Below are 60,948 nucleotides of genomic sequence, written 5' to 3' on the forward strand. Positions count from 1 at the left end.
AATTATTTTAATTTCAATTGATATTTGTATTGAAATTGGTTTAAAAGTTCTTTTTTATAGAGTTTTCTAGGCAATATAAATGAATGGAAAGAAATCAAAAATAGCAAATTTAGAAATCCCTAATTTTTACCTATTTGGATGAGGTCAATGCTTAAAAACAACCAACAATATTGTAATATATACACATTTATACCGGCAGAGGGACATCTTCATGCTATTAACAGTAAACTAACGTTAAAGTTACTTACATCGACTTAAACCAAGCACATCACAAAACTGACGAATAAATATTTGAAATCAGCTTCCATGTAATTCTTGACGAATTGTATTGAACTAGAGTAGCGAAGATGTCGCAGATCTTCGTGCGGAATATCGCTAGATTCAAACAATGATGTTAATTACGGAAGCAGCTCATATGTAACCTCATTTTACAGATGCCGCCTTGTTAGATTTAAAATGGAAGCGGAAGTGACGAAAAAGGACGTAGATTAACAGACAACTTTATTAATTTTTTTCTGTTCTTGTTGTTGATGAATCTCTGTTTAGGGTTTAATGGTAGTATTATTAATGAATCTAGAACACACTGTCATCTTGGACTCCTTTTCCAAAATGATGCCAAATGGTCATCTCATATAAATAATTTATATGAAAAAGCTTGTTCTCGGCTAAATCTTTTAAGAATGTTGAAACATTTGCTAGATAGGAGTGCATTGATAAAAGTCTATTTTGCTTTTATTCGACCCATTTTAGAATATGGTAGCAATGTCTGGGATAATTGCTCACAGGAACTTTCAAATCTTTTAGAAAATATTCAAGTAGAAGCAGCCCGAATAATAACAGGACTTAGGAAAAATTCATCCAGAAATGCTCTGTATTTAGAATTAGGTTGGGAACCATTAAATAATAGAAGGGAAAGACAAAAACTCTTGTTATTTTATAAAATTGTGTATGGTATAGCCCCTCTCTATTTGCAAGAAATGGTCCTACCTTTTATGCCACCAAATCATGGTTACAATCTTAGGAATATTGGTAATTTTAATTTTGTTATACCTCAAGCAAGGACAGTGTCATATTTCAACAGTTTTCTGCCTTCTACTATACAATTATGGAACAATTTACCATTAGAAACAAAATGTATTGAATCTTATTCAAGTTTCAAGAATATCTTAAAGAAACCTACTATAGACAAAATAAAGAATGTCAAGATCTTTAATCATGGTAATCGCAAGGAAAACATTATACATTGTCAACTACGTAATGAATCTAGTAATCTAAATGCTCACCTGTATAATCAGTATTTAAGTGAAATGGCATCTTGTACTAAGTGCAGATATCCCAATGAGGATAACTATCATTTTTTCTTAGAATGCCCTGCCTATAATAATCAGAGAATGACACTTTTTGACAGTCTTCAGAGTATAATAGATTTAGAAACCCTCTCTCCTGATCAAATTTTGAATACTTTGCTATTTGGTGATAGGCAATTACCTGATAAAACTAACTGTTCAATTTTTGAAGCAGTCCAACTATACATCAAGTTTTCAAAGCGATTTTGATATTATTTCATATTTAAGTTTTAATATTAATTTCCTAATATTTTTGATATTTATACTTATTTCAAATCTCAGCATTTCCATGTATATATATTGTATTTTTCTCTTGGATATTTGTCTTTTGCATTTTCATTTTTTTTTTATTATTATTATCCAGTGTTTTTGCTTGTTCCAGATTTATTTATTTGTTATTATTAATATTATTTTCTTTGCTTTTTTTTCCTTGCATATTTGTCTTTTGCACTTCATTTGTTTACTTATTCTATTTTGTTGTTTGTTTGCACTCTTTTATTTTTTTTCATTATATTGTATACTGAGTATACATGCTAAGTAATAACTTTTGTGAATCTATTAATCTATCTCTCCTTTTTTTCCCATTTCTAGTTAACAAAAGAATTTAATGTAACTTATTATGAATTATTTCATCATGATTGTAAATCATTGTCAATTCTTAACATTTGTAACCTTGACCTTCTTGGAGAGGACTTATATAGGCCATGCCTGATGTCCAATCCAATTATGTAAACTGACTTTACATAATAAAATACTGATTAAATTAAAATTAATCTCTGTTTAGTACAGTTCGTATTTTATTATACGTATTTTGAGAAAGATTCTTTTGAGGTTTTATTTGTGTCTTTCTTGAATAATTCTGTATCGGAATAAAAAAAAATTTCTCCGACAAGTCGGCAATTGTATTCGAGCAATACCAATTGAATACTTGACGAAGAGAAAGATAGTGGACAAATAGTACAAATGTAATGTAAATATGTGTATATTTAATAAATATAAGATATTTCATGAATTCATTTAATATAACTAATACAAATAGACGTGTGTTATCAAATCGAAATATATCAACATGAACAATGAAAAGATGTATCCATCAATTTATCCAAATTTTTAAAACTGTATCTAAATCCAAACATAACCACATTTTTCACTTTTTCACACGTTCAGCTTGAAAAGTCTTTCATTTCGAAACATTCGAAGAATTAAAAAGTTAAAGGAATTCGCCGGGTAACTTGCACAATTTATGGAACCCACATTTAAAAAAGCAAACATCTATCAAAGATAAGAATTTTCATCCCTTTATTATCTCCATGCAAAATTAAAAATAAAAACAGCTACAAGTATCGCTTTAGGTTATCGATTTCAAAAATCTGAAAGTTTGATGTACAGAATAATTAAATAGCCTGCTGATTTAAATCTAGAATAAAAAAGACAAATTAATCGACTCCATCTTTGTCTTCTCTGTGAAATACATTCAAATCACTTGATTTACATCCATGTAAAACTCGATTATTTTAAGGTTGTATTTTTTAATTCTTGGAAGCCTAATAGCAAATGACAGTTGATTTGGGGAAAGTTATTCTTGCTCATTTTGGGAATGACTGATTAGTTGGTAGAAAGAGTAATCGTTATTTCCGGCACAATATTAGCCTGATTTCCCGCCTGAATCGTACATATCAAAATTACTTCAATCGCCAGAAAAAAGAAAAAAAAGAACGAGTCACTTGTTGGGGCATGCATATACCAGTCCATCTCTTTAAAAGGTCAAAATTTCCCCAGTGATTTTGCAAACATGATGTCGGAATGACCGGGAGAAATCTTCGTTTATCACTTTTCAACACTTCCAGCAGTCTTAAGTGATCTCCTGACGATATTTAAACTTTAATTTACTAAAACCTCCCTCCTTAATGGCTCATAAGATGTCTTTATAATGGGACTAAAATCAAGTCAAACAGCTAACTGAATTGGAACCTTCGTGACAAAAAAGTAATTGAACAGAAAACGAGTTCGCCAACTTTAGTACATAAAAGCTTAAAGTCCAATGTTTTGCAAAAAAATTAACGGTGAATGCCAAAAGCTTTATATTTAATCTACCGTCATGAAATTCCTGTAAGCAACGAAAGGTCATCACTACTTGCAGAATAATTAAATATGATTAAAAATTGTGTTTATAAAAATAAAATTCAATGGAATTCAGTGAGAAAAACCAATTAGGATACACATTTTAGCTAAACATATATAGTAACCCTCTGTTAGAATAGAAATTTAAAACCAAGTTCCTTATCATCTTGACAATAGTTTTACAACTGCAGCCATCCTATCAAATAATTTAATTAAACTGATTAAATTAATTAATTAAATAAATCAAATTTAGGATCTTGTCAACCATATAAATAAATTACATTTCATGTTTATATGGAAAAAATCAATAATGTTAAAACGAGCACATGTCAATCTTAATTACTTTCTTGTAAGCTATTTTAAAAAGACTTTGTAAGAATCAATTTTTTAGACAAATTGTAAAATATTCTTTAAAAATTCTTGGGTCAGTATATTAAGTAGACATGTCGTAATTATAATTTAAAGTGTATGAGAAAAAATGGGAAAGTATAATTTCTTGATCTTCACTTCGTATCGCATATATTATTAAAAAAAAATGATAACAATCTACGACAGATTTCTTCATCTTGTGTGCAAATAAAGATCTCAGGGCCTTAAAATACTGTATATCACTTAATTTTCGCGAAATCTTATATTCGCGAGATTGTTACTTTGCACTATATAAATAAGATTGCCGTTTTAAACTTACAATTTACATGCGTCAGATGAAACTCAACAGAGATATATTTAAGTGTTGGGTGTTCTACAAAAATATACTGCGTGCTCTGCAGGTATTCATTATAAATTTTAAGTGTGTAAATCCTGAACAATTTCGTAGACTTCATAGACGCAAATTCTTAACACATGTAATTATTCTGAAGTCTGGAATATGATAATGTAAGAATGTGTTATACGCAGATTGCCGCCTGGTTGTTCTCATTCATCGTTACAGACTATTACAGAATAATTGCTCCGAATTGCTTTAAAATGTTTGTTTTTGTAAAAGCTTGTTTGTTGTATGTAATATTAGTAAAAAGGAGAGAAATTAAATATTTTATTCTAAAAAGTATTTACTCTATGTATCCAATCAAACTGAAATTAAAGAAGGACTCCTCCCTAAAAATGATATGATGCTCTGTCTTCAGAAGAAGAGTGTACATTACCTCCCTTTACAAGGTGACTGGAATCAAAATTCAATTTAATGAATCGCGTATAGCTCGCATCAGCAGTCAACAATATTGAAGGATTCATATAACTTGTTAATTGTGTACTTGTTTAATTATGTTACTGAAACTTAAATGAATTAATAGATAAATTTAAGTTATTTTAAGCAGAAAATATTGCGTGAAACTGTTACTCAATTGACTGGAAAAAATAAATAATCAAGTAACACAAACTGCTCTCTTAATTTTTGATGATGTATAGATAAACAAATGTACATGTAATCAAAAACCGTAAGAATTCATTTACTAAAACTCCTGAATTCAATTAAGGAAAGTTTTGAAGTTTTGTGTGAGTTATTGGTGTGTAAATCACACAGACTTGTCACATAGGCATATTTCATGAAGCGCGCTAGCGCTTCATGAAAAATATGCCTACGTACAAGTCTGTGTGATTTACACACCAATAATTCACACTAAACTTAAAAACATTCCTTATATTTACATTTTACAAGTTTTAAAGCACCAATAATATACTCAATATTTGAATTTCTTGCTGCCCTATATCGTTACATTTTTATTTACGTCTCTGTAGCCTCATTGTGACGTCACTTAAGCGCGAGTTTCACCGTGAATATTTCTACGCGTGAGTATACACAAAAATGACTTTCAAGTCAATTTCACAGTTGGCTTAGTAGAAAAACACAGCAAATGTAAATATTTGAATTTATCTTGTATTTTTTATGTACTAAAAAAGAGATCATTGCAAAGAAATATGCAAACATTCTGATAAATATAAATCGGAGAGATTTATTTTTGAACAATCTCCACAATCAAATTACAAATTATTGCCTCAATCAGATATTTCAAATTGAAAACAAGAATATAGACACAACATAGACGAATAAACAATATTTGACATCAGCTTCTGTGTAATTCTTGATGAACACTTGAATTAGAGTAGCGTAGATATCGCAGATCTTCGTGCAAGATAAGCAATCCTAAGCCTTAGATCCAGACATGATATAACTCTAGAAGCGGCTCACGTGACCCTATCTTACACATACCTCTTTATTGTAAGTGTTGACAGAGATTTAAAAACAAAGAGGGAGTGACGGATAGAAAATAGTTTATCAGAAACTTTATTAATTGGTTTTTTTATCTCTCTTTAGTACAATTTGTGTTTTATTTTAAGTGTTTTCTATAAGATTTCTCTTACGTGATATACGTGGTTTTGTGGATGGGTCTGTGATTGTTTAGAATGATAAATATACCACAATATTTCACCCCGACAAGTAGGTTTCTGTTTTTGAACAAAAAAGATATGCTCACAAATAGATGTGTGTTATAAAATATAAATAAACCAACAACAATGAAATATTTGTCAATTTTTTTCATTCTTTGCGATTTTAAAAGCGTCGATTCATTCTAAAGGATTTATTTTTTCAATCTTTGTCACTTTATCTCTTATCAATTTCCTAAATCGTAAATAAAAGGAGAATGCACACAAAACTGTAATGTTTCATAAATCCACAATTTCTGTTCCGTTGATTTCAAATTGATTTAATCTGATAATTAAAACTCGCTAAGATTTCATTTTTAAAAGTAAATATCTAGAAAAGATATCAATCGTCACTTTTCTCTCCTTGTGACAAGTATTTATCATTAATCATCGATTTCATCTGAGTCCGAGTTCATTTAGAAGATGGTTCAAGCAATATAAAGACTTTAAGAAATTCTGAAATAATGTACTGTAGATCACTTAATTTTTGCTGTACCTTATTTTCGCGATTTTTCGCGATGGTATTTAGAAGCGAGACATACGCATGCGATATTTTTTTTTACGAAATTCTGTCATTGCTCCATATAATTTTCAATAATACCAATATACAATGTACGCTAGAATGAAATTTTCGCGAGCAGACAGTCTCGAATAATTACGCGAAAATAAAGTTCTCGCAATAAAAAAGTTATTTACATTTATACATATAGTATGTACATGGATACCCATTTCAATTCTAGTATTCTATGTGGATTGTCAATTTTAATTCGGCTGAAATCGTTTATTTTAAAAAAGAGGGGGAAATATTATTTGTGTGAAAATTTGCCATTACAAGTACATACCAGTACATAGTAGTGAAATTGTTGGTGTTTATTGAACTAGTTTTGGTTTTGGTTAAGGTTGTTTTGATGAATGAAAATTGTTATAAATAAAAAGAAAATAACAACCTTGAGATTAGAATTAGGAACTATATTTAAAATTCTGTTCAAAAAGTCAAATTAAGATCTGAAAAATACTGTGTACAATGAATACAACTGGCAAGTTAAGATTTAGGTCAATTCGAATCAAATATTATTGGTGAGGCAGATAAATGTCTGAAAATTGTTTACTTTATAAAAGTGATTTCTCAAATCAAGGATGAAAATAATTAAATTTAGATACAAACTTTATCTTTATAAATTTAAAATCGACTTGAATCATCTCCCACCTTCCTATTTTCATCAATTTTCATATTCAAACACTGATGGTCACACATGACTCACACCATGTCCACGTATTTCTTAATTATTTAAAATTGTATTTTACAATTCTAAAAACCTTATAACAAATGACCACTGCTTTAGGAAGAAAAAAGTATTCTTGTTCATTTTGCAAATGACTAATTTTTAACTACGCGAGATTCAGTAGGAAAAGTAATCGTTATTTCCGGTACATTATTAGCCTGATTTCCCGCGCGATTTGAACATGTCTAAATGAGTTCAAAAGCCAAAAAAGACAATAACGAGTCGGTAACCAGTATACGGCGCGTGACAGTCCGTATCTTTAAAGGACAATATTTCCCAAGTGATTCTGAAAACTTGTTGTCAAAATGACCGGGAGAATCAATCGTTTACCATCTTTCAACAGCCGCCTTAGGAGATCTAAAGGTCATACTTAAACCCGAGTTTACTAATAACACTCTCCTTAATTGCTCGTTCAGTGTCTTTTTATAATGCTTCCGGAAAACTTGGAGACTAAAACCAAGTCAAACAACTGTCTAAATTGGAACCTCCGTGACAAAAAAAAATAATCCAACAGAAAACGAATTTGTCAGCTTTAATACATAAAAGCTGAAACTCCTAAGTTCGATAAGAAATTAAATTGTAAAAACTGCACGCAAGTTTCAAATAGCTATATATTTACTGCCACAATTTCTGATTAGCAATTAATGGCTCGATCGCGAGCCACTAGCAAGATGATTTATAATATAAAATAATTGCGATTTTAGGAGTAAACTTCAACAGCAAAATATAATAACATATGTATCTATTTAAAACAAAATGATCCCATTTTAATAAATGAAAGAAAATGTTAGTCCATTAGATAAAAAGTGCTAAACTTTCATCTAAAACAGGATTTAAGGGATAGTCGTTCTATGAGTTTTAAATATGTAGATGACCAACTCTCTCTCTCTCTCTCTCTCTCTCTCTCTCTCTCTCTCTCTAAATTAAAGACATATTATGATGAGAAATCTTTCATAAATTTCAGGAAACCAAGGAACCTTGCTATCTAGTTAATGATTCGTATAACAACTGCAGGCCCATTGTGGAACAAACTCACTCACCAACAGTTGGCGAGGAAATATTTACATACATGACGCCATTCATATTCGTCATTGGGATTTTCGGAAACATCCTATCCTTGAGAGTCTTCATGACCAAAAATATGCGGAAACTCTCGGCAAGTTTATATCTTGCTTCTCTATCTACTGCAGATCTTATGTCGCTTATATTTTACGTCTTAATTGAGTGGGTGAAACGAGCAATTTCGTACACTCCTGGAGTCCTTACGGCCCCATTCTTAGAACAAAATGGCATATGTCAAATTTTGATTTACCTCCAATATATATCCCGATTTTTGTCGTCCTGGATCATTGTATGTTTTACTTTTGAGCGATACATTGGAGTGTGCCATACGCTGAAAAGGAAAACATTTTGTGACATGCATTCAACCAGAAAAATCGTGTCGTCAGTGATCACCCTCGCTTTGGTGCTTTGTCTATATAAACCATGCTTGACAGCTTCCATCGAGGTAGGCCCTAACAAGGTCAAAGTCTGCACGACTGAGCCAACTTACAAGGACGTTAGTTTCGTTCTAGATTGCATCTTTGTTATGTCCATCATATTTCTCCCTTTCGTTATCATAACTGTCTTGAATACCATGATAATCCGTACGTTGTATATTCGGAATAAGCATCACAGAGAGTGCAAGGTAATCACTGAGGAAAGCATCATACGACTAGAGTTCACCATCATCCTGATAGCAATTTCCATCTGTTTCATTGCATTTAATACCCCTTACACCGCCATCTGGAGTAAACAACACTTGCTTGCCAAACTTCTGAAGACAACAAACACGGACGACTTACTTAAAGACGATCACGATGGATCAGAACTGACTTGGAACATAAATGTCATGTTCATCACCAGAACAATTTTCTACATGAACTACTGCGTGAACTTTTTTCTTTACTGTCTCACGGGAGCCTACTTCAGAAAGGAGCTGAGAATGTTGTTCATGTACAAAAGCAAGAGCTATCAGAATCAATATCACCGCTGTTCCGTACATAACACGTCCTCTAGCCCTACACCTCAGTCATGTCTCTAAAGGAAAATAGGGTGGGTATTCCAAATCCACAAAGAGAAAGTAGTTCTCATCAACCCTAGCTTAAGCAAAGAGTTCGCTTCCCTCATTCACATTGGAACAGAGGGTTTTATTCCCAACCCACATTGAAATAGAGACTATTCTTCCGACATCTACATTGGAACTGAAGATTCATATTCTCCAAACCACAATGATACGGAGGATACAAAATTCCTACCAACTGGGTACCTGATACAGAGGGTCCAAATCCCATCACCAACACTGATACAGAGGGTACAAAATCCCAACCAACATGGATACATAGGGTCCAGAAAACCCCACCAACAGTTTCAGAGGATACAACCTCCCTCCCCCATCACCATCACTGATACAGAGTGTACAAATCCCTAATAAACACTGGACAAAAATTCCATATGTGCCACGCACATCAGGTCGATATGCGCCATCTTCACAGAAAGAGGTCAAACATCACGCACAAACAGTGGGCTAACGTCACACCTGTGTCGAGGTTCCCAACATTTGTGTCCCAAACTATCTAGAACTATCCTTTGTCTACTATTACAATTACACTTCTTCAACTCTCCAACTCCTATCGTTATAGGATCAGAATGATGTCATTCACACCTTACGTCACGAGGATACACGACCCATACGTCAATGCTTCCTGCTATCGAATTTTGACATCAAATAAACGATATACTGTTTTCTTGTAATTGTGTGAAAAATAAATGTATAGAAGAGTACAGGGAAACATTACATTATGTACACAGATGTATGAAGAACAAGCGACTAACCTTTAGCCTAATTATTGCTGTCTGTCAGTCATTTCATTCCCAGAAATCTTCACATATTATCCCCAGTATGGTGCAGTTTGTTGTTTTGAATATTGCTTGACAATACATTGTAACTGGAGCAGTCTGTGGATATTTTTTTTATTGTGCTTCTATTTCTTTTAATTGAGGAAAGTAAAATGATATGTTAAAAGCTTGATAAAAGAATAAAGCAATGATATTGTTTGCTGGGTTTTTTTTCTGCAGATAAAAATTATTATATCATCACTTGAACATGTTAAATTGGTATCACTGTTCCCGTGGAATGTTCTATACATTCAGCGAATGTCAAATTATTTAAAACTGGTAGCACAACAGTAACTTTGTTATTTACACATTGTATTTATCATCATTTCTAAAAGGAATAGAACAATTTGCAGATTAACCAAACATAAAATGGCGGACAAGTCAAAAAATCATGCAGTTTGTTCGTCCTCATCAACTGAAGTACTCTCTCTCTCTCTCTCTCTCTCTCGCGCGCGCGTGCAACCACATTGTAAATTGTAAAACTTCATTATATGTGATTAATGTTCAAAACATTTTAATAAAACGAACCAGGAAGAATCTTAGCAATTAAAAAGTAAGGAGTTCAGTTTAGTTTGTGTCATCTGACGCTATGCTGCACTTGTACCTCCAGACAACTGGACTTTTCCGATGTATATTTCATAAATACATGTATTTTTTGTATCAGAACCTAATGATGCACCATTCATGTGGCTTATAAACTGATCTTTACGTTGAAAAATATAAGGGGAATTGAGTGAATATTATTTCCTCTTCCATTCAGTTTTTAACAGTGTTCTTGAGTACCTCGCATATCTCACGCCTATATATTCACAGTGTTAGGAAATCTGAAATATTTCCAGGATAATTGCACTTTGTTGTTATCTACAGAGACCATGTAATCCTTAGTCAGATTATCTTGATAATTAAGGTAGAGGACAAATAATGCCAGAGGGTTGGGGAAAATAAAAAAAAATAAACGTCTCACTTTTGAGTTTCTTTTCAATCCAGTATGTTACTTACATTTCAATGTGTTAATTTGCAAAAGTTTCGCCTCTCTTACAAAAAGTGAGAGCTGAATAGGTTTTATTAGAGCCAGGTTCTTGATCCTTAGGGAAAGCAATCTGAAGCTACGCACACCGAATGATCTGCGACTGGAGAGCTTAATAATAAATGGGACCTCCGGGCATCGAGTGATACCAGTAAAATTGTTCATCTCACGACCCTCCAAATCTATTGAGTATGAAAAAATTCACAAAAATTTTAAAGGGGAGAGAAAGGGAAAAATAGGAATGGTGAAACACTTAATAATATCAACGATGATCGCGTGTATCCCATTCATTTGGAGTATTAGGTTTGTTCTATTGAAGAAAATTATATATAAATAAAAACCGTTGTATCATGACAATCTCTCTGCATTCCATCATTGTAAACACGACAAAACACAATCCCTGGATCTGCCCCCAATCAGCAACGCCGCTGCCGAGTTTGTATAATGAAATTATCCAGAAATTATTGGAATGGTTAGGTTCTTGAAGTTTGCACTCTGCCGCGATCTTTCTGTGGGTCTGGCTAATTAGAGACACAGCATCCCCGAGCAAACAGAACGTCAGTACGCTCAAGGATTGTGAAGATAGAGATTTAGATAGACCGAGGCTTAAGGAGCGGAGTAGCAAACCTTCCAAAGGGGAATAACCACTCCAATTGTTTGGAATATGCTTGAATTATGCATTTGTTTCTATGCTGGCATATTGTGTGTAATTAACTATCTCTGACACTTGGATTTTAGTGTGCTGTTGAATATTACACCAAAAGACACATAATTCTTTGACAATATAATCTTAGGGGGCGGATCAGCTGGAAGACCACCTTTCCCTATCTAAAAAGTTAAATATCCGAAACCTACACTCCAGTGTACTGAAGTCCATTTTGGACCTATCAAAAATATTTTCGAATTCGATATAACGAATTATCGAATTTGTTGTAACGAATTTAATTCGTTATAACAATTTCTTTGATTTCGTTATAACGAATTTGATCTGTTATGACAAATTTATTTAATTTGTTAAAACGAATTCCAAAATTTGTTATAACAAATTATATTCGTTTAAACAAATTTTAAAATTTGTTATAACGAATAAAATTTGTTTTATCAAATTCGACAATCGGGGCCTATAGAAAAATATATATAAATTCAATATAACGATTTGTCGAATTCGTCTTAATGAATTTAGTTCGTTATAACAAATTTGAGAATTTGTTTTAACGAATTTAATTGATTTTAACAAAATTTTAGAATTCGTTAAAAGAAATTTAATTCGTTATACCAAATTTTTGAATTCGTTATAACGAATTCAACAAAGTTATTATAACAACTTAAATACGTTACAACGAACTCAAAGAAATTCTTATTACAAATAAATTTGTTATAACGAATTCGACAACTCATTTAATCCAATTCAAAAATATTTTTTGATAGGTCCTTAATGGACTTCCGTACCAGTGAGGTTTTGTACAAAGCTATATCTTTGACATTCGACTCTAAAGTATTTGCCATACATTTGAGTATTTAATTTGTATTATGTGAAGTTGTGTAAAGATGGGGTTTTTGGAGAATCAAATGAATAGAGAGAGAGAGAGAATAATACATAAACTTTCCATATCACATCCTGTATTCAGTCCGAGACACCAATATCCGCCAGAGGACCGAAGGCCCGAGGGCTGGTACAGGATGTGATATGGAAAAGAATATGTTTTATCGTGTTTATCACATATGCTTAATAATAACATAGCAAAACATCTTCTTGAGCAAATATAAATAAATAATACTAGCTTATTATATAAAAGAGTAGTAAAATCAAGGGAATGTGGTTAAAGAATACTTGTATTATCACAAGTACTGTTTTAAAGGGTATAATCTACAAGGGGTGTGATATAAATCCGTATCCGCCCTGCAGATCCATATCAGCCCTGGAAGCTGAAACAGCTATTGTGACGTCAGGCATATCACATATGCAAAAAATGTATTTATGTAATAAATAGATGATAAGTTATAGAATTAAAAATAAGTTATTATATTTGTATGGTATTGGTGCATCAGGTAGGAATGTCCCCGTGTTATAGACAAGCGGACTCCAAAAAGTGCAATGATGGTGAAATGATCCCTATAAACGAGCTGGGACTGAAAAAAATAAAAAGGATTTAAAAGAATATTATTTTCGAGCAGAACGTCAAGTAACGATGAGTAAATGTGTTAAATATACTCTAGAGAAACATTATGCAGTGAAGAAATAAGTTAGATCTAATTATATAGACTGGGAAGGGCTGTCATAATTCGTATTGATGGCTGTAGGTCAACAATTTCAGCTTGTAACCTCCAGGAATGAGGAGAAGAAACAATTGTATATAGTAATTTTCTTTATGAAATCCATTACAAATCTACGACGTTTAAATCTCTATAACAAACACGAAACCTTGTCATTGAGCGGTAGAATACACAGTAGGAACTATATGCATTTTCAATATCTGGGAACACCGAAATATATATTGTTTTGACTCAATTTGTTAAAAAAACAACTACTCTGTTAAATTAACGTAAAATACAACAACTGTGCGTTTAAAATTAATTGGTGATTTTTTTTTCTCTCACAATGTTATTTAACTTTCCAACGTCACAAACAGCTCTTACGTCTATTAAGCACACCTGTTCTCAAAGGCGCTAAATTCATAATAAAGATTAACAATGAAGAGAGAAAATAAGAGAATATAAATATAAGCATTGAAATCTTATTTTAGGATGTAGTATCCGTCCTATAACACACATGGCCGTGCCGACAAAATCATACCGCGCTAACGCGCGGTATTCAATTTGTCGGCACGGTCAGGTGTGTTAAAGGAACGACGACATCCAAAAATAAGAATTCACTGCTTGATGAAATAGAAAGTATATGATATACCTATTACATAGGTACAAATACTCTCTCTAATATATAGGGATCTTGTAACGTTTATCACAGGGAAGTCCTTTATCAATTGAATTATTAATTGAATTAACTTCCGTATTTTCATTTTTCATCATATTTCAAAATAATCAAAAACATTTAAAAAGGAAGGATATTTCACTTAAAACTAAAATGACATATCGATGTTTGAACCGGAGCATTGTTCTAAAGTTCAAGCCAGGCGCCATTATTGTACATTTCTTCTCTAATAGGGGAGTTGACATTGGATATATTATATGGATACTTTTAAACATGTTACAGTTTATGTCACCTTTGTGGCTGTTTTCATGGTTCGCTTCAGAGCTGCTTCTAAAACTATCGGAGTTTGCAAATCAAAGTAAGATCTCAATTAGCTCTTTCAACTTTGTTATGATATAGTACATTGCAAGTTTTTAGTCCCATAAGTGATACCAGAGGGGACGGTAGGTTTCCTCCTCGTCTGTCTGTCTGTCTGTCAGTCCGTCCCACTTAGTTTTCTTTTTTCTAAAGGCTTGCAGATATTGAACCAAATTTTTGGCATGTGAGTGTACCTTGATGAGCTATAGATCAAGTTTGCATTTCGTTCCACTTCAATGATTTTTGACAGAAATACAGCCTTTTCTAAATTTTTGAGGGGAACCAGATTTCCCACTTGTTCTCCCACACTTTTTCCTAAACGCTTGCAGATATTGAACTGATGTTTAGGTATGTGAGTTCACCTCCATGAGATATAGATCAAGTTTGCATTTTGTTCCGCTTCAATGAATTTTCATGGAATTATGGATTTTTTAATTCTTGAAGGGGAACCAGATTACACTTGCCGGTAGGGGACTAGTATTGCTTATGCAATACTCTCAGAAAGCTTGTTTTTAACAAAAAAGAACAATAAAATTATTATACATAAATGCAGGTTTACCAAATGTACCATCTATTATTAAGTCATGCCTGTAATTTTTATATCGTATTGTCTTTAAGTACAACGGAAAGAGAGTGCTGTTCAGATTATGTACTGGTGGACGGCACGTGTAAACGTAAGTATTCATCTGACAAGGAAAGGCACGTGTAAACGTAAATATTCATTTGACAAGGAAAGCCACGTGTAAAACGTAAGTATTCTAATAAGAAAAGCACGTTAAACGTAATCATCTGATGACGGAGGGCTTGTGTAAAACATATAAGTATTCATCTGACAAGGGATGACATGTGAAAAACGTATGTATTCTAATACGACAATCACATGTTAAACGTAATCATCTGACGACGGAGGGCTTGTGTAAAACGTAAGTATTCATATGACAAGGGAAGGCACGTGTAAAATTTATGTATTCTAATAAGACAAACACCGGTGGCAAGATAGCTTAGTTGGTAGAGCACCTGTTACAGTTTTAGTGTCGTGCCGTTGACCACCCTTGGAGTTGAAAGTCCTGCAAGGGGCAATAAGAACTTGGGTTGTTTCTTGGAGGGCGAAGACAATTTAGGTAGGGAGGAATGTTATGGTTTGGGTCGTGGATATCGGCCTGGGTAGCTCAGTCGGTAGAGCACCTGGCTAGTGATGCAGGGGTCCCGGATTTGATTCCCAGTCCAGCCACACATTAGCTCCTTTCATTTTACACGTGTAAAACGTAAGTATTCACCTGACAAGGGTAAGTACGTATAAATCTATCTGTTTGTTTAACGTCCCTTTCGAGAATTTTTCACTCATATTGAGACGCCATCACTTCCCGGTGGAGGGCTGCAAATTTAGATTTGTACTTGGCACTCAGGGCCATTGAGCAGTGAAGGATCTTTTTCGTGCCAGCACCTACTGCGACACGGGACCTTGGTTTATACGGTCTCATGCGAAGGATCGGTCTCCATGTCCCGCAGTGGGATTCGAACTCGTAATGCAAGGATCAACTCGTTACTTCGCGACTCTAGAGCAAACGCTCTAACCACTGCGCCACGCGGTCGACCGCATAAATCTTAGAATTTAAAAAAAAAACGAGGGAAGGCACACATAAAACGTAGGTATTCATCTGATTTAGAAAGGCATGTGTAAAACGTAGGTATTCATCTGAATAAGTAAGACACATGTAAACGTAGGTATTAATCTGATAAAGGAAGGTACGTGTAAAACGTAGGTATTCATCTGTATAAGTAAGACACATGTAAACGTAGGTATTAATCTGATTAAGAAAGGTACGTGTAAAACGTAAGTATTCATCTGATTAAGTAAGGCACGTGTAAACATAGGTATACATCTGATTAAGAAAGGTACGTATAAAACGTAAGTATTCATCTGACAAGGCAAGGCACGTTTAAAACGTAACTATTCATCTGACAAGGGAAAGCACGTGTAAAACGTAAGTATTCATCTGATAAAGTAAGGCACGTGTAAACGTAAGTATTCATCTGATTAAGAAAGGTACATGTAGACGTATGTATTCATCTGATTAAGAAAGGTACGGGTAAACGTACGTATTCATCTGATTAAGTAATGCACGTATAAAACAAAAGTATTTATCTGAAAAGGGAAGGCACTATAAACCTAAATATTCTGACAAGACAAGGCAAGGCACGTTTAAAACGTAAGTATTCATCTGACAAGGGAAGGCACGTGTAAAACGTAAGTATTAATCTGATTAAGTAAGGCATGTGTAAACGTAGGTATTCATCTAATTAGGAAAGGCACGTGTAAATCGTTTGTATTCATCTGACAAGGGAAGACACTATAAACCTAAATATTCTGACAAAGCAAGGCAAGGCACGATTAAATCGTAAGTATTTATCCTAATAGAGAAATACCGACATCTTACGAACGAACGTAACTCGCCCTAACTTCCCGTATCTCGGTAGTTTTCCCGGGACCAGTTATTGAACCTATATATAGTTAAAAATCGGAACAATTAAGCATATGTGTATAATAGAACGGATAGTGTTTTAACTACTTTGTAAATGATAATTTCTCCTGTCTAATTTTCTGTAATCACTTACAATGGAATTAAAAGCGGACAATAGAAGAAAATATTCCATAATACCTTAGACGGATTAGGAAACACGTTTGTCATGTGTCAGTGATTATACGTATACACTAGTGTGCGATGTGTTCACTTGGGGGAAAAGTTACGTTTTATAGCATGAAAAAATCTAACCTCATACTTGTATAAATCCTTGCAAAGACAACAAGTTACTAGGTGATGCGCATATATATAGTGCCTTGTATTAAAAGTGTACATTTATGTGTTTGTAAGAGAGGTAGAGAGAGAGAGAGAGAGAACAATTGACAATAAATAAGCAATGTTTTCCAACGTTACAGAAATCAACTATTAAAAATCAGAAAATGGGTGTCACTACTTCGGAAAATGTATTATTTTTAAAGTAGATGTTTGAGTTGGAGAGGTAGAGGGGGTCTAAGCTCAATTCATCGAATAAAATGTCCGTTTTCATTTCATTTGACTAAATACATGAAATACAAATTTCCATATACTACAATCCTTAAAAACACCCCCCCCCCCCCATATTGTATCTAGTGAAAGAAAAAGTAACTAATTCATAAAGTAGGAAGGGTATGTCCTTATATATATAAAATATCACTACAAAGAAATAAATGAGCATTCATATGGTAGACAGTATCTTTTCGGATGATGTATTAAATGCATGGCGATCTTCACTTAATTTATCTTGCGACTGCTTTTTATTGTATATGTAATATCTATATAGATAATATGTGAATTATAAAAAAAGCTGCAATTTATGCATTTAGGTAGGGTGGGTTTTTTTTTTTAATTAAATTTTCTTTGTACTCAAGTTATGTTCCATTATGTCATTGTTTGTTAAGTACGAAAGCTATTAGGTTCAAACTACGGTAAAAAAAATTTACAAGGCGTTATAACGCGAAAAAAGGCGTAATTACGCCTTTTTAAAAGGCGTTGTTACGCCTTTCCAAAAGGCGTTAATACGCCTTTCCAAAAGGCGTTATTACGCCTTTTTAAAAGGCGTTATTACGCCTTTGCAAAAGGCGTTATTACGCCTTTCTAAAAGGCGTTATTACGCCTTTTCAATAGGCGTTATTACCCCTCTTATTTTTCAATACATGACTTACTTAGCCCACCCTCGGGGCTGATTATAATTAGCTTTCCAGGAAAAAAGATTTTTAAATGTGTAAAATATTTTTAGTGTTAAACCAACTTAGTCCTTCTCTGATGCCAGACACCTCTTCCAAGGTGCATGGATTTCTGAAATTTGGTTGAAGGCTTATTGCTCTTTATACCTATGCAAATAGTTTGCCTGTTTTTTTCCAAGAGGAGAGAAAAATATTTCAAATTTGACATGAAATTTTAATACATGGCTAGCATAGCCCAAAGCTGGCTCTGCCTATATCCTGGATTTTCAAAAGTAGAGTATTGACTTCTCTTAATACGCATGCAAACAGCTGTCTGCGAGATGTGCAGGAATATATAAAATACTATAATTTATAATATAATTTATAATATTAAAACTATAATCTAAATATTGCATAAATAAAGATGGCTTTGATTCAATCTTTCAAATATTTATTATTTTAAAATAACGCCTTTCCATTTTTGGATATAACTCCTTTTCAAACAGTCCGGTAGTACGAATGCGAGTGGGGGGGGGGGGGACTCCCCCTCCCCACTTTTTGGGAGAATAGTCTTGCTATACTTTAAATATAAAAAATCATTTATTGATTGCTTGGTCCCTTAACATTTTGTTGCAGTATGGTTAAACTCGGGCAAATCATTGCATTTAAAAAAAGTTTTACCGAAAAGTTAGAAAAAGATTCCCCTCAAGTTTAGGAAGTTTATTTGGGGGGGGGGGGTGTCTTTTTTTTTTTTTTTGTTTGCTTGTCAATTTTATGGGAGGCTGCCCCCCCCCCCATTTTCAAAAGTACGGGCCTGTCAAAGACATAATAATGGCTCTTCAAAAGGCATAATAATGCCTTTTGGTAAGGCATAATAACGCCTTTTGAAAAGGCGTAATAAAGCCTTTTGGAAAGGCGTAATAACGCCTTTCGGAAAGGCGTAATAACGCCTTTGGAAAGACGTAATAACGCCTTTGGAAAGGCGTAATAACGTCTTTTGGAAAGGCGTAATAACGCCTTTTGGAAAGGCGTAATTACGCCTTTTTTCGCGTTATAACGCCTTTTATTCGTTATTCGTCAGAATATAAAATTACAAGATACACTGTATATGTGAAGGGTAGCCTTGACCGCACACAGAGTAATTTCGACCGAAGCTCCAATATACCAAAAAAAAAAAAACAACAACAACAACAACAAAAACAAACAACAAAAAACAAAAAAAACAAAAAAAAAAAAAAAAACAAAAAAAAAAAAACTATATTCGAAATTATATTTTGCGTCATCTGTAAGGGAAAAAAAAAATCATAATTACCTGTTGTAAAACAAGAAAAGAGTGATTCAAGTATACTGACAAAATGATACGGCAGTTTTCACAATGTGAATAATTTGAAGACATCGAGTGCACGACTACTACGCTGATTCACTGAGTTGTCAAGGCCTGCTTCAAATGCATGTGCCTGCACACACAGGCATATGAACCGAACAGACGAGTTTTCATTGATATATTAGTTTCTACTGATACTTTTTCATTTTTTTAATACAGTCATAAATTCTCTCTGGTAAAAATCGTAAATGCTGCAGATTTATTGAGTCATTTTTCATTAGTCAAACCAGAAACATATATTAATTTCGTTTTTAAAAGTAGGACGGGGGGGTGGGGGGGGAGGCAGAAAAGAAAAATTCAACTTACCTGAAAAATCTGACAAGGAAAAACGGGGGAGGAATTGTTTAAACTCTAAAATCCTCTTTCATGTGTATGTGTGTGTGTGTGTGGGGGGGGGGGGGGGGGTTCCAACATTTTTTCAGAACAATATTATATTCATACATTATCATATTACATTGTACATGTAACAAAACGTGTCTGAAATTTACTCACCGACGGAGCATTCATGTGCACAGGGGTAACTTAGGTCAATTTCTATTCAGCTGACTTGCATTGCATTTAGATTCGTAAAAAATAAATATTTTGAATTAAATGTGCACGAGTTTTAGTTGCAAAAACATTCTCTTATATGTCACGTAAGGGATGGCTATTGATTAATTTTCTATTCGATATTGTCAGAGGTGATAATTCCTCGTAATGGCTTAGAAATACTTGTTCGAAATACTATATTCTGCGAAAAATTAAACCTGGCTTCAAATATACATGCATCATAGCCATATCATGAATCCGGCCGGGGTGGGGGGGGGGGGGGCGTTCATAATTTTTAGGTTGATAGAGCTTCTTCTTAGATATCTTCATATGCCAATGAGCAACTTACGCTCATAGAACTAAAATTATTGTCAATTTTTTCTGCAGAAAATAGATGTACGTACATACACAATAAAAGTTATTAAACAAAACTTTATCTGGTACTCGCGATAGATCGAAATTGCCCAGTTGGTTGAAGTTACATCACTCTTCCCTTAATAATCAGTTAAAAAAGTCAGATAAAGAAAACAACTTTACTGTAAATTTTATAATTACATGTTCAAAGTTTAGCCAGTAGCATGAACAAAAAAGTCATTGTTTTATGTTTATTTTTTTTACCTCTCCGTAGCCCTCTTTTCCGTAAGAAAGAATCTTTGACCATGCTTCACAATAAGTAATAGTTATTGTATATTTATTATGGTGTATCCTGATTTATTTGGAAGAAGGGCGGTGACGAGTGCGAATTCAATAACTTTCTTGTATCATGGCCAATCAAAACGTCAAAAATTGTTATGATTTTTAATTACACCAATAAAAAATATAGTTTTTGTCAGGTGACCGCATGGATATTCTCTCCTTCCCGCCAGTATTTTTTAATTCGCACATTTTTTGTGTGTGACGTCGGATTGCAGCTCTCCAACTTAATATAAAAACGGATTATTAATGAAATTCATAAGAAAACCTTTGGATATCAAGGATGAAAAATTCGAAGTTGAAGAAGGGAAATTCAGGTGTTAATCGAAAATCAAGAAAAAAAGATACCCTTTGAACATTTGACATATTCGAGAGCTGTGACATGAGCAAAAACGCTTCATCTATGGATGCAGTGCAGCTGAACTTTATTCTAGTTGAGCAAAGAATACAGCAAAAATGGTATATCCTGCTAAAAGGCTCTATTACAATAGGTGATATTTTAAGATATTTATTTGTGAAATTCATGTAAAGAACTTGATTTCTCGATGCGGTGAATCGAATATTTGCAGAGTTTCGTAAACATGGTAAAAACATTTTCGTATTTTGGGATACATGTGCACTGTAATTTATGTGAAAGACCTTTATTTCATTGGCAGAAATTTTGTCTTTGTATACAACAAAGCACATTTAATTTATTTACACGGCACAGTTTTAGCTGGCTCCGCCCATCGGTGTATCTCCAGTTATTGTACACTTGACTTCTAAGGAGAAACACCACAGCCATGATACAAGATATTTTTTAATTTCCCTTCATTTCCCTTTTCGGAACCCCTTTGCTCGTTTAAATGTCCATTGAATTGTATCGTAGCGTCTCGGTAGCGACTACGACAAGAAGTAGTTTTGAGGTATCTTGCGGGGATTTTATCTTTTGAAAGCTCATTAACATTGAAGAATTCAATTATGCAACTGTGAATACAATAAACGATCCCCTTTTTTGGTTACGTTCGTTCGTAAGATGTCGGTATTTCTCTAATAAGAAAGGCCCGTATAAAACGTAAGTATTAATCTGATTAAGTAGTGCACATATAAAACGTAAGTATTCATCTGATTAAGTAAGGCACGTGTGAAACGTAAGTATTCATTTAAATAAGTAAGGCACGTGTAAAACGTAAGTATTCATATAATTAAGAAAGGCACGTGTAAAACGTAAGTATACATCTGATTAAGTAAGGCTTGTGTAAAACGTAAGTATTCATGTGATTGAGTAAGGTACGTATAAAACGTAAGTATTCATCTGATTAAGTAATGCACGTGTGAAACGTAAGTATTGGTATAATTAAGAAAGGCATGTATAAAAGTAAGCACTCTGACAAGGTGATGTTTTTGCTTGTGTGTTCTGGCAAAGTACGTAAAAATGCAAAAATGCATGTATTCAGGCAAGGTAATTGTAAACACAAGTATTTAGTTAAGGCAAATGCAAACTGCAGTATTCAAGCAGGAATTGCGTCCTGTAAACATAATTTCTGGCAAGATGACTACGTATAAACTCAATTTTCTGACAAAGCGGGTGTAAACGATAAAGTGATGGCAATTTACAGGGTATGTGTCAACAGAAGTATCAGAAATGTTAGTATTCTGTTAATACACATGCAGACGTAAGTATTCTGTTAATGCACGTGTAGATGTAAGTATTCTGTTAATGCACGTGTAGCCGTAAGTATTCTGTTAATACACTTGTAGACGTAAGTATTCTGTTAATAAACATGCAGACGTAAGTATTCTGTTAATGCACGTGTAGACGTAAGTATTCAGTTAATACACATGTAGACGTAATTATTCTGTTAATGCACATGTAGACGTAAGTATTCTGTTAATGCACGTGTAGACGTAAGTATTCTGTTAATGCACGTGTAGACGTAAGTATTCTGTTAATGCACATGTAGACGTAAGTATTCTGTTAATGCACACGTAGACGTAAGTATTCTGTTAATGCACATGTAGACGTAAGTATTCTTAAAAAGAACATCTATTTAAAATGTCATTTAAATGTAAAATCTGCTACAATATATGTATAAACATATGTAGTCTGGCAAAAAAGTACCATACAAAGGTAAGGGTTCTAGCTTCAGGTATAAAAACAGGCATCTATAATCTGATAAAGCATTGAGAAAGGTAAGTACTTTGGTAATTAAGTGTCAGAATGTAGTAACTTTGTTATTTTGATGTAGTAAGTGTCATGAAATGAAAAGTGCCACCACCACTTTTGGGCCTCGGCTTTAAAGAAAAAGAAAGTACATCTTCCTAAAGTAAAAATTTAGTGAACGTTAATGTTCTCTTTATACAGGTAAAAGTGGCTTGCATGAACTTCATATGAAATTCGCACGAATATCATGCGAATTTTTTGCATGAGGAGATGAAAAGGGCCACGCATGATATTTGCACGAAAATATCATGCAATTTTCACAGGAAATATCATGCGAAAAGAAATTCACACGAATATCATGCAAAAAGAAATTTGCACAAAATTCATGCGAAAAGAAATTTGCACAAAATTCATGTGAAAAAAGAAACCCAGGTTTCATATGAAAATCATATTGCGAAGACAAGCATATTTTTTGTACTCCAGAAATTAATATCAAGCTATTATCTATAAGTGCCCCAAAGATCAATCCATTAATTCTATCCTTCCTTGGAAACAGAATTTTTGCTTCTTGCAAATGATTTTTTGCTTCTTGCAAATGAATTTTTCTTGAACATTTACCATGGATTTTTAATATCTTTTCTTACTTAGTCAGTTAATCCAGATACAAGTAATGCATGATTATGCAAAAATAACTTTGAATTTGAAAGAATCGAAACTTGTTTTCTGGACCCCCTGTCTAAATAAAGACATTGTGACATTAATTTCTACATTGAAAACTAAAACCATTGATCTTTTTTCTATCTTCTTTATTGAGGTTCTCATTTATCTTGAGGATTCTGTTGAGAGGGTGTTGTTGGAATACATGAAAATATAAAAGTGAACAATCTCAGGTTATTGAAATTCATAATGGACGATATTTTTTTTTTAAATTAACTATGACTACCCTAGGCCCTTAAGTAGGATTAATACCTCTTGGTCATAATCACCTGGGGGTCGTAACATAAAGCATGCTAAGTTTTTGACTTAAGTAGGGTCTTAAGTAAGTGTTAAGCACATTTTTAGGACCTGCCTAAGTACTACTTAAGTATGTCTTATACCGTAACATAAAGCGAACTAAGCAAGGTCTTAGCTAAGTCATTCTTATGTATTGAATTAAAAAATTACACAGTATGAAAGTACATCAAGTAGCGTTGGTTATTACATGTGAGTGTGATATGTACTCACAGACTGAATATTTTTATGTCTTGAATCACGCCTAGCTATTGTCACAATTGTCCCAAGGGACTTTAAAAATCTGTCACGGTCTTTTTCACTGGGATTTGCTTCTCGTTTACGGAAGATAATGGCTCGAAAACCAAATTTTTCCAGTCTGGAAATCGAGACTTTGATAGAAGAATTTCAGAATCATAAAGAAGTGCTTAATTCTTCGTTTAACAACACTTCTACAAACGCATCAAAACAAAGAGCATGGGCCAGTGTGGCATCAAAGGTAAATCTCTCTCTCTCTCTCTATCATAATATGGTGTTTTGAATGCCGTATAGTTTTCCACACATTTAGTAGCAAAATACATGTGAAATATATATATATATATATATATATATATATATATATATATATATATATATATATATATATATATATATATATATATATATATTTATATCTTTTTTTTTTAATTTAAGAATTATATTTTATGTTTATATACATATTCTTACATCATAATTTAGGAAGTTATTTTTTTTTTATTTCTTTAAAATGAAGGTAAGCTCGGTAAGTGGAGTGATGCGAACGGCCGAAGATGTTAAGAAAAAATGGAGGAATGTTTCCAGCGACTCAAAGAAAAGGTTATCGTATGCGAGGAAGGAGGCTACCAAAACAGGAGGAGGGCCATCTTCAGCAGTGGAACTGAGTGCGACAGACGTAAGAGTATTGGAGACAATGGGACAGACAGCAACAGAAGGAATTCCTGGGGGAATAGATACAGCTGGCCCATCTTCCTCCAATACAAGTCTTCAGGAAACTTTCGTTGCTGATAGGTGATAATCAATGTGTTTTTAAATTTATAAGATAAATGAATTTTCACCATGACACAATATACTTTTATTCCCAAACAAATATCATAAGTGTCTTTAATTTACATTGTTTCCATTCAGCGACCAACAAGAGAGTGTGATAGAATCCACGTCAAAGAACACTTCCAGGAAACGGAAAAGATCTTCGGGAAATGATGAGGCACACGACCTAGTGGAAATAGAAAGGGAGAGATTAGAGGTACATTTGATGAAAATATCAGTACTGTATAATTCTTTTTTTCTGAATGAATATTATTTTCCACGAGTACAATTATAAAAGCAAGTACAATATACAAGTTATTATTGTCATATGTTTTTTTACTTATACTTTAATAGGTAGAGAAAAAAAGGCTGGAATTAGAAGAAAGAAGACTAGATCTGGAACAGAGAAGATTTGATCTGGAGGTAGAGAGGCATTCCAGGGGGTTTATGGTGTGTGACTCTCAAAAAGTGCTTAAGTACTACATTGTACCTGCAGGCTTTACGGATTTTATGTCATAAAATTAAATAAATCTTATGGCGACGCTTTCCCTTGTTCTTCTTCCGTCATTCATTGTACCATTATAGCATAGGTCATCATTATCCTGTGGATGAAGTACTTCGGACTCAGGCAACTCTATTCTGTGATTGATGCACATGTTGTGCAAAACCGCTGTCGCTACTATCACCTAAAATTTGAAGATTTTGTCAAATCATAAAATTGGATTTTAAAAGTATACATTTCATATTTCCATAAAACTATTGGTTTATACCTTGCATGCTTTCGAAGGATGAAATAACAGAGGACCTCCAGTTTTATCCAGACAGCGAAAACGACCCTTCCACACGCCGAAACATCTTTCAACAGAGTTTCTTGCTTTCATGTGATAAGCATTATAGCGATGCTCCGAGGGAGTAGAAGGCTGTAAATATGGGGTCATCATCCATGGTCTAAGTGGATATGCTGAATCACCCAGGAGCCATCTCTCGCTAATTTCACCTATATAAAATATTCATACCGCAATTAACATTATAAAATATATATCATGTTGTGAGTAAACTGTTAAATAACGTATAAAAAGTAGGCACGTAGTATTGGGGGGGGGGGGGGGCACGAGGACCCCCCCCCCCCACACACACACACATACACTTTCTTTTCAAACAGAACATTTTACTTTTTTATTGTATCATATATTAGTCATGGTAATTTCTTAATGTTTTAGAAAAATATTGGGTTGGAACCCAACACCACCATCCTCCTTGAAAAAGAGATTTTGCGCCCACATTTTAAAAATGATAAACGATACTATGGGATAATATATATATTTAAGAAATATGTCCCTGCATAAATTATCCCACGTTTCCAACTATCGTTGATGTCCCTGGCATACTCTACTAACTAGACAGTGATTCCTTATATTTCCATTTCATTGTGAAATAAAATTGTAAATTTAGATTTTAAAAATGTAGACTATATATAATAGATTTAAATTACACGAGGCCTCACATGTCAATTTCAATAGTCCCCGCCCACTGACGTCAAACACAAAGACAGCTGCACGAGAATTACATGCATATTAGGCCTAGGCCTTCTTAGCTCCTGACCTTTCGCTTGGCGAAATTTGCATTCCGATAGAGTGATCAAGAAATCAACTCTCCTAACTTTCAAAGAGTTATCACAGAGAAAACAAATAGAAATGGAAATATATATATATATATATCGATCTGAGATTTACTTATAAGCAACTCTTTTTATGAGAATTAACCGAGTTCTGCTGTATTTTCAATTGAAAATGTATAAAAATGTTAACATGACGTTAGTGCTCCTAAATAAATAATCTTTATCTTTAGCTCAATCAAAAAGTTTAATTAGCTACATTACATCACTGCATGTTTTATTATTGCAAACAGAGTGTCAAACTTCAAATTCAATGAATCTTTTTTTTTTCATATATATTCATCCCCAAGCTACCTTTCTATTAGTTATGAGCTTCAGATTACATGTACTTTCTCGGTTACAAAGTCATGTTCAAATAATAATTTAATTCTCTTGTTCCTCTAAATTGGAAAATGGTTAGTCCGTATATTTGAGTAAACTTGAATTTCCTTAACCTGAGACATAAAAAAAACATGAGTTGTGCTAACTGGCTAAGTTTGCAATGGTTGAAATTAACATATAGGTGTGATTCTATTGATGTAAAACGAAATGCAAAAGTTTACAACAGACAGACAGACGGGAAAGGTTTGACTGAAAAAGCTTACTTAAGCTTCTGGCGTTGGTGGGAATAATTAAATTAAATATACTCAGCTTAGTATTGTAAAATTTAAAGTGTCAAAAAAATTATTCATATATTTACTTATATGTACAATTGGCAAATCTGCTTGCATGTATCTTCTGAGGATATAGGTACTCTGGTATTTGAAGTTTGAACTCTGTGATGACATACTATCTGTGTCTACGGTGAAACTTAAAAATGTCAGATTCTGTCAATTCAAAAGCATTTGGTTAATTATCTCCTTAGTACCACTGCATTTTTATACATTTATTCTATAAATTAGCAGAACATATTAAAGAAATATAAGATAAGCCGAAAAAACATAGCTGAATGTGCTTTTTGGTTCTGCTAGTCTGATTCGCATAATTAATAATAACATTATTTATATATATATCGATCTCTACCTTTACAATTAATATTACATGTATTTTTTTTCTAGATTTTTTTAACTGTTTGCATGTATCATTCATATATTATAATCGTTGAGAAGCTATCAGTATGGTATAATGGAGGACCATATGCTCATTACTAGCAAATACCTCTAAGTATAATATACAACATTTTAAAAGTATTTTTAAAACATGTCATTAGTACACACAGAATAGAACATAGAGTACAACTAATTTATAGGGAATTTAAAAATTACTAGGACTTCCAATCTTGCTTCTTTTTTTTTGCCAATTTTGCTTACTATAAGTTTCTATATATCTGCATGTATTTTGGAATGCATAAAAGTTTAATTCCTAAAACAACTGAGATTTACTTATAAGCAACTCTTTTTATGAGAACTGAGTTCTACTGTATTTTCAATTAAAAATGTATAAAAATGTTTACATGACGTAAATGCTCCTAAATATATAAGTTTTGTCTCTAGCTCAATCAAAAAAAATTAATTAGTTACATTACACCACTGCTTTTATTATTGCAAACAGAGTGTCGAACTTCAAACTCAATGGATCTTTTTTCCAAATGTATATCCCCACGCTACCTTTCTATTAGTTATGAGCTTCAGATTACTTTCTCGGTTACAAAGTCATGTTCAAATAAGAATTTAAATTAAATTTTGCAAACATAGTGTCAAATTTCAAATTCAATTAATCTTTTTTCATATATATATATATATATATATATATATATATATATATATATATATATATATATATATATATATATATATATATATATATATATATATTTATATATATATATATATATATATCCTCATTTATAACCTCCAAATGTGGCCCAATCCTAGCCTCCACTCTCCTCGAGAGGTACTGGGGTCACAATTTGAAATTGAATATACACCATGCATTATGCAAAAGTATTGAATTTCCATACAGTTGTACAATATGAATATCAAATCTTGGACAGGAGTAAATTAACGTAGGTCTCTAAATTGAAAATGATTAATCCACATTTTTCAAAAGCTATATTCCTTGTCTGGCCCTTTGCTTCCATCTTTGGAGAAAACCCATAAAATTTGTTACTTTTTGGTTGTATTACTGTTATTTGACATCAGAATATATTTTTTGTATCATTAATTTTGATTTCCTCAAAATCAAGTTGCCAATACATTCAAAATAATTTTTAAAACACCGTGAATTTATCTCAGAACACCACAATGCCTTCCATGGTGGACATAAGTTCAAAGAAAATATTATTCATTTCACTATTTATGTCTTGACCTTTTGGTTAAAAGTACAGGATGCACAATTATTTAGTGGATTGTACTAAATGGGAAGAAAAAAATCCCACAAAGGGACACAACTCATTTACTATTTGCAAACTATTGAACTATCTAAACAGATGTGCAACCAACTGTGCATGTCAAGTGTACATTATAATATATAAATATTATATTCTAGAGAGAGATGTACCTCTTTGTAAATACATGTACATTTACAAAATAAGTGTTTTGATTGGTGATGACGGGCTGAATGTGAGGGGTAAGAGTTTGGAGAGTAAAAAATAGGAAAGGTTGGACTCGGACAGAGGAAGAAAAAGGAAATTCAAAATAGTATAGATGACGGAATTGGAGCTAGGAGAAGGATAGAAGTCAAGACCCACCCCACTTTTTTCCAGGCCCACCCTTCCATTATGTATCTATTTTAGAACAAAATGATTGACTTACAGACTGATTAAAAAATCTATATCAGGTTTATCCTAATCTACATGATTGTGTAACTCTGTAGTGCTGTAGATTGCTTGCTGTGGTTTATACCAGACCAAGGTGCAAAATCATTTGTTTCAAACAGTACCCTAGTTCATTATTCAATAACACTGTCTGAAAAAAGAGCGTCTGTGCCAGGTCCATCTTATAGGTATACCTATTGAAAGCTTTGATCGCCCATTGTGGCCCCTTGTGACCCCCAGGGGTCATGATTTGAACAAACTTGAATCTACACTAGCTGAGGATGCTTCCATATAAATATGACAATCATGGCCTTGTTGTTCTGGAGAAGAAGAGTTCCTGTATCTTCCTATGTAAAACTTTGTTCGCTCATTGTGGCCCTACCCTAGCCCCGGGGGTTATGATTTGAATTAAGTTTAATCAACACTCTGTCAGGAAGCTTTCACACAAGTTTCATCTTTTCTGGCCCAGGGGTTCTGGAGAAAAAGATTTTTAAATGACCCCAGCCAATTCATAATTTTTATTAATTATCTCCCCTTGGAAGAGGGTGTGGCCCTTCATTTGAACAAACTTTAATCCCCTTTACCAAGATACTCTGTGCCAAGTTTTGTTGAAATTGTCCCAATGGTTCTGGAGAAGAAGATGAAATTGTAAAAAGTTTACAACAACAGCAACAACAAAGACAGACAACGGTAAATTTTGATCAGAATATCTCAATTGAGCCTTCGGCTCAGGTGAGCTAAAAAGTACGTTTTAGAGGTACAGATAATGAAGCCACTGTCTTGGACTTCATAATTAAATAAAATCATTGATATTTAAATATCCACAACAAGTTTTAATGAAAATGTTTTGAACAAAGTTTTTTTGTGTTCTCACAAGTTATTCCTATTGAAAAAGTATTTCTCAACTCTTCAGACAACTTCCTCATATTTTAAAACAGTTTTGAAAAACATGATGTAAATAATTATTAATCAAGTATCCATTCCAATTATAAGGGTTTTTTCGCATTGAATTTAATAATATTGACCAGAGTTTTTCGTTCGCATTGCATAGATCGATGTGGTTATTATATTGGCGTGTCTAAGTTTTGACACAGTTTTTATAATTTGTATCATGTTAAATCAATTCTTTTAAATTCAAACATTAAAATTACCATAACAAGGTTAAAGAAAAGTTGCTGTATATTTCAATCTTGTTGACTTGGTCTTATGGTTTTATAAATTGATGAGTAACTATTTACAGCATGTTTAATTTAGATCGATATGGTTTTATATATTGATATTTAACTTTTACAGCATGTATAGATTAATACCGTTTTATATATTGATATGTAAATTTTTACAGCATGTATAGGTCGATATGGTAAAGACTGCCAGCAGCGATGTGAGTGTGGTCACTACGGCTTCGGATGTCGATATAGGTGCAACTGCACCGAAACTCAGCGGTGTGATGTCAAGATCGGCTGTGTTGGTAAGTAGAATACAACATTGATCACAGAAAAACACTAGCCTTAAAAGTATTAAAATATTGACGAATTGCATTGATTTATATCCTACAAAGACCTGTTCTCTGAGACGACTGATTGTAAGTGCACAGAATCCTACCAAGGAGAGATCATAGGGGCGATAGGGGTGTCATTTGGAATTATATGCTTAACCGTGGCAGGTGCTCTTACCAGGAGATCAAAATTGTTTTACGGTAACTATGATTGAAATATTGATCAGATGTATTCAAATGTTTTTGTTTTAAAATAGTTTGAATATATTTTCACCGCACCTTGCAGAGAAGAAATTCAAAACACAGAGTAGCGTTGATGATAGACTTATAGGAAAGGACGCTAGACCTCTGCAGGAACAATATCTTACTCCCACCTCTGCCCAAGATAAATCAGTGACGTCATTACGTCATCTTCCTGGGGAAAAGAGGGGGACAAAATCGGACCGATACCAAATGACAGAAGTTGCTGATGAAAGTCATGAATATAACCCACTACATCAGGCACGAGAGAACGCCGCCTCTAGACCAGAAGGAAATGTTCAGGAAGTCAGACATTCATACGAAGAGCCGAAAAGCAGATACGAAGAAATTCCGGATTACCAACATCTGAAAGAACATCGAGAGAGAAAACAACATCAATACACCCCTATAGCAGGGAGTTCTAGATTCCCTGTATAATATCAGCCTTTCAGAATAGACTTATAATTGTAAAAAATTAACCATTCACACTCAGTAGCATTAATATTTATTAAAGACATTTCCAATTTTGAATCAGTCTTTTTAATTATTGGTGCACGAACAGATCAAATAAAAAATAAAGATCTCTTTATATATCCATTTTAAAAATTAATCAATTCAGATTTTAATCACTTATATCCTATAAAGATATTTATAGCCACATTATCCACGCATTTCCTTCATCGTCACTGACAACTAATTGATTCCGGCTGGAAATAGACAGACCCCGAGGTCCTGGGGGATGGACTTCTAGGATCCCTAAGAGATCCCCTCGAGGAGACAGCTTGACAATACTGCCACCGGTGCGGTCCGACACATAAACATTATCATCGGAATCCGTAGCCACGCCCTCTGGCTTCCAGTGAGGAAGTCCTTTATATAGAACGCTCATTTTTTGTCCCTCGTGAAATCTAGTGACAGAATTTGATCGTTTTTCAGTCCAAATAAAATCTTGCATTTTGTTCTGAGCAATGTAATTTATATCCACCTTTCTACCAATGGGAATGTACCGAATTCTTTTCCCTTTCGTACTATAGCATCTGAGGTCAGTAAAATCCCTATTTCCTATAACCACATCCTTTCTGCTTGTTTTCACTATGGGGTATGGATGAGTGCGGGTAGGTGTATAGCAATATATCTTTGTAAATGATTCGTATCTGGTCTCTAAGTGAACGCCAGATGAGTAGTCAGATGCAATCACGCCGTCAATGCATGCGATCCTCTCGATTGACCCTTCCTGTAAATCTTTGAACCAGAGACATAATCCTTTATCATCAAATACCTTAATCCTGTGGTTTGCTTGGTCCCCAACAGCAAAAGCCGAATCTGTCAGCCAACAAATATCGTGAACGACGGTTGGGGCTTTATCGGATCCAATACTTAAAGGTACGTAAGAGTAATCCTTGACCTTTATGGTTCGAATTATGTCGTCACCAGACGGCTCCGCTTTTTTCTCAGCCTTTACTGGTTCTGTTGGTAATAAAACATTAATTTTCGACTCATCCTTATCATCATCGTCATCTGTAATCTCTTCATCAGAATCTGAATCATATAACATGAAATCAAATCCAGATGCACCTTCTTCTACAGGAGTCTTTTTCTCAATTTTTTCCTCAGTTTGTTTTTCTGCATTTTCATCTGCATTAGGTATTGGACTTTCAATATTTTCTCTCGTTTTTGATATACTTCTATCAGGAAAACCGCCAATTGGAATTAGTATATCCTTTTCACCAACAAGTCGAGCGGTTTTTTGATTTCCAATTTCATCCGTTTGCTGGCTATTGTCCTTTTTATTTTCTTCTTGAACAGCAAATATTTTTGGAATGAGAAAATCAGATATGTCAAGTTTCAAAACAGGAATTGATGGAAACTCCATTTTTTCTCTTCTACAACCAGCGCTTTTGACCCTTTGAAGTAATTCTCTAAAATGAACGGATTCTTCCGCTAAGCCCTGGTGTAGAAGGATTTCGCAGAATAGTCGTGATCTCTGTGTACTTTCTGAGCGCTTGTGTACGGATTTTAATACCTCTGATAATGACAATTTTACAACCTCAAACGGGTGAGACAATGCCAACTCGGCTGCAGTGGCCTGTTGCTGTATTTCTTGAATGAGTCGATCTCGGGTTTCCTCAACGAGCTGCAGCAAACTCCTTTCTTTATTTTTCACCTCTTGGAGTCGTTTGGCAATTTGCTTCTCAAATTCTTCATCAACTTCCACTATACTCTCGAACATCTGTAAAAGATTCGAGAGATTTTCTTGCACCTTTGAAGCAGAATCTTTGAGCGGCACTGATTCGTGTTGCTTGTGCGTTGTCTGAAAGCACTCAAAACAAACTGGAGTTCTGCACTGTAAACAGAATTCTATAATTTTTTCGTCATGTTGGGCACATTTAGTTTCATGAAGCTTACGTAGTTCAGACGAATATTTGGGGTCTTCTCTGACATCATTGATGCTAACTACTTTATGATTTCTTGTTATCCGGGTCCCGCAATGACGTTCTGAACACGTGAGACACAACCAATCACCGCAAGTCAAACAGAGAGAACTCGCTTCTTCAGACTTCCCATGCTCCTCACAGAATGAACAGCAGAAGTGACGGTTAGAATGAAGAATTTCGTCCACTTTTCCGATGTTTATGATGAATGTATTCGGAGTCAGGGAATCAATCGACTGGTTTAATAGACTTGTATGATTCCCACAAAGCTCGCAAACGACAACGTCTTTGCTGGATGTCTGTTCTTGTTTGATAACGAGGCATTCTGTACAAAATGAGTGAAGACAGTCTAACAGGCGTGGTTCTGTCAATCTACGGTCACATATCCCACAATTCAGCAGCCGTTCCCGCTCTGTTCGGTTTAATGTAGTAGCCATTATGTATTTCCATTGTAGGAAGTGAAGTGTGTCATGGTCAAGATGATGATTTCAATCTAGAAATTAAAATGTAAAGATTAAGGGAATTTGCAATACATTTCTCTTTAATATTTTTTAGCTCTACTGTTCAGAGACCAGAGAAGTTTATGCGATAGTAAGGTCTCCGTCGTCCGTCCGTCTGTCTCTCCGTAAAAAAAAATCAAAACGCTACTCTTCCTACAGTTTGAGCCAATTTCAATAATACTTGGTAGAATACACTTTACTGGGAAAATAATTTTGTGTGTCGGTTACTCGGTTTTTGATTTCGACAAACCATTGTTGCCATTGTTATTGTTTACTAGAAATAGAAATACAATATGTATCTTTGAAATTCTTTCAAACACTTATTCTCCTACAGATTTGGTCTCATTTCAATATAACTGAGAACACAAGTAGATTACTAAAGTGTCAATTGTCGGTCTGTTCTGTCTGTCTGTTTAGCCGTTAGTCTGTTCGTCTGAAAAAATTTTTTTTTAAAATGCTACTCCTCCTACAGTTTTGAACTGATTTCAATATAATGTGGCACACAAGTAGTCTGTCTACACTAAGATACATATTTTTTTTGGGGGGGGGGGGTGGGTGGGGGGGGGGTTGATTTTGATGAACGATGTTGCCTATGATCTGATTTCAATATAACGTGGCACACAAGTAGTCTGTCTACACTAAGACGCATATTTTTTTTTTTTTTTGGGGGGGGGGGGTTGATTTTGATGAACGATGTTGCCTTGGTTACTAAAAATAGTAATTTCTGTGAAATTCTTTCAAACCGCTTCTCCTCCTACAGCATTGGTCTGATTTCAATAAAAATTGGTTACAAGTAAACGTTACTAAAGTACATAATCATCTTAATTGGTTTTTGATCTTTACCAAGAGGTGTTGCTATGAATCATGGTTACTAAAACTGGAAATTTCTGTTAAATTCTTTCAAAAAGCTTTTCTTACAACAGTTTTTGACCACTTGCAATCACAAAAAAAGACACTTAACCAAGGATTCTTATTTTATTTGTTGCTACCTTTGTTTACATTTGTTAAGTAAAAACCAGTAGAGTTATCTCTCAAAAGGGACTTCTGGTTTTATTGCACAATGACTTTTTTCAAAATTTTATAAACTCTCTCTCTCTCTCTCTCTCTCTCTGTTGCATCAATTGAAAAAAAATGATGATCCTAGCATTGTCAGAGATGTAATGGAGAACGAACAAGAAACCGCCTACTATTATCAGAGGCCCTTTATGCAGAATTAAATGAAAGGAGAGCATCTCAAATTCTTTTTAAGCAATTATGTAGAATATTAATTAAGTTCATTTTATATATTTTTGCTACTAATGGATATTACACTAGGCAAAGGGCTGAAGGCTTGTTGCTTTGCTGAAAAAAACGTCTAAAATAATTATATATATATCGTTATTCATACTTATTGCATTGAAGTATTTTGCATTAATTAAAAGTTAATTTTATTTTTAAAGCATATTAATTTACAGTAACTCTTAAAATAACATAACTGCCCTAAGTGAAGGAATATTAATACAGAAAGCACAAAGAAATTCACTTTATAAGGATATCACTTCTGCCTCAACCTGGAGTTGAACTCTCGATCTACGGCTAAACCGCTCAGCTATCTTGGCAAGTCAAAAAACTTTAAGAATACAATGAGTATAGAGCAAAAGTTGTTTCCCATACAATGATTTGTTTTTTTCACAGTGAATAAAATACTAGTTCAGTCAATTTACCATCAAACTAATTGCAATGCAATTTCTTTTGTTATATATCAACTCTAGAATGCACAAAATAATTGTAATAAAAATTCTAACAAAATTGGATAAGGGGAAATACTTATTTGGCTAACTCACCCAGTTATTAATTTTCTATGAAAATTACTATAGGAAATTAAGGGGGATAATTCTTCAAAATCTTATTTTGGTTAAAGTGTTAGTGCATTTTTCTATCTTGGTGAAAAGAGGAGTGAGTTAAACTGTGTATTATGACATTTACAGGTTCCAGTAAAACTTTCAAACCTAAGAATTATTTTTTACAAATGTTTAGGCTCACTTCAGAGTGTATATTGCATTTCCTTGCCTCATAATGATAAAATTTAGGGTAGAGGCTATCAAAACATAGGTCAGATTTTGTCTCTAAATCTCTAAGGATATGTTTTCAAAATTATATTTAGTATTTATGTACTAAATGAAATGATCTATGCATACTAAATCTTAATCTAAGGGGAATTTATTTATTTTTATTCTTTTTTTTTTAAAGTCTGTATTCACTGTCTATTAAAAATGTTAATATTTGCAAATTAACAAAAAGTATGAAATTAAATTCAAAATATCCATTTCAAAATTATATCATCTATTTGAAATAATGAACTGTGTCAATTAAAAAAAGTTAAAATAAGGTTATGCTTCAGGGTTGTCCCTAAGACCCGGGGCTGGGGAAATCCAGCTTGTAATGACATTTCATTAATCCCCCTGTTACTCTGGTATTCCACCTCATACCCTTGTTAAGGGAGGAACCCCATACCCCCTTCTATTTTTAATGTCCTCAGCTATTTTAATTCTGAGGGACAACTCTGTGCTTTCAAAAACAAAAACAAACAAAAAAAAAAAAACAACAACAACAACAAAAACCCGGAATTTTCTTTCGATTACTTCAGCAAATCATTGGTTGATTTATGCCCCTTTTCTATATTAATTCCCATAGCTCATCAGATTGTCTTGGATTTCTTACCACAAATATTTTGTATATGTTAGATTTAATTTATAACAAAATAATTTGTGTTGCAATTAGTTTGACGTTGGACCCACATATTTGCTAAATAAGTAAATTGACTGGACCATGAGAAATAGAACTGTTGTTTATGACAACTTTTACAAGCAAGTCAATGCTGTACTTTATTACTTAAATCATTTATCTCCCTTCAGTTGATAAGCCTGTTATTTACATGTACTGTTTTATTGTTTTGTTGTTCTTAGTTGGATGAATGGAGGAAGTTTGTACAACATGTTTTGACCGTCACGGTCGGTCACGAGTATCGACTGTACTTTTTTTTAAAATTGACTATTTAATATTATTAACATTACTCAGTTACCTTTTCTCCCATCATCATCTACACAGATTACTTACATGTTTAGGCCTATCTAACAGATGTCATCTATCAATCTATCATATTGTTTTACTTCATGTAAATGACCTTTTTCTCTCTGCTCTGTTCGATGAAAAAGCTAACGTTTTACTTTCGTTTTAGTTATCAACAAAGAAATAATGAAACCCACGAGGGACTCATTTAAATAAAACTAAGATTTTGCCATCATTTTCCCTACAGAAAATATTTCTCCGACGGGAAGAGAATGACATATTCGTTTAAGTATGATTGTATGTCTTTCCGTTCGCTCGTCAAAAACCATAACTATCTAGATATAAATATATATGTACATATATATTAAAACAGTAACTTGATCCAAAGAGGCATATATATCACGTCGATTGATCAAACGAGAGGCGAAGCGTCGAGCATGATCTGATGCCTGTCAGCGAGATCCATATAGCTAAGCCTTATACTTGAATACTTCAATTCTGAAGTGCTGAAGAATACTTCAATCTATTTTAAATTGTGTCTTCATTTATTGTATTTCGAAGGACAGATCACTCTAACTGCATAAATTAAACTACCATGGATTTAGTGAGCAGTGTTAATAGCTTCCTGAAGGATTTAGACGCAGTCTTAAAGGACTTATCGCATGATCTTTCAAAAATCGTAATTTTATGAAAAATATTATCTACAACCTTGTTTATTAAAATACTGAATAGAATAAACGTTGTTGAAAGCATATTTTAAGAGATATTAGGAGTTGAAATTCAAATATGGCAATATGCATATTTCAGTCGGATTTCGGCGAAATACTGCTCTGACGTCATAGGCGACAATTCAGTGATAGAGAGATGAGAATATGCACACTAATTACGGAGTTATCAACAACAAATGCAGCTCAATTACGAAAAATGCTGAAAAAATTAATGCCTAACGTGCTTCTCAATTACTATAGAAACATTAACTAGTTCTATGGTATAAGGCTTCTGAGAAATTTTCGTTTTTTTATTCCAAACATTTAGAAACTGTAGCTTTGAATACGGCAATGTTTCGTGATCGGGAAATTATTTTTCAAGATCGCCATCCTTTAAAAAAACATATGAAGACTTGCATAAATTAATATTATGTTAAAAATAAAGAACAACAAAGTTATATAGTGTTAAATTTGTGAATCAAATAAGTAAATACGTGTGATAAGATGACAAATCAAATCGTATTCTGATGGCGAGTTTCTTCGTCTTCGCCGCGTCTCCCTCGCTATCGTCGATGCTATTTAAATACAATGTAAACAGATTTTTCTTGCTGCAATTCTAACATATAAGGTTGGATATTCAATTTCATATCGATAAAATAAGCGATTTGGTCATCCACAACGCAGAAAATTCAGGTTGTATCGCGTATATTTTCGTAAGATTAACGTGGAGCTGATCAGCCATTGTCGCCTTTGACGTCACAGGGTCACGTGATCGCTATCTAATTAACTTGGATTTTTAAATCAGGGGTTTTCATTTGAGTTAATAATTGATTAACTACCGCGATTTATCTGCAGTAAAAACACAAAATTTTAAACTGTGGTCATAAGGAACGTTTTATGCTTTTAATTTCAAATAATTTAGAAACATGCAATAAGTCCTTTAAGATCTGCCTGTGTACTGCCTAAGTATGCCCTATTACAAAACGAACTTAGCGCGGTGTCTTCGCTAAGTCAATCTTATGTTGACAAAACTTTCTACAAATCTCTACAGTGTTTCAATATAGTTATATATAATGATTAAAAAAATAATAGCAATAATAAGTGACAGTCAGTTAATAATGTTAATGTCCATCCTTACCTCTACATTTTTTTCCCTCATGTTGCTGTCAAAATTCCTAAATTACAAAAATTCTGTAAAGAGGTTATATTCTACTTACTTCTGGAATTAAAAGGAATTTCATCAAAACAATAGTCAACAGAAAATGTGTACAAAGAAAGACATTACAAATTATTGACACTGAGTACAAGTTTTTGAAGCATGTTTACATCAGACACAGCATCATAAGCATCATACATTTCGTTCAAAATATCTTTTGCCAAGTCACACTGCTCGTATAAGATTTTTTGCCTGGGAAACATTCTTTGAAAAAAATGGGAGTGTAACAAACTCCAATAAAATTTACACAGTTTTTTTTAGGAGTAAAACCATAGAATCAAAGACTTTACAGTTGTGTGCAACTAAAACTGGATTACTGAATGTTTTTAACCAAGACAAAAATGTTTTGAGACCAGTCTGAGAATCTACAGTTACAACTTCAGTGCCCTTACGACAGAGAGTGCCATCCTTGACAGCTAGTCCTGTTACACTGGTAGCAGACGTACTGATCTTCCCTCTTAGCAGTATGTAATCTGAAAGTTACAATGAAATTACAATTCAAATGAAGTTAATTTCCCGTGCAGGATCGTTATATTTTCACGCCGTTTTCCAGGTAAGACAGAAGAAAGATGGCTAGAGGCTTCCTGCTGACACTTATGTATAATAGGGAACCAAGTCCGTACCGTTTTTCATCCTCGCAGTACCGTAAAGAAACACTTCTCTTTAAATGGGGAACTGGCCTATAGGGACGGGATTGGTTTTAGTCTTTAAAAAAAGTTTGTCGATTTCCGTTGCGGTCAATGGCTTTAGGCTACATGCATGTACTAATTCGTTTCTCATATATCATTTTATTTCATTATATAGAGATACATTTAGGAGGAACCTTTTCATAAATATTAATTATGAAGCATGTTTTGTCAAGGCATTTTGAGTTTGTTATCTCGAAATATTATTTTATATTTTTCTTTACTTTTCATGGTACATAATGGTAATGTCTATAGTCTGAATTCTTTTCTTAATTTCCGTTTCTTTTACAACACATTTTTGTGGATATCATAAAAACATGCCATTAATGTATACAATTTTGTATAAATGAAACCCAAGGGAGTGCAGTTACTGATATTTATTCCTAATAGAATTTCAAAACTTGAGATTTGAATTTAGAACATTGAATATTCAAAAGTAAATGTATTAAATTTAAATTGTAAATATATTAAGCTCAAATAATATAAACATTACGTATACTTTCCAGCGCAATAACCCCGACAAGTACTAGTAATACAGACAGATTAAAAGCACTAATTAATGCACTGAATTGATTAAATTCTTAGACTAATATATTCAATAGAATTCCATCGCAGCTCATTGCAAACGAGAATACCTGTATCGAGTAACAAAGAGTGAATATGAATACTTCTTGTCCTCGAAGATTGGTTGATTGATTGTTTGTATGTTGTTCGAGAATTTTTCACTCATATAGAGACGTCACCATATACCGGTGAAGGGCTTCAAATTTAGACCTTTACTCTGCACTCAGGGCCATTGAGCAGTGAGGGTTCTTTATAGTGCCAACGCCTACCGTGAAACGGGGCCTCGGTTTTTAAGGCTTCATTCGAATGACCCGCAAATTTCACTTCAAAGTGCCGAGCGCTCGGAGAAGGAACAGTTGCTACCTATTTTTTATCGACTTAAGTCAGTCGCGGCCGTGATTGGAACACACGACCTTCAGATCACAGAGCGGGCGCTCTACCGACTAAGCTACCGTGACGGTTTGTCCTCGAAGAAAGTGTGCTTACAGCTGAGTTATAGTTCCGCTTGACTGTGTTTTACTTACAATGGAACTCACGATTTGCTTTCTCTTTAGTGTCTTTTGTATAAAGAATGAAAATGCATAGAGAAAGATAATTGAAAAATATACACAAAAGTCCCTATTAAAAAAATAAAATGGTCTCAAAAGACGAGAAGTTGAAAACTATAATAGTGTGGCACCAGGTGGATTCAAACCACGACTCTTAAAAAGTGTATTTGCTGTGTAAATAGTCAGTGGTTATACCAATCGAGCTAAATTCTGGCTTTGCTACTCGATGGTATAAATATGAACCAGGTTGTCAAAAACAGGTTTCCTTTTTTTTTGTAGTTTCTTTTTGTGAATTTCGTCCCTAGGGCAGGGGTACCCCCAAAAAATCATGTCTTAAATTATTTCTTAGATCACAACTTATCAAAATATTTTAATTTTATTTACGGGCAAGCCTGTCCTGCAGGACTTCTAGGCCGGAATTCTTGCAAAAATATTTATCGGAGATAATGCAGTATAGCCAACTTTGGAGGTTAATTAAAAAGTTGCAAACATTAAATTTTAGGTTCAAAATGCAAATTTGAAAAATTTAGACAGATATAAGGTAGAAAATAACTAATGACGATTGGTTTTTCAATGAACTTTTTTCCATAATTGTTTATATTGATTATCGACCTCCTTTCAAAATCTACAGAAGAGTTCCAAATAACTATAAATGAAAAATTTAAAACCATCTAACATATTTTTACCATGGGAACTCTTCAGTGCTAGAGGTAGAGAAATGTGTTTGCATCATCTGTCCTTAAAATAACATTTTTTAGGTTAATACATACGTAACATAAAAAAATATGACTTTTCTACACTTCATACTACCATTCCTCACGATGAATTAAAAATTAGGCTTTTTGATATCATAGACAACTGCTTCTTCAATAAAAGATGGAACTCGTAAAATTTTGTATCGTAATTGGTCATTAGCAAATATTTTTTTGTTAAAAATCACTCTGATTCTACACAAAAGCACTTTGAAGTTGATATTAAAAGGATGCTGGAGTTCCTCGTTGATAACATCTATGTAGTCTTTTCCAACAATCTGTTGGAATTTCGATGAGCACTAATTGTGCTCTTTTATTTACCGAACTATTTTTATAGTCCTTTGAAGCAGAATTTATTCCAAAACTTCAACATGAGAAGAAGAAAACACTTGCTGTGGCCTTCAAGTTGACATTCAGATATATCAATTAGCAATAGTTACTTCCATTCATATGTCGACTTGATATATTCCATTGAACTCGAAGTAAAAGACACTACAGAGTCTGCCACATCTGTTTCATATTTGGATGTTTACTGACTATAGACGACAAGGGCCAACTAATAACTTAACAGTATAACACAGTCAATAATACAAACATCTTTCTATTATAAACCTCGGAGTACTTGAGTGTAGAATCAGAATGTTTTTAAAAAATAAGTTTGCAGGTAACCAATAACAAGATACACAAGTTAAAGAGTTCCATTTTTATTGGAAAAAGTAGCTGTCTATTACGTCAAAAGGCTTGTGGTCTTTAACTTATCTATGGGTTTGGTTGTTAAAGTGTTGAAAAGCCGTCGGTTTTGAAGCTATTGTTAAAAATCTTGTTATTTTAATTTTTTTTAAAGTTCTTTGGAGTTTTTAAGTATCCACATCTAATTAGCACCACTTCTCAAATATGTTTTATAGTATTCCTGTCGTTTCTCCTTAAATATTTCATTAGGCGTAAAAAAAAAAAAGAAGAGGTTTAGTAAAACATTCACTAGAACCCTGTATGTATCTTTTTTATCAGGAATTTTAGGAAGTTTAGGATTCCAATATAGGTAAGGTTATTCGAATTTACATTGATTTTGGAGAATATTAAAAATATTTAAAACTGTCAATATGATTTTGAAGAATTTCTTACTAAGAAAGGAAACTATGAGTATAAGTTGGATCACCACTGTCTTGTAGAATTAAATCCAAGCTCCTCTAAAATACGATTATAACAATGAGCCCTACAAACCAAGACAATGTAGTTGCCTACTTTGCCAGCTGGGATGAAGTCATGTTGAACCAATGACCTGACAGTGTGCCATAATGAAAAAGGTGAGGATAAAGAACTGTATCGATCTAAAAAAAAAAAAATCTATAAACAATACAGGTATAATAACAGGGACTAAAACACGTATCATCGGAGATTCCTGAGGTGGGATCAGGTGCCTAGGAGGAGTAACCATTCCCTGATGACCGGAACCACAAAAGAGTAACTTCACAAGTTGCAACAAAATGCATGTCAACGCTTTTATAAAAACTTAATCATTTTTTTTAACTGTTATAGTATACTCGGCAAGTTTTTGGAATATTTGTTGAAAAAATAAAATTGTCATAGAGTTAATCAATTTGATCAATAGTTAAAATATGCATATCTATCGATGTCATTTTATTCACAAAAACAAGAACGGTGATGTTTCTCTACAGAGGTTTGTAACAAGCAATGGGTACCATGGAATTGATTTGATAATTTATGAAATGGTTTTTAAAATATGGGTTTGGTTGACAACAAATCTTGGGTTGTTCTGAGAATAAAGGGAGTGACCGAATGACACGGTGATTCCGTAGAATCAACTACATGTATCTTACCTTATTTTGGAGTATAAATATTATGGCGCCAAAATAACCGATATGCGCATGGAAACTAACAAGTGGCAAATTTGAAGGGGTTCCAGACAATTAAAAACTATTTGTATCCAATCACGGAGCATTGTTCTGAGAAAATGTGAATTAATGTCTTATTTACTGTTAAACTATGCATGTATTGTAAGCTCGTAACATTGATCTTGCAGTAACAATATAGAATACATGTATATTGTTTAATATCTTAAAGTGAGACTTAAAAAGGAGGTACATTGACTTATTATGAAAGTTCAGAATCAATGACAAACATTTATCTATTTCTAGACAATAATTAATTCTAGCTGGAGATTGGGTCACTTGTATCGGATTGCGGAGTGCTTACAATTACAGCATTTGAACCATCTTGTTATATACACAAAAGGAAATGATGACAGCTACAAAATTAAATGTTTGACTCGAAACTGCGAACAGGAAATGCCGCATTTATTTTGATAATCACAAGCTGTTATAGAAAATATGTCTTTACATATCATATCTGCAAGTTTATTTGTGTATACGACTGCTCAAGTTCAAGACCGTTCTGGAGTATGCGACGTTTCGTAAGTTTTGTTTCGTCATGAATAAAGTATTACAGTATACAATGCAATAATATTTCAGTTCTTTTAAGTATCTCTAAGCCTGTTTTCAGATGGGTAAATCAGAAGATGATATTGGAGTGCTGTGTGGATTTTCAGTTGATCAACGGTGCCTGCAAGCGTAAGTTGACCAGTAATTTTATATTTGAAGATAAAACTAAATCATTTGACTATTTTAAGTTATGTGTAATCCATAAAATTAAAATAAAAAGATAATCAAGTAAAATTTTATCGGACATTTTATGGACCAGGCTTAAAAATCAATTTTGAGCATTACATTTGCAGTCAGCCATCTTCGCTAGCCAGGGTTTCTGAACCGCAACTCTCCTTATCACCTGCATATAGGGTTTATGTCTCTCAGTTGATTCGATACGCAAGAGCATGCTCTACGTATGAACAATTTCTAAAACGAGGCAAGCTATCGACAAAGAAGTTGATGAAACAAGGATATCAACAGTCTCGTTTGAAGTCATCTTTTTGCAAGTTTTACGGTCGATACAATGACCTTTATAGCACACACAACCTATCATTGAGTCAAATGCTGACTGACGTTTTTCATACTAATTGTTAGGCCATTATCTTATACACTGAACTGTTACGGACTTCTCCGTTATTACCCGATCATGACAAGGAGCACACGGCGGGTGTGACCGGTCGGCAGGGGATGCTCACTCCTCCATTGCACCTGATCCCACCTCTAAATTTTGAGGTCCGTGTTTGCTCTGTTTCAAATTTGTATCGTTTCATTGGACTTTCGAGATTGAATACTGTTCGTTATCTTCATATTTCACAAACCCTTGGCCTATGGTGCTGTCAAAAGTCGGGACTGTTTACGTCACGTGATCTCGAATCTTACAACATACGCACAGATTGCGTCATCGACAGAAATAAAATGCAAATTTAAAAATTAAAGTTTTAGAGAATAATTTATTATTTAGGGTGCAAATCTACATCTGCAATATAGATTTCTGATCAAATTATTTGCGCATCAACTTAAGATTGGATGACACCATAGCTATTTATCCTACGGATCGTTGTTTACTTGTGTTTTTCATTCCCGATACAAAAGAGTCAAGATAGATCCCGAAGTCAGATATCGTCATTTACATAAAGCAATTGCTGATTGGTCGAACGATATCAATCAACTCCAATCACAACTCGAGAAAAAATCCCAATTTTTTTTTAACACTGTAGGCCAGGGTTTGTGAGGAGAGTAGCGGATCAGTAATCCTTGGCTAGCGAAGATGGCAGTCAGCATGAATATCGATAATTCTAACAACATCGATAACTGTTTCTTCAATAAAACTGGAACTCGGAAATCTTGTAATTGGTCGTTTACAAATTACTTTGTTTAGAATCATTCTGATTCTACACAGTATTACTCTGAAGCTGTTACATGTATTAAAAAAGATTCTGGAGTTTCTCACTGACAGTATCGATGTAGCTTTTTGGGACCATGTCTTCCAGCAATCTATTTTTTCCCCTTTATTAGCCAAATTGTTTTTATATTCTTCCGAAACAGAATTATTTTAAGCACTTGTGACACGATGGCGGTGTTTTTCTTTGCAGTTTGCTGTTCTGTATTAGTAATACATAACGGAACTACAATAGGCGGAACTATTTTCTGCTCTGTATTACTAATTAGCTAGCTCTATATATACTGTATGTCGACTCGATATATCCCAGTGAACTTGAAATAAAAGACACCACAGAGGCTGCCATATCTGTTTCATATTTAGATGTTTTACTGACTATAGACGATAAAGGCCAATTAACAACTAAATTGTATGACAAACTAGATGACTTTAGCTTTTCCATCGTCAACTTTTCTATTTATGTAGTAATATTCCACTATCACCTGCCTATGGTGTTTATATTACCAACTTATTTGCTACTCAAGAGCTTGCTCTGAATACGATCAATTTTCAAAACGAGGCTGGCTACTCATTGATGAGTCGATGTTACAGGGATTTCAACAGCCTCGTTTAAAGCCAGCATTTCGTAAATTTTATGGTCGTTTTAATGACCTTGTTAGCAAAGATAACCCATTATTTGGTCGTGTTTTGGCCGTCCTGTTTCATACAAATGGTTAGGCCTTTGTTTTTGTACTGAAATGGCTACGGATAGTTTCGTCTACGTGATCAATACAAAGGGCTCACGGCTGGTGTGACCGGTCAACAGGGGATGTTTACTCCTCTTAGACACCTGATCCCACCTCTGGAATTTCTAGGGGTCCGTGTTTTATGCCCTCTTCACATATTTGTATTGTTGATGGATTTTTTAAGATCGATCACTGTTCAGTATCTTTACCTTTTGAATAATATTAGCCAGCAATTCTGTATCTAAAATACAGCATGGTCTAAGAATAAATCTGATTCAATATATCAAAAGCACGTACAAATAGTAAATGCTTATTTTTTCCTATTATGAACTTTAGATTAATATTTCCTTAAGAATGTAAAATGTCAAGTTTTCTCATTGACAATCACTTTTAAAAACTTATTCCACACAGAATCTACAAGTTACTTCGATCCAAACGAAAAGGAAAAAAGTTATGGGAAACTGCTGTGTTGGATAAATTCCTCAAAACCTGTTTGCTTTCCCTGCATAGGTTGTTTTGAGTCCCCTTCATTATGGTAAAGGCAATGGTTCTTGGTTACAGCATCCATTAAGTGAAATTTGATCCCCCCCCCCATCCCCACCCCTTTCAACTCTTTTTGTGAAAACTCATTCGAGTCCATTTTTGTGTGAACTCTTCTTAAATCCTCATTGCTGACGACTGACGAACATCTCTTTCACTTCGTTTTTAATGTCAAATTTCAATGTCTCTATCACCTGTATTTGTATCTAGGTAAACTGAGATTTTGAAACTCCTTAAATATATAAGGACCAATCTCCATAATGTCATAAATCTGCAGGAAGGTTAAATCATCCACTTTATTCGTTAAGAAACGGAAGAGCTCATGACAACAGCGTCTATCCCGCTGTGAAAACTAATCTGACTGAACCTTACGTTACGGAAATACATGTATATATGCCGCGGATGCTGCACAGGTAAAATGCAGAGGTGCTTATTTTGATTGATCTTGTCAAAATCATTCAGAGGTTCTCTATCGTAGATACAAATTTGGAGGCGGAGACTCGTGCTACGCACTCGCCCACCACCAATCTATCTACGATAGAGAACCCGTCTCGTTCTCTAAATAATACTTTAAACTTCTACATGCATGAGAAGAAAACTCGTGCTGTTGTCTTCAACTCGACATTCAGATACATATATTGACTACGTCTTATTAATTGACATTCATATGTCCACTATATTTATTCGAGTGAACTTTAAATAATAGACAACACAGAGTATGCCACATATGTTTCATATTTGATTATATTTTCCTGACTTAGACGTTGTTTATCATATACGACAAAAGCGATTTTCCCATCGTAAACATTCCCTATTTATGTTATGATCTTCAACTATTATCTGCATATGTTGTTTAAATCTTACAGAGATTTGGTACGCAATAGCATGTGCTGAGTACAATCGATTCTTAAGCCGAGACATGGCTACTGTCAAATAAGTTGATGTTAGAGGCCTTTCAGCAATCTCGTTGAAAGTCAGCACTTTGCAAATTCTATGCTCGTTATAATGATCTTGTTCTCAAATATTACCTGTCGTTGACAACTTGTGGCGTTTTTGATTTACATATTTTAGGCCAATTGTTGGGATATTGTATGTTTATAATAATTTTTATTATGAATTTATACGTTTACCTGATCAACACAGAGGGCTTCCTCAGTGCTCTAGTGTTTTGATCTATTCACGATCGATTCGTATCGTTTATAGAATTTGTGAGAAAGATAACTGTTTTCTCTACCTTTTTCATCCAACATAATAATGAACATTTTTAAAATTATAAAAATATAATCATAAATTTACCAGAAATTAACACATTTGAGAATTTTACAATATAATTCAATAATACAATTTTTTAACTACCATGCAAGGAAGCTAAGAAAATGCAATATTATATTTCCAATTAATAAAGACTATATAGTGTAGCTAAAAGGCAATTAGAGTTAACACAATCACTAATTAGCTGTTTAATGTACGTGAACTTTGTTATCAGCATGTATTGGACGACATGGAGTTAACTGTACATCACCCTGTCGGTTTGGTTACTTTGGTTTTGGATGCCAGCAAAGATGTAACTGTTCAGACAGGCAGGGATGTGACCGACACACAGGCTGTTTTGGTACGGTTTATGATACTAAAGATGAATCATTTTCTTTTCTTTCCTTCTTTCTTTTTTTTTTTTTTTGAAATTTTTAGATTGACTAAATTATATTTCTTTAATGACATCGAATAGATTGTCATGTTATAACTAATATTCGTATGGCCAAATCAATTTCGTGTCACGAGGGGTCCTTTTGGGAGGTACCTTAAGGAATAAAAATTTCCGATCCCTTCAAGAAGTTAAAATATGTTTTCTCTAAAACCCCGAATATAATGTAAATAGTACTTTTTCACTTTTCAACCCAGCCCCATCCTCGTAGAACTAATTTTAATATTGTTATTTCAATGTCATCCTCACAAACTGAGTAAGAGAAAAAAAACTGTTGAATTACTAGTATATCAATTTAAATTGGACGTAAGACGTTCACTCTAATTTTTGCATATCTACATGACGCATAGAGTACAAAGAAAAGAACGACACGTCATTCTATGGAGTCGCTGTTTTTGTCACAATTGTGATGACATCTCTTTTCTGGGGAGGAGTCATTGTAGTCAATAAAACGTAAGTCTGGAGTAAGTCTTTGTAGTGAAATTCTAGGATGGATCGTTGTTATCAACCATCCTCGTTATCAAAAATCAAAGATTTTCGTTCTCTGGTTGTTGTTGTTTTTTAAATATGTGTCCAAATGTTCACACCATTTAAAAATAGAATAAAAGACTAAAGTCTGATTATCAAACCAGTAGGACATTACCTGATTAGGAAAAAATCCAATATTCATTTTACATGTAATTAAATAATCGAAAAAATAGATGTATGAAATAGACAAAAATAGATATTCTGATTGTACACACAAGTACTCTGAAGTTGACATTAAAAAGATGCTTGAGTTTCTGATTGACAATATCTATGTGGTTTTTGGAGTCCAGGTCTTCCAACAATCTATTGGAATTCCCATGGGTACCAATTGCGCCCCGTTATTAGCAGACCTTTTTTGTATTCATATGAAGCAGAATTTGTCCAAAATCTTGTACGTGAAAAGAAGAAAACACTTGCTGTGGCCTTCAACTAGACATTTAGATATATCGACGACGTATTGTCAATTAACAATGGCTCTTTCCATTCTTATGTCGATAAGATATATCCTGGTGAGCTTGAGATAAAAGATACCACAGATTCTGACACATCTGTTTCATATTTGGATATTTTGCTTGAAAAAGACGTAATGGTAATCTAACAACCAAGCTTTAAGATAAACGTGATGACTTTAACTTTTTAATCGTCAACTTCCCTTACTTATGCAGCAATATACCTTCATCACCTGCATACGGGGTATATAATCTCTCAGTTGATCCGATACGCAGGAGCATGCTCTACGTATGTACAATTTCTAAAACGAGGTAAATTATTGACAAACAAGTTGATGAAACAAGAATATCAGCTGTCTCGTTTAAAGTCATCATTTCGTAAGTTCTATGGTCGATACAATGACCTTGTCAGCAAATACAATTTATCATTAAGTCAAATGCTGACTGACGTTTTTCATACTAATTGTTAGGCCATTATTTACACACTGAATTTTCGACAGATTTTTCCGTTATTTCCCGATCATGACGAGGAGCACACGGCGGGTGTGACCTGTCGGCAGGGGATGCTCACTCCTCCATGGCGCCTGATCCCACCTCCGATGTTTGGAGGTCCGTGTTTGCTCTGCTCCTATTTTGTATTGTTTAATGGACTTTTGAGCTTGAATACTGTTCGTTATCTCCATACATTTCACGTATTAACTTAAAAAATCTCAGGAAGCGAGCCAATGTTTCAGAAAGAATATTTCCTGGTCATTTCCTTTAAATTACATGAGCACTTTCACGTTTAATAATATGTTTTTCCTTGCTGAAAGTGATGATAATTATTTTTTTTTAAGATCACACTATTTATATTATATGAGAATATTTCAATCAGGAAAAATACTTGACATATACAAATTCATTATAACTTCAACCCAAAACAATATTTTGATTCCGACAGCCGCAAAATTATAAATAGTAGAACTTTGCTTATATATACAATCAAAACCATAGACCATAGAGAGAGTGGTTCAGCAAGTTTTGCTCATTTTTCGGATTGGTGAAGTATTCAAAAAAAATCTTTATATCTGAAAGTCGTGTATATCAATGCCATTGAGCTTGAAAAAGTAATTCTTTAACATACATCAACCATATCAAAACTTTAATAATCTAAAAAAAAAATGTGCAGTTTAACGTCACTTGAAATACCTACAACTGTTTCATCTATTTTGTAAATTTTAGGTATGGAGACAAAATAAGGGCGCTGTTTAATCAGAGACAACAGGGTAATACCAATACATTCGAGATTTTTTTTCTGTTTCCTATCCTCTTTTTTTTTTTAATTTTCAGAAATAAAGAAACCCTTCACCTAACCCTCTATTTTCTATCATTTTCTTTACTTTGTACTGGCTAACTGAATCCATACAAGAAAATCAATTTTCAAGAATCTTAATTGTGCTCGATGTTTTTTTAGATGACATAAGAAAGGAAAACTACGACGATATCCGTGAATCCCGAATGATGTTGAAAACTAGTGATGGTTCGAATTCAGTTGCTCCACTTCACAGGATGACTGCAGGATCATGCCCGAGAGGTTCCGATAATTACCACCACCTAATCTCTACCAAAGTCATTCCAAAGCAATTACATTCTAACGTTTACAATGCCAAACTAAAACAAACTGAGGATCAAAGCTGTAATAAATTGAGCAAGACTGATATTACAGATGACTATTTTACCCTTGTTAAAAAGGAAAGCAATAATGCATAGTAATCTTATTAGATAATGTCCACATCCAATGATTATCATCCCCTTTATTTCTTAGGAAAAATATATTGCTGTTTATATGAAGCAATAAATACAACTTACTACTAAACTAGTTAATTCTTAATTTTTAAACTCATCCGTATTAAATGTTTCTTCAAAAGGTGTCAAAGGTCAACTATTTCATGGCTCTTCCATCAGTGTTACATACAGATTGATAACTTCTTTTCATGTAGAAGTTTTTTTAAATAAATTCTGCTATATGAATACAAATAAAAACCATGGGAATTCCAACAGATTGTTGGAAGACCTGGTCTCCGAAAAGCACATAGATTCTGTCAGTCTGAAACTCAAACATCTTTTAAATATCAGCCCAAGAGTTCTTTTATGAAGAATCAGAATGTTTTTAACAAAATAAGTTTGTAAATGACTAATGACAAGGTATGCAAATTAACACATTTTTTTTCATTAAAACAGCAGTTGTCTATGATGTCAAAATGTCTAATCTTAAATTTATCGCGGGGAATGGTTGTATAAAGCGTTGAAAAGTCGTCCGTTTCGATGCTGTTGATTTTAGTAAAATTTTGTGATTTCAAATTTTCCTAAAGTTCTTTGGTGTTTTTAAGTATCCACATTTCATAAATACCTCTTCTGAAATATGTTGTTGTACAGTACTCCTGAAATTTCTCCTTCACTGTTGTAAATATTTTAGTGACGAGTAAAGAAAGAGGCTTGGTAGAACATTCACTAAAACCCACTATGCATCCTTGTTTGTAAGAATTTATGTAGTTTAGGAATCTAGTTTAGGTACAGTAATTCAAATTCAATTCGGTTGTTGGAAATATTAAAAATATCTAAAATTGACACATGATTTTAAAGAATTTTCTCCTTAGAAAGGGAACTATAAGTTGGATTACCGATTGTAGAATTAAATCCAAGTTCCCCTAAAATGCAATTGTAAGCCTTATAAAACAAAGACTATATTTTTACCTGCAGGCTATTCAAGAAAACAAACACATTTTTGAAATAGGAAATTCCTTGATGTGAACGTATGATGTGCTTGCAGTATTAACGTATGATAAGTATATGTTGTTAAATTTTTCCCGAGTACCATGAGATTTGGTGCCGAGCGAAGCGAGGGACCAAATCGAATGGCGAGGGGAAAGTTTTACAACATACTTAGTACATGTTTTACACGAGAAATTAAACCCTTTGTGTCTCTATCTATTTCATTACAACTCTCAGTATGTTTCTTGGTATTTAATCAAGATTATGATGATTTAATCCTGACTGGTGCCATTTTGTAATGCCCAAATGTGATAATTATACCTTCAGGGGTATATCTACCTGTCTGCAACTGGTCAGGTGACGGTCTACAGTGGGTAGATTTCAAATACAATAAGGTTCATTTCTGCATATTCAAAATCTCTGTGTGAAGATAGTCGTGTCATTTTTAAAGGATTTTAAATCAGGAGCTTTGGAATCTTGTGGACATTAGTGTAGATTTGTTTAGGAGGTAAAATGTTTAAATTGTTCTTAAAAACCAAAGAATTACACAGAAAAACGAAAACAGAAAAAAAAAATATGTATACGGTTGGATTTAGTTTACACACTACTTGAGCAATATAGGACTGTCCCTATGTATTTGAACTTTGTAAAAAAAAAATCATATTTTGACTATTGCTGTGTCTTTTTAATCTGTTAATTGCAATCGAAAACAAGATGGTGAGTAAGCGTTTTTGCACTTATCCATGCATGAGAGATAATTCTGATTGAAGCATCAGTGTAAATGGTATATCATAGATATTCAACCAATTTCTAAACCTTTCTAAAATTTCTGTTTTAATTTTGATTTTTATTTTTTAATATTTAATGTTTTAATTTTGGCTAAAATTGATCAATTCAGAAAGAAAGACAGGGGAATAAAAGAAATCTTTTTTTTTTCTTTTACTAATTCTGTATATTTTATTGATTTTCACATCAGGTCCATGCTACATTCATGATCATTGCTTGGTGACCTTGCCCTGTGTCCATGATTGTAACCTATCATTGATATTGACAGGTTTAGTAATTATGCAAACAATGACATAGTCATCCAACCATGAAGCTTGGGCTTGGAGTGTACCAAGTGATTTGGTAGCAGCAAAAACCCTCTGTTCGAGCTGTGAAACATGTTATTTCCAGATTATGACAAGGAGCACACGGCGGGTGTGTCCGGTCGACAGGAGATGCTCACTCCTCCATGACACCTGATCCCACTTCTGATGTCTTAGAGGTCCGTGTATGCTCTGCTCCTATTTTGTAATGATTAATGGACTTTTGACTCGAATACTGTTCGTTATCTCCACATATTTCATAATCTGAATTAACGCTAGATGGTGCGCATGTAAAATTATGGAAAGCTAAAGGGTTCAACTCTGTAATTTCTTAAGGTATATGAAAAGCTTGAGGTCAAGATCTAGTAAATGATCTTAGACTGTCATTTTGAAGCTAGATCCATTATGACGTCATAATTTATTTAGACTTGATTTTTACCGTACTTTATGGCTTTAATAGAATTATGTAGAAAATGAAGCATTTTCATGGAATTTAATTTGAAATCATGTCAAAAGTTGCCCCGATAGCTATATTCAATTTAATATCATTTTAAGGTAGAGGTCAAGAAGATACGAAAACCCGTTTTCTGAGAGACTGTGGGCAATATTGATACATTTCCTTTCTCTGAGATGGAAAAAACTCCGAAAATTATACCTGACTTTCTTCATTTTTCATTGAAAATGACTGTTTAAAAGATGGGTTTTTTTTCATTGAGTTTACCTAAAAATTGTATCCCGATACACCTTATTTTACCAAGCTACTGTACATTTGTAAAGGATCATTAAAAGATTCGCTTCTCAATTTTGGAAAATCTGTAGGCACCTTTCATTTAATAGATTTTGACCTTAATTAATTTGTGTATTGTTAATTTCGTATTTCAAATATTGTATATTTGTTAATTTGCAAATTGTACTTTCACAAGTTGTTTAACTATCCTTTGCAATGTGTAAAAGACTACTATTAATTCGTAGATTTGCGAATTGTCAACTCCTGAATTGTAAAATTTATTATGTAGCATACTCTTTCACCCACAGGTTAGAATAAACGTTTTATTTAAAAAATCACTGTGGCGGTATAATATTTTATGATGCTCCGGGTATGATTTTTTTTACTAAAATGTTAATTCTGTCGTTACTTTTATTTTATATTGAACGCATTATTAATGTGCTAGAAGAAATAATGAAACAAAACATGTAAAAATAAAATCCGTTTTACCAGTTCATGTAAATATTAAAGAGGGTGGAGTAGGGTTTCTGTCCACAAGCACCTGCTGCTTTTCCTAACAAGTACGTACAAATAAATGAATTGAATTTTAGCTCTCTCTTAGTCTATTTCCTAAAATAAGATGATACGTTGGGGGCGGGGGGGGGGGGGGGGGGCTCGAAACATTCTAAAGTTTCCATAAAAAAGAGTAAATTTGTATATATGGAGTCTCTATAAATAGAAATCTAAACAGACTTGACTGTTCTTACAATAGTCCTATGTTTTTGTTACTGCTATTGAACTGAGGTCAGGCGTGTCTTAGTTTCGGATCGCATTTGTCTTTTCCTCATCTAAAAAGATACAAAATTTTGAGCGCTGCAAAGATGACATATCTCCTTTTAGGTTGTTTGTAAATCATACAAATTTTATTTCAGAAATTCAGAAATAGTCTATCTTTTGTATAAACGAATTTGAAGATTAAAAAAAGTAAAATCACACTCAAGGTCAATTAAATCACATAAATTTTAGCTTACATTGTAAAACAAAAGGGGGGGGGGGTGACGGAAGGTAGGTTACAAACTTGAAAAGGGAAGGGGGAGTTGGTTCCAAGTTTTTTGACCAGAAAATCTTTTTTTAACATGAGAAGAACTGACTATCCTACAAGGAAGGGGGGGGGGGGACCAGCCTTTTAGCGAACATTTTCTTGCACTACATATAAATTAACAGTGAAACATTTGTTTAGAAAAAAGAGGAGGGGCTCTGATACTATGTGTCTGGGGCCTACAAAAAGAATCAATTTATGCATAAACATGTTTATGGCTTTCCATAGTTTACAGACTCTTGCGCCATTACCTGTATTAGCTAAAATATAGACTTAAATAGTGAAAAACGTGTGTTTTACTTGCATGGCTTGCAGCTTTTTTTAAAAAGGCGCATGATAAAGTAATATGTCAGCTAAATATTAGGTGTTCAAAAGTGGAGTCCCTAGTAATAGCTTCTGACCTCAGAATAGCATTTGACCGGTTTAAAAAGTGTAAACAAATGAAAATATCTCCCATTTCAATGCACGTTTCTATACATAATTTATGCTTGAAATCCACCTTAATGCATATCATGAAAACTTTTAAAATTTAACTTTCATTCTATTCCCAAAAGGTATCAACAATATCCACTACATTTCAGCTTGTTGACCTTAAATTCCTTTTTTCATTGTGGGCCGGATCAATCTCTAGCGTCAATTTAGTTAATGACTGTTGGTTTTGCATTGGTGGTCGTTCGTTTTGCAAAGGAGTCAGTAGATTTTATTCTAAGCTTTTTGTTTTGTATTTTAGTATGTTTTCGCAAATAAACTGCTTGTTTTGCATAAACGTCCTTTTTACCCTTTCTGTCGCCCATTAACAAGAACATATTCGAAAATATATATAACAATATAAACATATATACAAATATAACAAGGAATTTATATTTTATTATTTTATATTTTTATTATTTTATATATACAAATATAACAAGGAATTTATATTTTATTTATACAAACACACAACAACATGGACAAATCACAAAAATCTCTGTAGGAATTTTGTTTTTAAAATTCTTATCTAAGAAAAAAATATATTGAGGAAAATTTGGTTTTAAAAGAAATGATCTCTCTCTCTCTCTCTCTCTCTCTCTCTCTCTCTCTCTCGGGGGGGGGGGGTGTTTTATATCTTTAAGAGAACATTGATGAGGTAACAGAAACAAGAGACAACTTTTCATCCAGCAGACAATCACTCTGATATTCAATGACTGTGTATTTTACAGCGTGTATAGGTGCACATGGTAGGGACTGTCAAAAAAGTGTTCTTATGGATTCTATGGCTTTGGGTGTCGATATAGGTGTAACTGTAACGAAACACGGAAATGTGATATCAAGACTGGCTGTGTTGGTGAGTTATACATAATTTATTTAATGTCTGTGAACAGAGCTGAGTCGTTGGATAAAATGGTTAAAATATGTGTAACAAACATACTCCATCGATGTTGTATTTACAAACAGTATTTAAATCAAAAAATGTGTACAACTGTATTTTCCTTAACCATCCATCTCACATCGTTAGTTTTGTGTGTATCATCTCAGGTAACTCCTGCAGCAAGCGACTATTTCATTTCGGAGTCCTATCTATGTGTACATACCTTTTATTTCTTCATGGACTAATCGACATTGTCTTTCATGTTGAATTAATGAAGATCCAATTCCCTTTTTCTTTAATTCAATTTTCTTCAGATCTCGCGGATGGAAAGTGCGCAAAGTCTTACAGCGGAGAGATCCTAGGTGTGGTAGGAGTTCTATTTGGGATTATATGTTTGTCTGTGGCAGGTGCTCTTACCAGGAGGTCTAAGTTGTATTATGGTAACTTTGTTTAAAATCATCAATTACATTACTGTCTCCTGTTTTAATGCATGAATATATTTATTTAATTTTTTAATTTTTCTCGCAGAGAAAAAATGCAATACATACAGGAAAACAGTTGGAGATGAAATGACTACCATGGAAGCTCAATCACTTCACGAGCAATACCTTACTCTTATTTCTCTCAAAGACAAGACGATGACGTCAATAAGTAAACCTGTTCAGAAACAGAGGCGGGCCGACAATGACGATATGACGGAAGACGCATCAACACGAGAAAGCGGGTACACGGAAATTCTAGATTATCAAAAACTTAAGGAAAGCAAGGACAGAGGACGACATCATTATGATAAAATAGCAGGGACATAATTTCGGCTTTGCTTTTCCGAACAGACTTCTAGTCATATTTATCATAACATTCACGTTTGGTCTTTTTAATAGTATTAAACATATTATCGTAGATGACGATTAAATGAGAAAATGTGTACAATCTTTCCGCCTGTCCTCAGACTAGACTGGAAGTGATAAAGGAAGTAAAAGGGATCAATGGTTCCAACAGACAAAGCTTGTTACAACCTAGTCTTTCTTTGAAAGGCTCATTATTACAAATGCATTTTAGAAAAACTTTGGCTTTAATTTAAACATTTGGTATAAAATCAAACTTATACCATTGGTTCCCTTTCAAAGGATTTAATAGCGATTCTTTGTAACCACTTAAACTTCTTTGCCACGCATGGTCACCGATTTTGATGAAACTTTGCCCATTATTACAACTTGACGCCAGAAACATATATTAAATAAAATTTCGTTGCTATGTGTCTTGGTTGCCATGGTAACAGCCAGAAAAGTTGAAAAAATTTGAGATTTTCAGCTACTTTGAATCTTTATTAGGCCTTAATAAAGACTAAGAAAAACGAAACAAACCATTCTCCCAAAAACATGACACCTTGTTGCCACTTATGCTATAAAGAAACTATTTAGAATTTATCTCTAAGTAAGTGGTAACTATGGGTACATTTGGAATACATTTTAGATGCTGAAAAACGCTCAATAATCACAGATGATAGATGTTACATGATCAAACTCAATCAACAACTTAAGAAAAACAATAAAAATATTTGACCTTAAGAAATCAGGTATTGGCAATGTTATTCTAAAAATAACTTTCATGGTTGCCATGGTAACACAGTGTTACCATGCAAAATCTGTTGCTAAGATTGGGTTAATGCTACTATCTTGAGGAAAAACAATAAAATTCATGACTGGCACATATACATCCTTAGGATTTTGCAACACCGACAACATAAGAAAAATTGGGATTAATTGTTTCTTTGCAGTGTAACCATGGAAACAACGTACTCGTTGTTTTAAGTGATATTTTTTGCTGGGAATTTACTTTCCTTTTAATCAAGAAATATGTTATTTGACTCACCTTGAATAGTTGAATATCATATTTTGATAAAGTTTGTTGAAAAATACAACACTGTTGCTAAGAAGAGAAAATGTTGGATTTTGTTAATTTTATGTCAATATTAAACCCTATGTGCCACCTTTTTCCATCCAGTTAGAGATTGGATGGTAGTCAAAACTGAAAGTCAGGTTAGTTGTTCATATATATCAATCATTTAAGTTTTGGGAATCTACATACAAGGGTACTTATCCAAGGAAACAGAATATTTTTTAGATTTTTATGCATGTTTTTTAGCCTTATATTATTTCCATAGCAACGCTCTATTTAAAGAATTGAATTTGAATTCTTTGAAATGTGAAAATTAGGGTCACACCAACGCCTTTAAAAATCGATCATGTTATATAGACCATGTTATATGTACTCCTCGTAAAGATGACGAATTACACAGTGCAAATAGTGCTCTGATCAATGCCCTTCTAAAGAAAAAATACAAAGATGACTCATTTGTGTATATTAGTGATAACATAAACATGTCTACTAGGCATGCCAAAGTCCTAGAAAGAGACAATGTCCATCTTACACAAGATGGTGTTGCCATGTTAGCCTCCAACATAAAAAGATCAACCCTTCTAGCATTAGGAATTGAGCAGTCTCCAATTCAGATGGAAAAAGACCAAGACTCTCGCCGTGCTTCACCAAAGAAGATGTACGCGTACCATCGGAGATCGCGAAACTACCAGTTCGCACCATCTGGACCATGGGAAAGGAGATCTTACCAACCTGCCAGCTATGGCTTTAACTATAATTACTAACTTTTTTTTATCATCTTTTTAGGTTTTACCTATCAGTTACACAGATGATATATATAAACAATGCTATGTGTTCTACTCCAGTATATGAATTAAAGTAATACACTTGGAATACTGCACCACCTCCACTTATCGGTGCACCTGTACTCATGACCATCATGTTTATTTTCAACTCCCTTTTTTTCTCACATAATGTTGCTAGAATATATATTGTTTTATATGTATTGAAGGGTGTTGTACCTTTTCTCTTGATTTGGGTTTGGAAATTTGGTAGTTTTTATTTAGAATGTATCAGATGTACAGCAAGACAAATGTTAAATGTGCTTTTTGGAATATTGGAGGATTGATATCAAAAGGTATGAACAAAATGGATGATGAGCTTTTTCTATCAAGAATTATAGATAAAGATTTAGTATTCCTTGTGGAAACACACATTGGACCAGATACAATTGTTATACATGATGATTTTTACTGTCATACAATATGTAGAAGTAGATCTAATAATGGCAGATACTATGGAGGAATATCAATATTAATTAAGCATGAAATTAAAGATCATGTCTCTATAGTTAAAAATACATGTAGTGAATACCAGTGGATCAAATTAGAGAAAACTTTTTTTCAATTTTGATAGAGATTTGTATATATGCACTGTATACAATCCCCCTGAAGGATCACCTGCAATTACAAAAAATAATAATAATATTTTGGAGCTTGTACAGAAAGATATTTTTCATTTTAAAGATTTAGGAAATATAATGCTTTGTGGAGATTTTAATGCTAGAACAGAAACTGTACAACATATTTTGTTTTTTGAAGTATCAGATTTTATTTCCACATTATCTGACTGCCACTGTATGTTGTCATGGAATATTTTTTCTCAATATGGTTCTACTAATAGAGAAAATAGTATAGATAATAATCAATACAAGACCCATTCATCCTTTAAATGGGGAGAAGACTCTGCTATGAAATTTATAGAAGCATTACAGTCCCAAAAAAATAAAAGACAATTTTGATAACTCCATGAGCATCAATGACATAGAGTCTATAGAATCAAGGGTAAAAAGTTTAAAAGATTCCCTGGAAGCTGCAGCCATTATGTCATTAAAACCAAATTTACCTAAAAATAAAACATGTAAAAGTAATAAAAGCCCTGCTAAACATAAAAATAAATGGTTTGATAATGAGTTGATACATATGCGTTCAAAACTAGTAAGGAAGGGAACTCTATATGGCCACAATCCTAGAAATATTTATGTTAAGAATCAATATTATAGAGCGTATAGAATTTATAACAAACTACGAAAACAAAAATTTAGAACATACCATTGTAATATTATTAACAAGCTAAATACTTTAGGTTCAACTGATCCAAAAAAATATTGGAAACTTATAGGGGAATTAAGAAATGGAAACAAAGGCACAATTGATACATCAATCTCTAATAATGATTGGATAAACCACTTCAAAAAATTGAATAAAACTCATGAGGATTTTTATGATCAAGATCAGTTTCTCAAAGACCAACTAAAACAAACTGAGGAAACATCAACACCCATTTTTAATGAACTTGACTACAAAATATCTTGGAATGAAATAAATAAAGCAATCAGCAAACTAAAAAATGGTAAGGCAGCTGGGCCTGACAGAATTTTAATGAAATGTTGAAACATGGTCAAATGTTTCTTATACCAGTCTTACTGAAAATCTTTAATGCTTGCTTATCTCTTGGCTATTATCCTTCTTCATGGTGTGAAGGATACATCACTCCAGTATACAAATCTAACAACACTAATGATCCCAACAATTATAGAGGAATCACAATTACCAGCACAATTGGCAAGCTTTTTAATTATATTCTTAACTCAAGACTAGATAAATATTAACAATGTAATAAAAAAATCAATCCATGTCAGATAGGATTTACAAAACAAGCTAGAACTTCAGGTCATGTTTTTGTT

The 60,948-nt window shown here is 33.5% G+C and overlaps 5 protein-coding genes across 5 annotated transcripts in view; 4 read left to right on the forward strand and 1 right to left on the reverse strand.

Annotated features, from left to right (window-relative positions):
• The window catches only part of LOC133191330 (C-C chemokine receptor type 1-like), a 12,838-nt gene extending 2,632 nt beyond the window's left edge, over positions 1-10,206 (forward strand). Inside the window, exon 2 of the mRNA XM_061327073.1 lies at positions 8,136-10,206. Coding sequence (XP_061183057.1) covers positions 8,136-9,254 — 1,119 coding nt within the window. The 3' untranslated portion in view covers positions 9,255-10,206. The remainder of the gene's footprint in view (positions 1-8,135) is intronic.
• Positions 10,207-24,235: 14,029 nt separating this feature from the next.
• LOC133191320 (myb-related transcription factor, partner of profilin-like) lies at positions 24,236-24,934 on the forward strand. Its single transcript, XM_061327068.1, has 2 exons — positions 24,236-24,382; positions 24,656-24,934. Exons 1-2 carry the CDS (start codon positions 24,236-24,238, stop codon positions 24,932-24,934), a joined length of 426 nt encoding a protein of 141 aa, XP_061183052.1.
• A 6,702-nt stretch (positions 24,935-31,636) lies between these two features.
• On the reverse strand, positions 31,637-37,197 carry LOC133191038 (E3 ubiquitin-protein ligase TRIM56-like). Its single transcript, XM_061326696.1, has 2 exons — positions 37,121-37,197; positions 31,637-34,017 (listed from the first exon to the last, which is right to left on the reverse strand). The coding sequence occupies exon 2, from the start codon at positions 33,959-33,961 to the stop codon at positions 31,742-31,744; it is 2,220 nt and encodes a 739-aa protein (XP_061182680.1). The 5' UTR covers positions 33,962-34,017; positions 37,121-37,197; the 3' UTR covers positions 31,637-31,741.
• A 6,859-nt stretch (positions 37,198-44,056) lies between these two features.
• Positions 44,057-56,778, forward strand: LOC133191580 (cell death abnormality protein 1-like). Its single transcript, XM_061327327.1, has 3 exons — positions 44,057-44,133; positions 48,140-48,265; positions 56,639-56,778. Exons 1-3 carry the CDS (start codon positions 44,082-44,084, stop codon positions 56,776-56,778), a joined length of 318 nt encoding a protein of 105 aa, XP_061183311.1. The 5' UTR covers positions 44,057-44,081.
• LOC133191331 (uncharacterized) lies at positions 48,730-51,187 on the forward strand. Its single transcript, XM_061327074.1, has 3 exons — positions 48,730-48,808; positions 50,554-50,597; positions 50,786-51,187. The coding sequence occupies exons 1-3, from the start codon at positions 48,765-48,767 to the stop codon at positions 51,079-51,081; spliced, it is 384 nt and encodes a 127-aa protein (XP_061183058.1). The 5' UTR covers positions 48,730-48,764; the 3' UTR covers positions 51,082-51,187.
• Positions 56,779-60,948: the final 4,170 nt, after the last annotated feature.

This window comes from Saccostrea echinata, unplaced genomic scaffold, assembly GCF_033153115.1.
Source record: "Saccostrea echinata isolate AGI-Se365-2 ecotype Australia unplaced genomic scaffold, CSIRO_AGI_Sech_v1 ptg000023l, whole genome shotgun sequence".
Lineage (NCBI taxonomy): Eukaryota > Metazoa > Mollusca > Bivalvia > Ostreida > Ostreidae > Saccostrea > Saccostrea echinata.

Coding starts and splice junctions, on each gene's coding strand:
- LOC133191331 (XM_061327074.1), top strand. CDS start 48,765: ATGACATCTCTTTTCTGGGGAGGAGTCATTGTAGTCAATAAAAC. Junction 48,809..50,553: donor GTCATTGTAGTCAATAAAAC/GTAAGTCTGGAG, acceptor TGTAAATTTTAG/GTATGGAGACAAAATAAGGG. Junction 50,598..50,785: donor GTTTAATCAGAGACAACAGG/GTAATACCAATA, acceptor ATGTTTTTTTAG/ATGACATAAGAAAGGAAAAC.
- LOC133191320 (XM_061327068.1), top strand. CDS start 24,236: ATGGCTCGAAAACCAAATTTTTCCAGTCTGGAAATCGAGACTTTGATA. Junction 24,383..24,655: donor GGGCCAGTGTGGCATCAAAG/GTAAATCTCTCT, acceptor TTTAAAATGAAG/GTAAGCTCGGTAAGTGGAGT.
- LOC133191580 (XM_061327327.1), top strand. CDS start 44,082: ATGATATTGGAGTGCTGTGTGGATTTTCAGTTGATCAACGGTGCCTGC. Junction 44,134..48,139: donor GATCAACGGTGCCTGCAAGC/GTAAGTTGACCA, acceptor CTTTGTTATCAG/CATGTATTGGACGACATGGA. Junction 48,266..56,638: donor CCGACACACAGGCTGTTTTG/GTACGGTTTATG, acceptor AATTTTCTTCAG/ATCTCGCGGATGGAAAGTGC.
- LOC133191038 (XM_061326696.1), bottom strand. CDS start 33,961: ATGGCTACTACATTAAACCGAACAGAGCGGGAACGGCTGCTGAATTGT.